General features: G+C 54.7%; 2 protein-coding genes across 4 annotated transcripts; both read right to left on the bottom strand.

Moving 5' to 3' along the window:
- Positions 1 to 394: 394 nt before the first annotated feature.
- Positions 395 to 13,260, bottom strand: AKAP8L (A-kinase anchoring protein 8 like). The gene is made up of 13 exons (XM_059833074.1): positions 13,228 to 13,260; positions 11,731 to 11,763; positions 10,395 to 10,635; positions 7,783 to 8,251; positions 7,211 to 7,334; positions 6,989 to 7,044; positions 6,301 to 6,337; positions 4,807 to 4,915; positions 4,319 to 4,460; positions 3,778 to 3,883; positions 3,020 to 3,150; positions 2,018 to 2,113; positions 395 to 1,526 (listed from the first exon to the last, which is right to left on the bottom strand). Exons 1-13 carry the CDS (start codon positions 13,238 to 13,240, stop codon positions 1,035 to 1,037), a joined length of 2,049 nt encoding a protein of 682 aa, XP_059689057.1. The 5' UTR covers positions 13,241 to 13,260; the 3' UTR covers positions 395 to 1,034.
- Positions 13,261 to 18,722: 5,462 nt separating this feature from the next.
- WIZ (WIZ zinc finger) lies at positions 18,723 to 38,500 on the bottom strand. Of its 3 annotated transcripts, XM_059833070.1 has the most exons (10): positions 37,310 to 38,500; positions 36,717 to 37,082; positions 25,766 to 25,930; positions 24,591 to 25,094; positions 21,953 to 22,260; positions 21,724 to 21,853; positions 20,934 to 21,464; positions 20,102 to 20,542; positions 19,580 to 19,772; positions 18,723 to 19,412 (listed from the first exon to the last, which is right to left on the bottom strand). In XM_059833070.1, the coding sequence occupies exons 1-10, from the start codon at positions 38,463 to 38,465 to the stop codon at positions 19,253 to 19,255; spliced, it is 3,954 nt and encodes a 1,317-aa protein (XP_059689053.1). In that variant the 5' UTR covers positions 38,466 to 38,500; the 3' UTR covers positions 18,723 to 19,252. The 3 variants fall into 3 exon arrangements, with proteins under 3 accessions (XP_059689053.1, XP_059689052.1, XP_059689054.1); XM_059833069.1 differs by having other exon boundaries at positions 20,174 to 20,542; positions 21,724 to 22,260; XM_059833071.1 differs by lacking the exon at positions 37,310 to 38,500 and having other exon boundaries at positions 21,724 to 22,260; positions 36,717 to 37,128.
- Between the last annotated feature and the right edge of the window lie 22,448 nt (positions 38,501 to 60,948).

Below are 60,948 nucleotides of genomic sequence, written 5' to 3'. Positions count from 1 at the left end.
CCACCTTGGTGTAGTGTCACGCCGGCAATTCAAGGCTAAGCACATCCTTATCCATCAACCCATCCGGCAGGAAAGCTCCCAGCCGCCTCTCTCCGTAGCAGGAATAACCTCTGCCATGTCCCTGAAACTGATTTCCTTATTTCTCCCTCATTTCAGGAAGGAGGATCCATACTCCAGGTGATGACTGACCAATGACAGCTTTGACCAAGCGTTCACCGCGACCGCAGGCGAGTAAGTCGGCTCCATCTGCAGCGCTGAAGAGAGGAAAGCTGAGCCAAACCCAAATAACGAACCAGAGCGTGGAGACACAGGGTTTGTAGACCGGTTCTAAGCCTCCAACCTCTCACAAGCTTTACCAGGGCACCAGAAATTAAGGCAGAGTCACAGATAATATCAGGATAGTCCTTTTATATCTCCACCCACCAAAACATTCACCTTTAAAATGAAAGCATTTTACAAACAATACAATGTTGACACCACTTAGTTTCGCTCTGCGTTAAAAGGAAGAATAAAACATTGGGGGAATATTACAGTCACATGGAAGTTATGCAGAACCTTAATGGCGTACAATGCAGAAAATTAAAACCCCGGAACTGAATTTCTGATGTTTCCAGACAGACAGGCTAAGGGGACAAACCACATCTTTGTTAAATATAGAAAAGTTTCAATTCAAGGGGAAGAGAAGAGGTTTCGTTTGCCAGATCGTAAAGAGTAGCACTGGTTTGCACACATGCTCAAAAAAGGAAATTCTCCTAGTACAAAGCTATCTAAAAAACAGAGACCGCACAAAACCTAGCTACTAAAAAGATTTGGTAAAAAAAAATTTCCTCTATTTTCCAAAAATTAAAACAAAATAAAATAAAAAAATCACTTTACAGGTAAAGGCTTCCACTGCCTAAGTGAGTTTAGTAGAACGAGAACTCAAAAGATGTGCTATGAAATTCACAGATACAGTTATGGTTGGTTGTTTTTTTTAAAAAAAAAAAAAACCCAAAATACGTCAGGTCTTTTACACATCAGCTTCCCTCCAGAGTTTACTCCGCATCCTCATCCTCTTGTGCTGCAGCGGCTTCCTCGCTTTCTTCCTCCTCATCTTCTACCTCCACGCCTTCTACTGGCTGTTGCTCTTCTTCCTCAGGGAGCGATTCCTCTGCAGGCAGGGAAGTCTGCTCCTCCGCGTTCTCTGCGTCCGGCTCCACCTCTGTTTGTGCTTGTGGCCGTGCCTCCGTTTCTGTCTCTGTCCCTGTTTCTTCTCGCTCCCCCTCATTTTCAGCTCCTTCTGGGTTCTCTTCAGGATCCTTGCTGTCCTCTTCCAGATTTTCCTCCTCTGGATTTTCTTCTTCTGGATTTTCCTCCTCTGGATTTTCTTCTTCTTCTGGATTTTCTTCTTCTTCTGGATTTTCCTCCTCATCCTTGTTTTCATCTGCTCCTTCCGCCGTTCCTTCCTCTACATTTCCACTGACTCCCCCTTCTCCTTCCTCATGCTCCTCTTTTTCTTCTGGGTCATCCGTGAAAGGATTCTCACCCTGAAAAGAGAAGAAAAACATTTGTCTGCTACGAGTTTACCTCAAGCTGATTCAAGGAATTCACGCCGGCTACACGCCAGCAAACCCTCCCAAGAAATTCAGCATTACAGTTGCACTGAAAGCAGTCAAGTGAGCAGCTCCCGAAAGCAGACGCCACCTCGAGAATTCAAATCAACGCTAATATCAGCAGCGACAGTGCAACGGTGGGGTCTCCGGCCTAAATTTAAGCCGGAAAGCCTTGCTCATCCTGTTCGCTCAGGGTTTGGTGTAATACGTGGGGCAGGAGATGACTGATGAAGTCATCTGCACTGTAAAGCCTCGATAATCAGCAACCAGGAATCCGGTATGTTCTCAAAACACCCCAAAAATCACCTCAAAGCTCAGCTAATAAGCACGCTCAGCAAGTCAACGGCAGCCACTGCAAAATTCCTACAGTATGGAAGCACTGCTACCAGCTTGACTCCGCGCCAAGCCGCTCCGCAAATACCTACCTTCAGGTACCGCTCCAGTTTCTTACTGATGAGTTTGTTGTTGAGAATACTCCTCGCAACTACTAGCGATGATTTCTTGGACTGCTCCATCATGGCCTGTACAGGAGGAAAAAAAAACAAGAAAAGAAAAGCACTTAGATTTTGTCCCGAATTAACTTGCAAGGCCAGTAATTAATCACAGCTCAGCAGCAAAAGGTATTTGGCATCACTTCGGTATTTGGGTAGGCAACAACACGGCAATATTTAAGAAATTGTCAATTTTCCGCACGTTCCTGCTTTCCCTGCTTCGGAAAGGTGAGTATCAGGCAGACAAGGAAAAGCCACGTGGGTCTTTTCACCCACTTCCACCAGTGGGATCGTTTCATCTTTCAATCTCCGGGGACTCAAATTGAAAGTCGGCGCATTCTGATTCCGCTGAAGCGTGGGGAGCAAAGGCTGAACAGCCGAACGCTGCAGATGGTAACGCAGCCTGCTCAACGTCGCCACAGTAACGCGTTAAGGTTTACAGTCGCGTGCTGATAGATGTGTTTCATGCCTAGAAAGAGCTGTCGTCTGACAGCCCTCACCTCGGATCACTGCTCGCGGGTATAGTAAAGCTTCTAACAACATCATCCTACGCGTGCGTGGAAGTGGGGAAGTGACAAAGCTGTTTATTTTGCAAGAAACAGGGCAAGAGACATGAAATCTCATTTTCAGATTTGCACAAGGCTTTGCTGAAGGTGCTTTAATCCCGCTAACATCTTGCTTGCCAGCTTTTGCAAAGGGGAAGTTTCTGGGGACACAAGAACATCAAAATTCCCTGCAGACTGTGGAGAGAAGTTTCTGGGGACATAAGAACAATCAATTTTGACTTCAGACTGTGGAGAGAAGCACTGAAGACGACAAAGAAGAGTTCTCCCTGGTTTCCAGAACCACACGAACTCAAATCATCCGAATTCGTGCTCCTGTTACTGCAGCTGAAGCCCACGAGACCCCCCCCAAGGCGCCCGGCTGCCAACTCACCCGGCGGTTGTGGTTGTGGTCGAGCGACTTCAAGTGTTTCTGGATGATGCCGTACTGCATTGGGATGAAGAGGTCACAGGCAGCGCAGTGAGCCGCCTCCACCTTTTTAATAAAATGCTCCATGCCGACATCTGAAAAGGAAGATAAGAACAGTATTAACCGGAAAATAATCTGGGGATCTGTGCTCTCTTCCGGATTTTACTCCGGTCTGCATTATAAACTCATTTTTAACCCCCATAAATTCATTTTTAACCCTTCCACTGGCATCAAAACCCCTATAAACTCATTTTTAACCCCCATAAACTCACTTTTAACCCTTCCACCGGCATCAAAACCCCCATAAACTCACTTTTAACCCTTCCACCAGCATCAAGAGTCTGCCCGGGGAGTAGTAGAGGAGCCAAGCGGACCGTGTGTTATATAGAGCCAGGCTCACCGAACGCCGGCAGCCCAGATCTAAGCCCGGCCGCACGCCGCAACGCCGAGCGACGCGAGCCGCAGCTGCGTCAGCACTGCGGCTTTGCAAAAATCTCTCTTCAGTCAGCTAATCATTTGTCTGGCGTCCACAACGCCGGGTAATAACCTGAAGGGGCTGACGGTGCACTTGAACGTACAGTAGGTTTTACTCTTCAGCAACACCAGCAGGTTCCCCCCTCCCCTTTTTACTATTTTTTACTATTTTACTATTTATAGAGTTGACGAGACAGCCGATACACGGACCAAGGAACTCTTGCACGCGCACGGGTAGTAAATCTTACCTTGCGTAAGATCTTGGTCCCTATAGATCTGCTGAATAACTGCGTTAATGTCTTCAATCGCTTTACGACGCTCTTCAGTTTTCCTAGTTTTATTAGCAACGTATTCCTGCGCGGCAAGATATTTCACATTAATCTTTTTTTCGCCCCCTGCCACTTTTAGGTGCATCTCTCTAGCGTGCTCATCCTAAAGGTCCTACACATCCCACCACGCATTGTCCTGCGGGTAGCACTGCCTTTCAGCACTTAAATCACCCACTCCGGCCACCAAAATCTGTGGTGGGCAAGTATTTTATGTCCTACCAGTCCAGCCAGAGCTGAAGCGACCTGTTCAAAAGAAGAGGGCAGCCGAGGCAGAGCTGGAGTAGCATCTCTGATGCTTTAGCCCAACTTTACTCCGTTTTCTCTAACAGTTTCCAACACAGTTACTTAGAGGGGCAGTTTAGGAGCTTTACACCATCTCTAAAATAATAAGAAGTATAATAATAATAAAACAACCCAAAATTCTGAAACCTAGGGGACAGAAACGTAACCAGAGGCTCACCTGGAGAAAGTCAGCTGTTTGTTGAGGCAACTTGGTTCCAACAAACTTGAAGTGTTCCTTATGGAATTTACTCTCGAGGTGACTGTTCATCTCGTCATCGTAGAAGGTCCGATATTTGCATAACGAACAAACAAACTGGATCCTGTTGAGAGAGTTAGAGGCGAAGGGAAGCGATAGTCAAACCAATCCGTTCCAGCTCTACATGGCACCGGATCTACTCCCTTGGGCTACACAAGGGGTAGCAGATAAACTCATGGAAGTCTCCAACCCTTTAAGCATTTACGGGATGTTTCCCAGAGGTTTGCCCGCTTTTATTTATCTTTTAAGCATGGATGGCAAGACGACTGGCAGGAGAGCAAAGCAGCTTCTACAAGGAACAGACAAAAACACTGGGACGACTGGGAACAAAAGGACGGACCCCAGCTGCGAGTACTACAGTCCTGGAGAAGGAAGCAACATCACTAATAAAATAAAATAGGAGACGTTACCTTTCTACCATGCGATCCCGATGCCTCTTCTTTTGCCTCTCTTGAGTTTTCTTGCCCGCCTGCAATTTGCGTTTGATTTGACTGATCTCTTCTTGAATTGTTAAAGCACCTAAGTGTTTAAAGCAGGTTGTATTTCAGGGCACTACTTGAGGACACCACCTGATTAAAGAGAATTTCCCTGGACAAGTTTAGTCGTCAGCCCGACCAGCCCACACAACGTATAGATACCGTAGAGTCGAGAAGCTGCTCCCACCGGCCAACTACAGATAAACCTCTGGTTTATACGACAGTGCCATCCACCTCAAATTAAGTTTTTCCAAAAAAACCCAAACCAAACAACCCAAACTTGCGCTGGGACAGGTTTAGTGGGTGCGGGGCAGAGGGGACAACCACGGCAGAAAGACTCTAACGCGGTTTCCCAGCCCTTTATTTTAATTACTGTTTGCTACTACTGGTTTTACGAGGTTTTAAGTATTAATTAGTTACAGGTTTGATTATTTTAAGTACCACCCACTCTGATTTGTTCAGCCTCGAAGCGAACCCTAGCAATGCGATAAAGCTTGGGTAAAGGGGATCAATTTACACCACTTATTTTTGGGAGAGGAAAGCCGCTTCTCTGTCCGCCCGCCCCGGCATACGTGCGGACGCATCCCTGGATCAAATTTCCACTGCCCAGCAGTGGGACGGGCAGCAAGGACCCCCCCACACACGCATCTTGCCAAGAGGTTTCTTTCCAGCCCTCCTGCTTCTCTAAGCTCCCTTCGGGTATGGTGGTGCTTCTCCGACCGGTCCCGTCTCTCCAAACCGGGAAGCTCCATCCCGTTTCACAGCCTGAACGACTTACCCAAAGTCAAGTCTACGGCACAGCGGGAAATTAAATCTGGTTCCCTAAGCCCCAGGCTAGCAGCTTCACCAACCTACCTTGACCAAGGGATCCAGCTCCTCCCTAGCAGGGCTTTTACAGCATTTCCTTATCCCTGAGCAGACACAAAGGATGGGATTCATCTGACTAAATGCGGACATTACAGCTGAGCTAGTCCCCTGTCCCCCCGTCATCGGAGATCTGACGGGTCTCATCCTGAAGAACGAGTCAATCGTGGCCCTGGAAAGGGCCCCCCCGTTTCTCTCCGCCAGCTAGGGCGCTGCAATCCCACCAGAGCCTCACCCGCTCTCGCTCGTAGGAACCCCACCTCCGATATCTATCACGGCACCAGAGCAGCGTCCCCAGGGGACTCGGGGACAGGAGCAGAAGCCGAATCGCCCTTCATCGAGAAGGTGCAGAGGTTTAGCTCAGGTCACCAAGACGCAACGGACCAGAAGGGACAGCGAAGCCACAAGGCAAACGGAGCAAACGGACTCTAAGAACCCAAGGAGCCTGGATAAACCCATCGGATTTCTCTGGAAATATCTCTTCTGGCCACGTCGGAGCCCTCGACTGGAGGGGGGTTATGCTCCACGTGGAGCGCAAACGAGCCGTCGCACACATCAACTCACCTTTCTCCGAATCTTTTCCTTCTTCGTCTTCCCCCTCCTAAAAATGCAACGTCAGGAAGTTAAAACCACCTAGAGAAAGCGAACGTCCGGAGGCTGGTTTGAAACCTTCACCAGCCCGCTGCCTCCCAAACCCTCCCCAGGCACTCAAAGCACCGCATGGAGAAGCGACATATCCACCGGATCTGGCCGCTCCACGCTGCCCTAGCGCAGGGAATTCCGGTGCGGCAGCCGCTCGCTTGGCAGGAGATGCTTCTACAACACCCGCAGGTCTTGTAGCCGAGAGATCTCCCCCCACCGAGCTGAAGGGTGCCGGCGGAGGGGTGCCTTCAGTCCCTGTCTAGAGCGAGGCAATGTAATCCCACACTTCAGGATTCTCCATGTCGCAGGCAATTGAATTTGGGGTTTTCCTTACTTCGAGCTCTTTGCGCACGGGTATTTTACCGCGTTTTGACACCGTAAAGCGTCTCACAGTGATACTCCGGCCGGTGGGTGGAGCTGGGAAGCCCCCGTAATGTCCACACTTCCCTCAACGGAGCATTTTACTTCCATCCTCTCGTCCCAAACTTCTCCAAGCCTCTGTCCCTGACTCGCTTTGGGAATAAGGCGGGAGTCCAGGAATCTGCCCTCACCACCTCCAACCAGAACTACAGCTTTTCATCACGATAAAGTAGTTTTCAAAGTTACTTACGCCTCTGGAGCCCTCTTTCTCCTCTTTTTCTCCCGATTCTCCTTCCGTTCCCTCCTCTGGAAGAAACACCGCAGTCAGAATAAAGAGAAGTCATCCAGATGGACACCAACAGATTTGCCACCACACTAAACACACGGCAAAGCACGACAGCTCTGCCGAAAATAAAGAGAGCGGCGGCTTTACACCGTTCCCGAGCATGCCACAAAACCGCTCCGCTCTTACCGTTGTCGGAGTCGGAGTTATCGGAGCCGTCTGTCTTCGCCGCCTTGCTGTCGGGTTCATCGGAGCTGTTTGTTTGCTTCCGCTTCTTCGCGGTGGGATCTTTTTTGATTTTCTTTTTCTGAGGCTGCGAGAGAAGAGAAAGGTTAATCCCAGCAATACGAGCAGGTGCCTTCCACAGCCAGCAATCTCTTATTTTACTCGTTTTTATCAAGTTAAGCTTCCTGCATTAAATTTCTGACAGGCAGAGTTGATCAGGAGGGACATAATCCACCACACCTCTATCCCGTAATACAGGGGATTAAGCCGTGATGGGCTGCAATATTCTCCTACCTTCAGAAAACAAAGTTTTTAGGATTAAAACATCTCCTGTATCAATACTGCTCTGCAACTGAGCTCAGCCTCCTCTGTCTGCTTAGGAAAAAACATGCTACAAAGCCAGTAATACGCAGAATTACATGTTACCGCTTCCCAGAGCGTATTTCGGAGCCCTTCCCGGCAGGACACGTGAGCCTGTTGGGAAATAAGTCTCTATCCGAGCCAAGCAGGTGGGAGGATATGGCACAAGTACTTACTTTAAAATCCGAGTCCCACATTTTCCAGTTTCTCCTCATTCGTTGTTTCATCATTCCTCCTCCGTAACGCATATTTCCCGAGAAACCTCGCATTCCCTGGAACATGCTGAGTTCTGGGATAATGTTGTGGGAGAAGAGGGAAGGAAGCCTGGAGGAGCCATGGGGACCGAGACCTCGCGATCCCATTGATTGCGGAGGCTCGTTCCACTGTCCGCCCATGCGCCCGGGATAGGAAGACGCCATGGGTCTGTTATTGCGTCCATCTCTACCCCAATTCTGCCCCCGTTGACCGAAGTTATCCCGTGCTCTGTTCTGGTATTGATCCCGACGGTTCCCGTAAAAGTTGTCGTAGTGACCTTCGTAGGCGTTATCGTTGTCATGTTCGGACTCGTTGTAATCGTAGCCGGATCGGTACATGTCGCGGTCGTTCATCGAAGACCTCGAGTCGTAGGATTCGTACGAGTCGTACCTGCAAGAGACGCATCGGCGAGACACCACTGAGAAACGGCGGTGGAGGTTAAGCAAACAAAACCCTTCAAAACAGATTTTTAGGTTTATTTTTTTTCAACCACCAGACCTTTCACTCAACACTGGATGTATTTCACTGCATGGTGGGACAGGACATGGACCAGCAAGAGCTGGTGACAGCTTCAAGGTTTCAGTTCCAGTGGCGGAGGAATCGGAGACCTTTAGAGACGGGAAAACCCCCATGCCAGGGAGCCCCTCGAAACATCCATTTCTTTCAGAATTACCAAAATGTTTTAAAAGAATAAAAATAAAAGCCTCATTGAGCAAAGGTTCCTTCACCAGCTGAGGCCGACGGTTATCACTTTGTCCCCTCTCCCAAACATCTGCTTCAAAATGAGCTTTAGGAGCGGCCGAAGCGAACCAAGAGCTTCTCGACCTCACAGCAAGTTCCACCTTATCCAGAAATACTTCCAGGAACAGGGAGATTTACTCCTCAGCTACTCAAGGAGCACCTTGGCACAAGCAAAGACCTATTCCACACCCATCCTTCCTCACTCCCCATATGCAAGCCATCCATGAACAAACTGTTTTCCCACCTGGAAAGCCAACATACGCCCCGACTAATTTAAATCCATTCTTTCCTCCTGGAAATGAGGCCACGGAGGATTTTTAACTTCATATTCCGCAATACTAAAACTGCGGCACACGCTTCGTACTGGAATTTAAGGCTTCGCGTGCTTGCCGGCAGCACTTTGACTGACAAGGCAGGCGAGGAGGAAACCCGGTGCTCAAGAAAAGATCATGACGCTGAACTAACGAGCCTCGTCAAAGCGCGACCCCCTCGCCGCTGCGCTGTACAGCGAGGCCTCGAGAGCACGGAGATAGGAATCAGCGGGGGGGGAAAAGATGTTATCCCGGCTCCAAGGTCGGAAGAAAGTCACCCCGCTGATACAAGGAGAGATGTTGGGGCTACAAAATCAGGTCAGGCACCGATGGAGGAGCTGCCAGTGTCCGGTTACGCGTAAGCCGGAGCAGGTGGAGGGCGAGCAGCTCCTCTTCCGCTCCGTTATCGCACGGAGCCGACGTTTTCCAAGTGATTTATCTTCCCCTTACCGCGTCTCTCGTTATTTCCTGCACAGAGCAGGAAATTTTTAGCTTTTTAACGAAGCCTATCCCATTCCCAACTGGGACGGCAGCACCAAATCGGTGGAAACACGCCCCAGGCTGCGAGCAGCCGACCACCGGCGCACGAGATCAAAGCGGAGAAGCCCAAAACGATGTCTGAAGGGACAAGAAGCCAGGGAACGATTCGGCAAACCCTTTCCAGCACGGTTAAACCGAGCAAGCGACCAAAACAAATCGATTTGATATAATAGTACGGACGTATCATTTTGTACGCGATTCAGATGTATCATTTCATAGGAGCTTTACTGTTTTAGAAGTGTAGGAGTGGAGCAGAAAACAGTCACATCGCATTTATTAATATTTACTCCTGACTTTTGCTTTATGCAACGTACTTCTACTTCTTTAAGGCATTAAAAACCCAGAGTAAGTAGTCCCCCTGCAGAAATACCAAGTCCTGGCTCAAAACTCACAGCGCGTGTTAATAAATAGGAAATCTTTGGGGAAAGAATCCTATTTATTAGTACTGAAATATTAATTAAGATCAGCGAGGAGTTAGTTGTGTTGTAGAGCTGAGCATCTACTGCGACACTGGCTACAAAAACCTGACTGCAGCAGCAGGAGTCATTCTATTTTAGTAATTTAAACTCAGATTAAGTATGAAATAGTGCCTTGTTTTCCTTAGCACTGCTCTGGAAGTCCATAAGCAAGCTCCTGAGAACATTCCTTATAATTATTATTTTACTGAAGAACCCCAAATTTCAGCCACTGCTGAAAATGCTGCACTGTAAGTCCCTAATTTGGATTTTTTTTGCAAGACATGGATCAAAACTTAGCGTAAAATCCTATTTTACAGTTGCAGCAGGTAAGAGGAGGACGGCTGAGCCAGCTCTGGACGCTCACTTGAGTCACAACGTTGAAAAAAGGTGAAAACGAGACCAGCGAGGAACAACCGGGCAACGACGACTCTTAATGAGCAGCAGATCGTTACCGCATCTCCTCACCTCCTGCCCTGCACTCACCGGTCTCCGCCAGATCCGTAGTGTCCTCCTTGCATCGCGTCCGCGTCCATGTGCGACACCATGTCCAAGCGCTGGTTCATCTTCGCGATGACGGCGTCGGTGTTGCCGCCGCCCGAACCGTCGGGGTTCATGTCAACGTCTGAATTGGCCATTTCCCAGGAGTTCGACGTGGCCATGCCATATCCATAATTCCCCGAGTTATCCTGGCCATATCCATAGCCGTAACTGTATCCCTCGTAACCTGGAACGACAAAAATAAAAGAGCTGGGGTTATTTCCAGTTATCCGGCTTCGCTAATATTTTAATTTGAATTAAGATGCCCCAAGCAATCGCTGCAGGGAGTTGAAATAAATTAAAAAAAAGTTCAAAATTTCTATTTAAGTCACCTATAAACTTGGAATCGTTAAGCTCACAAAGGTTTAAGGGATGAATTTGCTCGTGTAAGCGCCGCAAAGCACAGCCACAGGCTATAGCTTCCTCCGCCTAACCCGCTCCGGGGAGGAATAAACACGGCCAAGGCAAAGCCTCCCTAAAACCCTGTTTTGGGTTAACACAGAGATATCAAAGAACCATTTTAAGCTGATTTTTAGTTTGATACGAAGTTATCGGTAGCCAGACGAATGCAGCTAGGACATCCCTTCGCCGGGACCTATACGTGCTGCTTTATAACCCCTTAAATCTGAAGGAATGTCACTATAGCGCGTACCTGTCCTCTTCAAAGACAGCACAGCCGAGCACTGAAAGCAAAACCACTTTCAGGCTAGCGTTTCCCACGCATTTTACATCAGAAAGCAACAGAGAGGCTTCTCCTCTTGCTAAAGAAGCCCAAACTGTTATAAACAGAAAAAAAAACAACGTAGGAATAACGCACAAAGCGAATTAAAAGCCTGCTGAGGCTTAAAACTGAGGTTTTTCTTCCCCCCGACCTTTTATTTGGGTGCTGGAGACAAAGTTTGTATTTCTGCTGTCACCCAACGCCTCAATTTACATCATCACCTGCCCCGACTTCATGCGGGTTTTCCAAGTAGCAGAAGGGGGTTTTTTTGGGGGGGGAACAACGCCAAAACCCAAATATTCTGCCTAGATCAGTTTTCCTGTGCAACCAGTTACAGCACTAAAGTTCTCTGTTGGCTTCCACGTGGATTTTTAAAATAAAAGGAGAAAATCGTCGCACGGGTGGGACAGTAAGAGGCTACACGGGGTCTGTGCTGCAGGGGGGACAGCGCTTGTCCGTCATCGACCTCGGCACGTCTCCTTCAGGCTTAGGAAACGGATCTGAAGTGGAAGGGAATAAACCACTTTGCCAAAAAATTACTCCAGTTTTGACTGTACTTGCCTCTGTTCGTCCCAGAGTTCCAGTCTCCGTAACCTAGAAAAGAGCAAAAAGCAATTAGAGACGAGTTTGTCGTTATCGTGGCACTCGCGGCCAAAGAGATTCTCGTTACCCAGCATCAAAACGGAGCAACGCCCACAACAATCCACGATTCTTGCACCAAACGTCGAAGAAATCAGACCTAATGTCGCCCCGGCAAGGAGACATCCCCGCCAGAGCAACCACCTTTGCTCATCTTACACAAAAAAAACCATGGGTTTTAATTTCAAGCTGAGCTCCTGGTAACGATTTCCACAACTGAGTATTTTGGGAGCAGAGGCGAAACATCTGGGAAAGCGAGAGGGATCTCGCACGGAATGAACCCCGCTCCAATTAACACCTAAAAAGAGGGGACCGGGACACATCGGGGAAGTTTTAATCCCGTCGTCCGCCAACCTGCAGCCTCCCTGGACTGACATTCAGACGCCCTTTGGGGCGAAACGGATCTCGACGGCATCGCTGCACTTTGCCCTTGCAGGAAACCTGCCGGAAGATGGAGATACCGGGATGGAAAGACGCGGTGCCGAGGAGCCACAGCCGGGACACCGACACCCCACGCTCCCCAGTCGAGAAAGCGTTACCCCAACGTTAATTTTCAAAGTAATTACAGCTTCGTTAGCCAGAGTACGTATGCGCACCGCTCCCCTTCATATCAATCTATATGCACACTAAGGGAAAGCGATGTTACCTTGTTGGGTCCTGTTGTGATTTCCCCCTTAATTAGAAACTCCTCTTCGCAGAAGATGGCGAATTTATTAATTTTCTTTTCTCCCCCCCCAGTTACAGCCTGAGCCACTTCCAGCCAAAACAGTCAGCAGTAAATATAGCGGCAAATCGCTTCCTACACCCACCGTACTCCACAGGTGAGCTGAGATGCTGCTCCAGGAGCCAGCAAAGGACTAAAACTATCAAGATTAAAAGGAGAAAAAGGCAAAATCGCCACTAAATGAGGCGAGGAGGAGCGTTACAGCCGTAACCTGAGCGAGGATGAGGAATTCCTGTCAGCTGCCACCGCCAGACAGAAATCAGATGGGTCCTAATTAAGCTCCATCACGGTTCTGCTTAAAAGAAATCTATTTTCTGTCAGAAATAGAGTCTGCCTCGCTCCCTTCCCCCCCGCCACCCGCACCGGGGCTGGAAGCTCCCCCGGCCTTGGCGGGGGGGTGTGCCCGGGGAGCACCGGGGGTGGGAGCCGGAGGGGCCGAGGCCACAGCGCGGCTCTGAGGCGCTGGGCCGGAGTCCGAGCCGCCGCCCGAGCCGCTGACACCGGGCCGGGACGAGGCCCGGCGGCGGCGGCGGCAGCGCCCATCACCCCTCAGGGGCCCGCCCGGCCGCAGCGCCCACAGGCTCCGGTCTCCCTCCGCTCCCCGAGGCCCAGCGGGGGCCACGGCAGATGCCGGCCGCGTCCCCAGCTCCCCCGCGGGGCCGCTCCCGCCGCCATCTTGCGCCGCCGCCCCTCACCTGAGTAACTCATGATGGCGGCGCCGCCGCCGGCCGCCGCCTCCTCCTGCGCGAGACGGTAACGGCGGCGCGCCGGCCCCGCCTCCCCGCCCCATTGGCCGCGCCGCTCCGCCTTCCCCGCTCTCATTGGTCGGCGGCCCCACCCCGCGCCTCACCGCCATTGGTCCAGCCTCCCCGCGTGATCCGCGGTTCGCATTGGCTGTCGCGCACCGCCTCCCTCGCGCTCGTTGGCGGGCGCAGGTGTCAATCGCGGCGCGGCGGGGTTCTCGCTCAATGGAACCCACAAGGCCGAGCGCTGATTGGTCAGCGAGGCTGTCAGCTCGCGAGGAGGCGTGACCGCTACCGCTCTGCACTCTCATTGGTCAGCTAGGGGGCGGGCTGATCCTACTTGCGCCAATAGCGCGGAAAAGCCGCCTCGGGCCGCTAGCCCCTCCTCTCCTCGCCGCGACGCCTGCTGCTATTGGTTGGCTCCGTGGAGGCTCCGCCCCGCCAGCGACCCGCGCGACCCACCCGCGTGGGGGCCGCGTGCCGGGAGTGGGCGCGTGGGCGCCCCCTCGCGGCTGCCCGAGGGGTGGGGGGGGTGGGGGGGGCACACGTGTGTTACACGCACAGGGGCGGCGTTCCCCACCCGTGAACGTGGCACACGCCTCATCCTGACCCCACTGTCCCCATATCCCAGGACATGGGGCCACATCCTGTCCCTGTGTCCCCATATCCCAGGACACGGCCCTGTCCAGGTCCCAGGGTCCGTGGGAGGTGGCCTCATCCCGACTCCAGTGTCCCGTTTCCCATGGGGACACGGCCACATCCCAACCCCGGTGTCCCCTTTTCCCTGGGGACAAAGCCAAATCCCAACCTCAGTGTCCCCTTTTCCATTGGGACAAGGCCACATCCTGTCCCCGCTGTCCCTATATCCCAGGACACGGCCCCATCCTGACCCTGGTGTCCCCCCTTCCCTGGGGACATGGCCTCATCCCAACCCCAGTGTCCCCTTTTCCATGGGGACACGGCCTCATCCTGACCCAGGTGTCCCCATATCCCAGGACATGGGGCCACATCCTGTCCCCGCTGTCCCTATATCCGAGGACACGGCCTCATCCCGACCCTGGTGTCCCCCTTTCCCTGGGGACATGGCCACATCCCAACCCCAGTGCTCCCTTTTCCATGGGGACAAAGCCAAATCCCAACCTCAGTGTCCCCTTTTCCATTGGGACAAGGCCACATCCTGACCCCACTGTCCCCATATCCCAGGACATGGGGCCACATCCTGTCCCTGTGTCCCCATATCCCAGGACACGGCCCTGTCCAGGTCCCAGGGTCCGTGGGAGGTGGCCTCATCCCGACTCCAGTGTCGCGTTTCCCATGGGGACACGGCCACATCCCAACCCTGGTGTCCCCTTTTCCCTGGGGACAAAGCCAAATCCCGACCTCAGCGTCCCCTTTTCCATTGGGACAAGGCCACATCCTGTCCCCGCTGTCCCTATATCCCAGGACACGGCCCCATCCTGACCCTGGTGTCCCCCCTTCCCTGGGGACACGGCCTCATCCCGACCCCGCTGTCCCCTTTTCCCTGGGGACACAGCCTCATCCCAACCCCAGTGTCCCCTTTTCCCTGGGGACAAGGCCTCATCCTGACCCAGGTGTCCCCATATCCCAGGACACGGCCTCATCCCAACCCTGGTGTCCCCTTTTCCCTGGGGACAAAGCCAAATCCCGACCTCAGCGTCCCCTTTTCCATTGGGACAAGGCCACATCCTGTCCCCGCTGTCCCTATATCCCAGGACACGGCCCCATCCTGACCCTGGTGTCCCCCCTTCCCTGGGGACACGGCCTCATCCCAACCCCAGTGTCCCCTTTTCCATGGGGACACGGCCTCATCCTGACCCAGGTGTCCCCATATCCCAGGACATGGGGCCACATCCTGTCCCCGCTGTCCCTATATCCAAGGACACGGCCTCATCCCGACCCTGGTGTCCCCCTTTCCCTGGGGACATGGCCACATCCCAACCCCAGTGCTCCCTTTTCCATGGGGACAAAGCCAAATCCCAACCTCAGTGTCCCCTTTTCCATTGGGACAAGGCCACATCCTGACCCCACTGTCCCCATATCCCAGGACATGGGGCCACATCCTGTCCCTGTGTCCCCATATCCCAGGACACGGCCCTGTCCAGGTCCCAGGGTCCGTGGGAGGTGGCCTCATCCCGACTCCAGTGTCGCGTTTCCCATGGGGACACGGCCACATCCCGACCCTGGTGTCCCCTTTTCCCTGGGGACAAAGCCAAATCCCGACCTCAGCGTCCCCTTTTCCATTGGGACAAGGCCACATCCTGTCCCCGCTGTCCCTATATCCCAGGACACGGCCTCATCCCGACCCCGCTGTCCCCTTTTCCCTGGGGACACAGCCTCATCCCAACCCCAGTGTCCCCTTTTCCCTGGGGGCACAGCCTCATCCCAACCCCAGTGTCCCCTTTTCCATGGGGACACGGCCTCATCCCGACCCCACTGTCCCCATATCCCAGGACACAGCCTCATCCCAACCCTGGTGTCCCCTTTTCCATGGGGACAAAGCCACATCCCAACCCCAGTGTCCCTTTTTCCATTGGGACAAGGCCACATCCTGACCCCGCTGTGCCCATATCCCAGGACACGGCCTCATCCCAACCCCGGTGTCCCCATATCCCAGGACATGGGGCCACATCCTGTCCCCGCTGTCCCTATATCCCAGGACACGGCCACATCCCGACCCTGGTGTCTCCCTTTCCCTGGGGACATGGCCACATCCCAACCCCAGTGTTCCCTTTTCCATGGGGACAAAGCCAAATCCCAACCCCAGTGTCCCCTTTTCCATTGGGACAAGGCCACATCCTGACCCCGCTGTCCCTGTATCCCAGGACACGGCCTCACCCCGACCCCGCTGTCCCCTTTTCCCTGGGGACATGGCCTCATCCTGACCCAGGTGTCCCCAAATCCCAGGACATAGCCTCATCCCAACTCTGGTGTCCCCTTTTCCCTGGGGACAAAGTCAAATCCCGACCTCAATGTCCCCTTTTCCATTGGGACAAGGCCACATCCTGACCCCGCTGTGCCCATATCCCAGGACACGGCCTCATCCCAACCTTGTTGTCCACTTTTCCCCGGGGACAAGATCACATCCCGACCCAGGTGTCCCCATATCCCAGGACATGGCCTCATCCTGACCCCGGTGTCCCCTTTTCCGTGGGGACAAGGCCACATCCTGACCCCGCTGTCCCCCTTCCCTGGAACAGGGCCATGTCACAGCCCTCGTGTCCCCCCTTCCCTGCGGACACGGCTTCACCCTGACCCCGCTGTCCCCTTTTCCCAGGACACAGCCTCATTCCGACCCCGCTGTGCCCTTTTCCCTGCAGACAAGGCCACATCCCAACCCCAGTGTTCCCTTTTCCATGGGGACACGGCCTCATCCCGACCCCGGTGTCCCCTTTTCCATGGGGACATGGCCTCATCCTGACCCAGGTGTCCCCATATCCCAGGACACAGCCTCATCCCAACCCTGGTGTCCCCTTTTCCCTGCGGACAAGGCCACATCCCGACCCCCGTGTGCCCTTTTCCATTGGGACAAGGCCACATCCTGACCCCCACTGTCCCCATATCCCAGGACACGGCCTCATCCCGACCCAGGTGTCCCCTTTTCCCTGGGGACATGGCCACATCCTGACCCAGGTGTCCCCATATCCCAGGACACAGCCTCATCCCAACCCTGGTGTCCCCTTTTCCCTGCGGACAAGGCCACATCCCGACCCCCGTGTGCCCTTTTCCATTGGGACAAGGCCACATCCTGACCCCCACTGTCCCCATATCCCAGGACACGGCCTCATCCCGACCCAGGTGTCCCCTTTTCCCTGGGGACATGGCCAAATCCCGACCCCGCTGTCCCCTTTTCCCTGGGGACATGGCCACATCCTGACCCAGGTGTCCCCATATCCCAGGACACAGCCTCATCCCAACCCTGGTGTCCCCTTTTCCCTGGGGACAAAGCCAAATCCCGACCTCAGAATCCCCTTTTCCATTGGGACAAGGCCACATCCTGTCCCCACTGTGCCCATATCCCAGGACATGACCTCATCCCAACCCCGGTGTCCCCATATCCCAGGACATGGGGCCACATCCTGTCACCGCTGTCCCTATATCCCAGGACACAGCCTCATCCCAACCCCGGTGTCCCCCTTTCCCCTTTGGCATGGCCACATCCCAACCCCGCTGTCCCCTTTTCCCTGGGGACAAGGCCTCATTCCGACCCCACTGTCCCCATATCCCAGGACGTGGCCACATCCCAACCCCGGTGTCCCCTTTTCCGTGTGGACACAGCCTCATCCTGACCCCATTGTCCCCATATCCCAGGACATGGGGCCACATCCTGTCCATGGTTTCCCCATATCCCAGGACACGGCCCTGTCCAGGTCCCAATGTCCATGAGAGGTGGCCTCATCCCGACCCCGGTGTCCCCATATCCCGACCCCGCTGTCCCCTTTTCCCTGGGGACACGGCCTCATCCTGACCCCGGTGTCCCCATATCCCAGGACACGGGGCCACATCCTGACCCCGGTGTCCCCTTTTCCCTGGGGACAAGACCACATCCCGACCCTGGTGTCCCCTCTTCCCTAGGGACACAGCCTCATCCCAACCCCGCTGTCCCCATATCCCAGGGGACAAAGTCACATCCTGACCCCCCCCTTTCCTTTAAACCTCCCCGGGGAGCCCCAAAACCACCCCAATCCCCCCCAAAATTGCATCCCCACCCCCCCCCAAGTAGGGACCCCCACCCCTATCCCGCCATTCCGGGTATCAGAGACTCCGCTCTCCCCCCAGCTTCATTTCCAGAAGAATTTAATCCATCGTCCCATATTCCCGGGTACAAGAATCACCAGAATATGCCCCAAAAAATTGGAAATAAAAAAAAAAAAAAAAAAGAGGAAAAAAAAATATTTATCCGTTAAAATTCCTTCCGAAAGTCGGAAGTTTTGGGATTTCCAAATAAAAATGAATATTCCTTATTTCTACACGAATCTAGTTTAAAAAAGTCGGAAGGTCTATGGAGCTAGACGAGGAAAAACCGGGAAAAATAAAGAAATAATAAAGCAACAGTGAAACTGGGAAAGGGGGGCGGGGCTGAGCCGAATCCTCCCGGCGCCGCCGTGGCCAATTCGGGATGGCAATGCCAGAAATTCCCTGGGGAATTTTCCAGCTCCCACTGGAGTTTATTTTCTCCGGTGGGTCTCACCCGCTGCTCCTCTCCGATGCAATTAAACGGGATACGGCGGCGGCGGGGGGAAGCGGTGAATCCGGCGGGGTTTTGCTTTTGCCGCGGTGGAAAAGCGGGAGGGAAGCGGCGGCGTTTGGTTGTTTTTTTTTTTCCTGGTGTGGGAAAAAGGGATTTTGGGCAACATGCAATCCCGGAACCGAGGGATTCCGACATCTACGTGAGACTAAATTTTATCGTCGCCTATGAAAAAAAAAAAAAAAAAAATCGAATATACATTAACTCTAAGGGTCATATACAAAATCCACAGCGTTTTCCGGGAACGCGGCTGCTCCCTGAAATTCCCCTCCATCCCGGCTCCATCCCGAATTGCCGCCGGTAAAGGCGGCACCGTTTGTTCTTTGGGTTAAAAAAAAAAAAATTAAAAAAAAAAAAAAAGGATTTTGGGAAGTGAGGGAAGGGGGAAAATTCCCCCCCTGCCCCATGGTGGGACCGGCACCGAGTCGTTCCCTCCCCGATCCGGTGCCGGATCCCGAATGCCGCGTGGCTCCCGTGGGATCGCCGAGGGTTGTCTTGATCCATGTAGTGCTTGTGGCCGGGATTGTCCCCCCTGAACGGGGCGGGAGCAGCTCCGGAGGGGTGAAGGTAGCGATCGATCCCCGCCCCCTTCCCCGAAAAAATAAGGAATTGTGGATGCAGGAAGAGGGGGGTGAGGATGTTCCGGCGACATCCGCGGTCGCTTCCCCGTGCCGGCTCCGTCACGGTGAGAGCCGGGGGTTTGGGCTCCCGTTACTGAGCCTCGGCGAGGGCGGGGGGTTCGGATGCGGGGGGAGCTTCGCCCCGTAAAGGATCCGCTTTGGAGAAATTCATTTCCAGGATGTGTCGCTGGAGATGCCGTACCCATTCCTCCTGGATGGAGAGGGGACCTTGGAATTCCACCTCACAGAACCTACGGAGGACACGGCATCAGCTCGGAATCGCCGGTTTGGCAGGGGGTGAGAGCCCCCTAAAAAGAGGGATCCACGCCGCGGAGCAGGGAAAGGCAGTGCTTCCGGCCGGGAAAGAGGATCCCTACGGATACGGGATGAACCCCCCCCCTTTCCTGAGGCCACCTACCTGCATTTGAGGGTGTAGATGTTCCCCACGAACTTCACCAAGGAGGTTTGCGGCGGGCGAGGGACCAGGGACGGCACCGGCCTCATCCGCGGCGGCGGCTGCCGCGTCTCCTCCATTTTCTGTTGGAATTCGGCCCCTTCCTCTTCCCGGTGGAGCGGAGCGTCCAGGGGTCTGGCTTGTCTCCGCTCGAACTCTGGGATAGGAGAATTAGGAGGGGGGGGAGGCTTAGATCGGGGCGTGGGGGCACAAACGGCTTCGCGTGGTGCCGAAGGCGGCGGCACGGCACCGCCGGCGCGGCACGGCCTCCCTGATTTCAGGGAGCGGCCCCCACTCATCATGAGGAATTGGGACTCTGGGAGGAAGAGGAGGAGGAAGAGGAGGAGAGGGGGGGTCTCAGCTAAAGAACTCCCGCTCCGGCGCTGCCGGGAACGGGCAGAGGGGACAGGGCAGGGTTATTCCCGGTGCTCTGCCGGTGCTGGAGACCCCCTCTGCCCTCTCCTTGTCGGCTTCTCCCCAACTCACTGTTGATGTTGGAGCGTTGATGTTCCTCCACCTTCACCAACGAGAGGGGGGAAGTGATCATGGGCCGCTCACCGCTGCTTCCCCCATCCAGGATTTTTCCGGCATCGCCGTGAGCCAAATCTCCCGTCAATCCTTTGCTCAGAAGGGTCACGCCACCGGCTTGAAGGCTGAGCGGCATCCGTCGAGCGCCGCCGTCGTGATCCCGGGCGTGGGAAGAGTTACGGAATTTCTTAGTGAAGGGTCGTCCGCCTTGGATGTAGCTCCGGTAAGCGCCGGCTTTTTGGGGTCGATGTCGGATCCATTCGCTGAGGGTCTCGATGGGCGAACCGTTAACGCACCATTCGGTGACGCCGAATTGCCGGAGATGCGCCCGCGCGTGGCTGGCCAAGGCTTTGCGGTTTTCGAAGTAGAGGCCGCACAGCTCGCAGCAGGCTTCGCTGGCTGAGGGGCAGGGGCGGAAGGGTGAGCGGGCGAAGGCAGGGACGCGGCACAGAGCCGGTTCCCCCCTCAACGCCGGCTGCCACCCTGCTCTGCCCGCAGGCGGGTCCTCCGTGGGATTGAAATTCCGCCTTTCCCAGCTCCAGAAGCGTCCCCCGGCCCCGCTGGGGGTGTGGTGGGGGGGTAAATGCTCCACGGAGCCAGGCTAATTTGGATCAGGGACAGCAACGACCGCAAATATCCGCTCCCCTCTCCCTTTTCTGCATCCCCATGAGCCAAAAAACCCTTCCCGGCACGGAGCTGGGGTTCCGTGGGCCCACCCCGGCGCGTTACGGACATCCCAGGGGGATACACCGCGTTTCTCCCCCCTCCCCGTCCCGCATCCCCCACTTACACGTGTGCGCAGGTTTGTCGTGCACGGACTTGGTTTTGAAGGGCAGCTCGGTCTGGATGTACGCCTTGTGCTTGACTTCGGCGTGAGGACCCAACCGATCGTCCTGTAACGGCCGTTTGGCAGACAACGGCGTCAGGAAACCGCCCTGGGGTTTGCTGGTGAGAGGCGACAAGGAGATCTCCCGGTTCAAGGCGGAACCGCCGGCGCCGGGTTTCCCCGTCCGCCCGCCCAGGGGAGGCAGAGCCATGCCCTGTAGGATTTTTCCGGGGGACTTGGGGTCCGTCCCTTCCTCCCCGATAGATTTAGGGGGTTCGATGCTGGAGGTGTGCGGTTCCTTCTTGATAACGCAGGGTTTGGATTTCTTCTTGAGGATCTCCCGTAGCGTGTCGATGGGCGAACCGTTGACCGACCACTCGGTCACCCCCATTTGTCGGAGGTGAGATCGAGCGTGGCTCGACAAACCTTTGCGGTTTTCGAAATATTCGCCGCAAAATTCGCAGCGGATGTCTCGCACCGGGTCGGCTCGGGAGGCTGCGGGGAGAGACGCGGGGTCGGGGCGGGGAGAGAAGGACTGTGTTTAAACACCCCACCTCCCCGCTCCTCCTTGGCCGCAGCGAGGGGTCCCCCGACACCACGGCCTGCGGAGGATGATGTGGGCTCCCCCAGAGCACCGGGGAGAGCCCTCAGCCCCTCCCAGAGCAAGAGGGACGCCCGCGTCCCCATCCCCGAGGGAGCGCGGTCCCACCCGGCCCCGCAGACGGAGCAGGGAAGGTGAGAGCCGTGCACTTACAGAGGTTCAAGGGAGACATCTCCTCCCGCGGGGACCAGGCTCGGTCGGACGGGTGAGGTTCTCCATGGAGTCCTCCCGACATCATCTCCCGCTTGATTTCCACCCTCAGTTGATCTTGTTTGAGTTTCTTCTGCAAGGAGGGAGGAGAAAGGCCTGGAAACATCTTCCGGGCGGTGGGAGGTGGGGACGAGGTAGGAGATTGCCCCATGGGGCTGCCGGGTTGCTGGACCTTCTTGGTGAGGGTGGGGATGTGAATCTCTCCGGGACCGCGTGGCTCCAAGGATCCCATGCTGCCCAAGAGGGTCTTGGCCATGGCTTTTTGCCCGGGACCGGTGGGATTCGAGGCGCTACTCCGCGGTTGGGTTCTCCGTTTGAGGATCTCCCGTAGCGTGTCGATGGGCGAACCGTTGACGTACCACTCGGTCACCCCCATTTGTCGGAGGTGAGATCGAGCGTGGCTCGACAAACCTTTGCGGTTCTCGAAGTATTCGCCGCAAAACTCGCAGCGGATGTCTCGCACCGGCTCCGACCCCGAGGCTGCGGAGAGAGAGAGATAGAGAGAAGAAAGACAGGCGTTGCTCAATGGACGGACAAGACAGACGGACGCAGCCGACGGCAGCAAAGCCGATCCCTGCCCAAAATCAGAAGCGGGCTTGAACTCATCGTGGTACCCCTGGAAAACGCAACAGCCGGGGGCTGCGGGGAGCTGGAGGGCTTCCCGGCAGGGCCGATGGCAGAGCCGTGGACCGGAGCGCTGGGATAACGCGGACGCTCATGTCCCTTCCCTGCTCGTGTCCCTGGGAAACAACGAGTCTCGCCCGCGCCGCAGCATTCAAGCCCAGCCGCCGCGGGGAGGAGGAAGGGGTCTGGATGAAGACACGCTCCCAGATGCCGCGGTACCGGTGGCACCAGGACAAACACCATCCCTGCGCGTCCCTGCTAATCCCAGTGCTGGATGCTCAGCCCTTGAGCGGGGGCATCTCCTGCCTCCAGGAAGCGCCGATTCCCGGCACGTTGATGAAGAGGAGGAGGAAAACGAAGCGGAAAGAAGTTTTACCACCAAAACCAAGCCGCAACTTGAGCCACGCGATATCCTGGACGAGAAACGCAACTTCACCGGTCCTTGTCCGCGCTCCGGCTGCGGAGGGGAAGGGAGAAACCATCGGCACTGTGTCAGGATGGGGAAATAGAGGCAGATCCCAGCCTGGAACTGGGGCAAAACCACGCCAGCGGCTTGAACCTGCACGGCAAGGGCGACTCGAGCAGGGTAATTTTAGGTGGAGGGGAGATTGGCACAGGCAGGATTTATTCAGCCGCTTCCGGGCACCACGCAGCCGTCCCCACCAGTGGAAAGAGCTCACCGGGGAGGCCAGGGTGGTAATTTCTAACCTGAGTCGGGATTTTGGGCGCCACTGAAGTGGTGCTGGGAAGGGAGAGGGAGCAGAGGCATCGCAGCAGGCGAAACCCGGCTCACCGCGCAGACCGGCCCCGGTCGGCACAACCGCGGCTTTGGTTTCTTGGCCGGCAAAGGGGAATAAGGGGGAAGATGGGCTGATTCCTTGTGCCGCAGCTTGGGATCTGTTGGCCGCTGCAGCCTGCAGCACGCTGGGGACTTCACTCATGCCAAACTCAGTGACCCAGAGGTCATCTGCTCTTACGGCTTCGTTAGCAGGCAGCCCTAATGAAGGGGAATTACAGCGCTGGCTACGAGACGGGCGCAACGCGCTTTTCTGTTGCTGGTCCAAGTCTTTAAAGGGTGAGCCGGGGCCAAACTCTGCGTCTTCTGTCACCGGCGGAGGAGCAGCTCCCGGAGAGCATCTCTGCTCCGGCAAACCCATGGGCGCATCCTCCAGCTACAGAGTCCACCCTGCCACCGGCCGGCGTCCGGCTCTGCCATCCCGGAGCTTTTCAGCTCAGGAAAAACAAGAGGGTAGCTGGGATGGAGTGATTTTATAGCCCTACAGCTCCAAGAAACCTCGCAGGGTTAGGAAATCCCCAGCTGTGGGGATTTTAAGGGATATCAGGTCTTAGAGTCGCTCCTGCGACGAGGGAAGGAGCCGATACAGCAAACGTTAGGACGTCGTCTTCTGCTTTATCACAGGAAACGACCCCCAAACGTGCCGCGATTCCCACCGGGGAAGATGAAGCGCCTGTTGGTGCCGCCAGCGGTGGGACGGGCTCGCTGGGCAAGCCCGGTACCGAGCCAGAGAAGCCCAACAGCCCTTTCAGCTGTTGACGAAGAGGTTCCCAGCAAGACGCGGTGCTCAGGGAGAAGGCAGCAAGAGCCGGCTGCTGCCGGGAAAACCATTTTGGTCCCGAGGTGTCAGAATAAGTCACTGACAGAGCTTGGGGACAGAGAGGGACACGGCAGTGCCAGGGCCGCAGTCCCAAGGGCCGTGGCGGTGCCTCTCTGAGCGCATCCGACACTGGAAACGGTAGTGGGGAATGGGCTGACGCCAGCCAAACCCACTGCGCTCCGTCGGGAGAAGGCAGCCGGCTGTGCCAGATCGAGCCGCAGTCCAGGAGGGTGCTCCACGCCAGCCGAACCGCGGCCCGGAGGAGCAGAGGAAGGCAAAAGAAGTGGGGAAAGAGAGATGTAAAGAGCTCAGAGGGCAGAGAGACAGCAGTTTTCCTGAAATCCCGATGGGAATCCCTGTTTGCCCAGTCAGGGAAGACCATCCCCTCAAATAGCCGTGCCCGAGCGGCACGGCCGTTACCAAACAGCAGCTCCTCCACCGAGCTCTGTGCCCTCCCAACCACGCCAAGGGATGCCCGGCTTGGCAGGAGCAGGACAGGAGAATCCGGGGATTTCCCCTGCCCTCAGCTGAATGGGAAACACCGAAGGAAAAAAAAAAAAAGAAACTCACTTAAATTGAGGGGTCCTTCCTCATCCGCCTGCGGCCACTGTGCTTTTGGGGAGTTCTGCAGAGGGCTCAGCGAGAGCTTAGAGCTCTTCTCCTCGGGGTTTTTCGAAGACGGGGACCCCGAAAGAGCAGGCGGCACCTTCTTAAGGATGGGGGATCCCGGTTGCGAGAGGTTTTTTGAGAAGCCGGGAGGGGATTTGATGGCTTTATTAATGGGACCGTCCGACGGGCGATCGCCGGCCTTGCCGAGCGCCAGGAGCGTGGGTCGAGGGGAACCGGCGGTGGCGTCTTTGGGGGAACCGGATTTTTTGCCGAGGGTGGGAGACATGGGGCTGCCGTCGGGTTTGCCTTTTTGTTTCATCAGTTCGTAAAGCAAATCGATGGGAGCCCCGCTGCTCTCCGATTCGGCTACGCCGAGTTGCCGTAGGTGAGAACGGGCATGGCTGGATAAGCCTTTGCGGGTTTCGAAGCAGGCGCCACACACTTCGCACGTCGTAAGGTTCTGGGCTAAAAAGAGAAAGAAAAAAAAAAAAGAGAGAAAAAAGAAAATCAGGGCACGGTCGTGGCAGGAGACACAAAGAGCAGCATCCGGCCACGCTGTTTCTCCACTCCAAGGGATTTTTACTACCCCCAACCCTAATTTTGAACGTTAAAATGTTCCACGCACGCCTGCGCAGGCAGGAATAAAGCGGGGAAGAGCGAGCAGAGCTGTGGGAGGACAAGGATCGCTGCTCCAGGGTGGAAGGAGGCCAGTTTTCCCCACTCGAGGACGTCTCCCAGCGTCTTTTTGGAAGCCCTGCCTGCAATCGGTGAGCCGCAGGCAGGCTCCGAATGCCAGCCAGCAAGGGAGAGGGATCTAAAAGCGATCGTTTTAGGGGAACGTTGTTAATTAGGAGAGGCAGGACTGATTGAGGTGGTTTAAGGAGGACAGGGAGCACACAGGAGCCCGGCGAGCTTTGGAAAGCTGCTGGTTCCGGGGAAAGAAAAGCAAGGTAAACCAGCGCTATCGGAGTACAACATGGCCACCCTCTTAATTAGAGGATAAATTAAGCAAAAAGACCTGAAAATCCTCCCGGATTGGGTTCAACAAATGCCTGCCAGGCTCCCTGCTCTCTCCTCGCAGCTAAAACCCAGCGCTCAGCTGTCGGAGATGATGAAAAGCCGGGCAAAATACTCACTTTTGGAGTCCTGAGGCTCTGGTTTGCTCCCAGGTGGCTCAGGAGACAGTTTGGTCCCTATCCTGGTGGGGGGTTGATCCAGCTGCCCGGCGGGAGCGCTTTTTTTCGGGAGAGAGGGTGAACCCACCTCCATGGCCACCAGTTCTTCCTCTTCCGGAGCCAGGACTACCAAGAGAAAGAGATGATCAGCCCCCAAGGACAGATAACGTGGCCGAGGGAGGTCGGGGTGAGGAGGTGGCTTCGTTACGCGACGGCTTAAGCTGCTCCGGAGAGCGCAAGAGGGAGAATCAGAGAGAACGGGGCTTCGCAGGGGGCTGGTGGGTGTTTTTAGAGGGGGACACCCACCCCGGTGGCAGGTGACGCACCGCTGGGACGGCAGTGACCTGCCAGTGGGATTTGGGGGTGCTTGGGGACAGTAAAGGGGGGAGGATGGTGGCGTTTCCCTATGGGAGGGGAGATGGCGGCAGCTCCCTGCGGAGAGGGGAAATAGTGGTAGTTCCCTCACAGGGGACGAGTGGCAGCTCTCTGTGTGTGGGGGGACACACATGAAGGTGGCATCTCCCTGGGGTGGGGGGGGACAGGGACATAAAGGTGGCATCTCTCTGCAGTGAGATGGATGAATGGTGGCAGCACCCTGCCGGGGAGGGGACAAGGAAGGTGGCAGCACCCTGCAGGGGGGAGGAGGAGGAAGGTGGCAGCACCCTGCAGGGGGGAGGAGGAGGAAGGTGGCAGCACCCTGCAGGGGGGAGGAGGAGGAAGGTGGCAGCACCCTGCAGGGGGGAGGAGGAGGAAGGTGGCAGCACCCTGCAGGGGGGAGGAGGAGGAAGGTGGCAGCTCCCTGCAGGGGGGAGGAGGAGGAAGGTGGCAGCACCCTGCAGGGGGGAGGAGGAGGAAGGTGGCAGCTCCCTGCAGGGGGGAGGACAGGGAAGGTGGCAGCTCCCTGCAGGGGGGAGGAGGAGGAAGGTGGCAGCTCCCTGCAGGGGGGAGGACAGGGAAGGTGGCAGCACCCTGCAGGGGGGAGGAGGAGGAAGGTGGCAGCTCCCTGCAGGGGGGAGACGGCCAGGGGGAGCCCCGCCCGGGCCCGGGGGCGGGTTGGGGGCTGCCTCGGGCTCACCGGGCACCGCTTCCCACCCCGGGGCGGTGCTAGGGCGCGGCCGCGATTTGCATCCCCCCACCCCACCCCGGATCGTGTCCCCCCCACACACCCCACCCCAGGGGGGCGGGGAGGAGGGGAAAGGCTTCCCCCCACCGGCTCCAGCGGTGACAGGAACCGGGCGCGGCCCGTTGCGAGCGGACAGGCCGGGCCCGGGGGGCTCCGCCGAGGGGATGGCGGGGCCCCCGTGAGGGACAAAGCGAGGCCGGGGTACGGACAAAGGAGGGCGTCGGCTCGGCGACAGCGGCCTTCCGCCGGGCCTTCCCCCCCGCCCTCGCCCCTTCCCCGTCAGGGCCGGGCCCGGAACCGGCGGCGGCCCCGGGTCGGGCCCGACGCTGCGGCGGGGGAAGGGGGTGGGGGTGGGGTGGGGGCCGCGGGTGGGCCCGGGCGCGGCGGGGCGGGGTCGGCGGTGGAAAAGGGGGGCTCACCCGGCTCGGGCGCCGCCTCGGGCTCGGGTTCGCCGTCCCCACCCCGGTCCCGGTCCCGGGGTCGCGGCGCCGCCGCCGCTTTTGTCACTTTGGGCTGCGAGGAGGTGGAGGCCGCCATCTTGGCTCCGGCACATGCGGGGCGGCCGCCAGGCCGCCAGGCCGAGCGCCGAGCCGCGCGCGCCCGCCCGCCAGGCCGCGCGGTCGAGCGCCGAGCGAGGGGGAAAGGAGAGAAGCAGCGGCGGGGGAGCCGGTCCCCGGGGCGGAAGGCCGAGCGCCGAGCAATCGGCGCCGCGGCTGGCAGAGGCGCGCGGGAGGCGGCGACAGGGTGGCGGGGGGAGCGCCGAGCGATCGAGCGGTGGGGAGGGGGGCGCAGCATGGCGGGGGGCGAGGCCTCAGGAGCAGGCCCGGCTACCGGACAAGGCCGCGGGTACCGCCGTGCCCAGCCCCATGGGGCTCCCCTGGCCCCACAGGGCCTGGCTGCCCCCTGGGCCTGGGCTCCGTGTTGGGGACAGGGCCCGGGCCTGGGCTCTGTGTCCCTCCGTGGTCCTCCTCACACCTCCAGCGCTGCCCCACGGGACCCCCATGGGGCCTACTTGCCCCCCAGCCCCTGACTCAACCTCCCCCTCACCGAACGGGGCTCTCCCCAGCCCCACACCACCCGTCCGGGCTACGAGATGGAAAAGGCCACCCAAGGCCTCCTCCGTCCTCCCCGCCTCTGTGCCCCAGCCCAGGGTGCCACAGGGAGCGGGTTTCTATTCAAATCACTCCAATAAAACGCAAAAGAGAAGCAATTCGCTGCCCAGAGGAGGGACACGGGGACATCAGCCATGTGTATGGCGCTGCCACCCCTCCTCAAAGCAGGGGGTACAAATAACGCCTGAACACTGATTCAGACCTAAAGGGACAGAGGCAACGGCAGCAAAAAAGTCTCCCCAACAGCCCCGCTCCTAAACAGACCGAAAAGCACTACCGGAACCAGCTGAGAATTCTGGGTTTTTGGCAAGAGCCATTCCAAAATTACAGCAAGTGTTGGGAGAGAGCGAGCCCTGCGAAGGGAGACGCGGCCACGCGCTGCCCGAGGCGAAGAGAAGCGACGACGAGTACTCTCGGAAAAGGGAAACGCTGCCGGAGCGCAGCGTGAGGAGGAGAAGGGAATGTGGTAGAAACGCATGTAGGAAACCAAAATCCACCCGGATCGGGGACCAAAATCCACCTGGATCGCAAAGCAACCGTAACAGGCACAGACCGTTGACCTCAGCGGCGAGCGGAGAGGACCGATCCCTGCTGGAACTGTCCCCATCCACCCCCGGCACATCAGGGTGATAAACCAAAGGAACTTACGGGTAAGTAAAAGTTACTTACGGAGCCCAAAATAGAAATATAGAAAGATGGAGCGTGTAATCATTCCCTTGGATGTGTTCTGCTCAGCTCCATCCTCCTCCTCCCCTCCCCGGGGAAGGACAAGCAGATTCCCAATGTGGCCACAAGCGTTTCCTTACAGTTTCTGGACTTACAAGTTGAAAACACGCATTCAAAGCCGGCCGATTCGGTCGGTAATTACACCGGGAAAACCCACGTGCGATGGCAAACCCGCCTGCTGTTCCCAGAGTGCATAAACAAAACTGAACCAAGAAAAGGCAGTGGGGGAAGAGGAGACCGCCCGCGAGAGCCACAGCTAAAACAAAACCAGACCCACACTGGACAGTTCATTTTTCAGCACGGGGAAGCTTTGGAGGTTCAGATTCCTACTTACTTTTGCATCGCAAGACAGCTTAAAAAGGGGTTCTGCGAGGTTAAAGAAGCCACAACGGGCCAAATCCTGACATTTTTAGGGAGTTTCAAAGCCCGCAGCGGTAACTAGAGGTCCCCAGGGGCTCCGGTCTCTGTGCAGTAACAACACAGAGGGTCTCATCCTGATGGCTTTCAGGTGCTGAGGTGACACATGCTCACATCTGTGGGGTAGCACAGACATTCACAAGTCCTCAAACACCCGTGAAACACCCTCACGCTAATTCTCAAGAAACCACGCTCAGAAGAGGGGAGAGAAAAGCCCCTTGTAGCGGTCAACAACCCCATCACACCTGGAAAAAGGCTCCAGTCAGACAACCTGCTGCTTTAACCCGAATTCAAGGGATGACCAGTGGAGCAGCCGGTGCCGCTTCCAAGCTGCAGAGCTCAGCTGTGGTCTGAGAAAATGATTCCCCAAATTTGAGCCAAATCTTCCTGAAGATCCACAGCAAAGGCAACAAGGGGTACGGGAAACACCGGGACAGGCAGGACTGCCTGATCGCTGGCTTGCTAACGGGCTCCGTCTGGGGTGAGGATGAAAGCATCTGTCCTTGCTGGCCAGCCTCCGGCGTCCAGAGCTCTGTGCGAGCCGATTCCTTGCCAAGGGGGTTTTGCCAGCTCTCTGTCGTGCTTTTGAGCTATCAAATCATTTTAAACGCTGCGCTTCCCCTCGCTCGCTCTGCCGAGGAGGACAGGCTGCTAACAAACCGTGCCTAAAGTTCCTCTCTTCTTTCTCTAATGGGGTGGTAAGGCACAAAACCTCTCCTTGGCTTAAAGGAGCTGGAGAAAAACTAACATCAGGACTAGGAGGTCATGAGGAATCGCTGTGGCAGGTGCAGGAGCTCACCGAAATTTAATGGGGAGAGGAGAAATACAAGAAATAGATGCTGTTCCTTTCTCCACCACTATCCTGCTGGGATGCAGAGGTGGCCGCAAGGCTGGTTTTGAACCCGACATGGTCGCAGTATCCATGGGTATCCCTGCGTCATCCCAACTCAGGGCTTCCCCCCTGCAACATCCCTTTCTTCAGCAGTTACAAGCCAGGGTCTCCCAAAAACATTTGGAAAGGGAAAGGGATGATTTCTATCCTTGGTTGCCAAGGCTGAAATAGGTTATTGCGACCATCTGCCTTCGAGCGCTGCCCCCAAGGATCCTCACTCCACAATTCCTGCACTGGAAGACCTGGCTGAGAGATTTCACGCCGTCTCCTGTGGCCATAGATCAGCAGTGGTAAAAACGGAGCTCAAATTCAGGCTAAAAACAGACGTCCGGCCTCCCTGCGGCGCTGCCTACCATCAGAAATCTTCAGAGACCAGGAGAAAAGACGATATCGAGGGCAGCGGCTCGTGTTATGCCCGTGCAGGGGAAGGAGGGAAGGGAAGGAGGAGGCCAACGTGAGCTTTTCAATAACCTGGAACTCGAGAAAGGAATCAAAGACGGTGGAAAGTAGGTCAGGCTGCGGGTGAGCGCAGAACAAGCACGCAGGGAGGAAAATCAGAAAGGCTGACACAAAAGGAGAGCGTGACCCGAGAACCGTAACATGAGGAGGGTCCTCAGGGCACGTTAACCTGGGGGAGAGGTGGTGGTACCTCCAACCCTCTCCAAACTCAACAGAACACGGCCCTGAGCAACCTGACCTGGCTTTGAAGTTGGCCTTGCTGGCAGCCGGGGTCAGGTATGGACCTCCGGAAGGTTTTGCTAACCTCCGTTCATCTGCAAATTAACACAGCCACCACGGGACGCGTAGGCGTGCTCCTTGACGGAAAGGAGGACGAAAGGCCAGGTCCACAAAGCGTCTCAATTCCTTCGCGGAGGGCAACCACAATTAACCAGAGGAAGCAAAGGTCAGGATGGAAATCGGAGCCACCGCTGAGCTGCGCCGAGGTCTTCGCTCTCAAGTCAAAGTGTCGAGGAAGAAATGAGGCTCAAAAAAACCCCATAAAATCTACAATAAGTGTCCTTTTCCAGCCCTTGTTGTGCTGGTGGAAGAACCTTCCCCTTCTGATCTCCTCCAGCCTCTCCGCAGCCTCTCGCTGAGGCTCAGGCTGCGGTTGTCCCCATCCCAGGCACCACAAAGTCACAGGCTTCTCCCGGCCCTGGCCATGCTGGCTCACACACCCTGGCTAAAAAGAGGTGGGGGGAGGAATCCGAGGCGGCTATGGGGTCTCTGCCCACTTGTATCTCTGAGCAGACCACACCAGGGTTCCCCCTGGACACCCCTAAAACCAGTTTTGGAGCCCCTGACACTCAGACCCCATCCCTTTTTCACTCATCCACTGGAAGGAGCTCTCTGTTCTCCGTGTGTCCTGGAGTGCAGCTCCGCAGAGAGGGATCTGGGGGCTTTGGTTGATGGAAAGCTCAACGGGAGTCAACCATGTGCCCTCATGGCCAAAAGGGCCACCCGTATCCCGGCACAGCATAGCGAACCGGTCGAAAGACGTGGTTGTCCCACGTCTTGGTGCGACCTCACCTTGAGTCCTGTGGGCACTTTGGGGCTCCACAATTTAAGAAGGACATAAAAATATTAGAATGTGTCCAAAGGAGGGCAACAGAGATGGTGAAAGGAGTAGAGGGCTTGTGAGGAGCGGCTGAGGATACCAGGGTTGGTCAGCTTAGAGAAGAGGAGACTGAGGAGCAACCTCACTGATGTCTACAACTTCCTTGTGATGGGGGGGAAAGAATGGAGATGCTGATCTCTTCTCTTGGGTGTCTGGTAGCAGGATGCGAGGGAACGGCTTGAAGCTACATCAAGGGAAGTTCAGATTGGCCATTAGGAAAGAATTCCTCATGGAAAGGGTGGTCAAGCACTGGAACAAGCTCCCCAGGGAAGTTGTCACGGCCCCAAGCCTGTTGGTGTTCAAGAAGTGTTTGGAGAACACTCTTAGCTATAGGGCTAAGTTTTAGGTTGCCCCGTGTGGAGTCAGGAGTTGGGCTTGATGATCCTCGTGGGTCTCTTCCAACCCAGGAAATCCTAAGAATGTTTCTGAAAACTACACTCTAGAGAGGGAGAAGACACTCTTCAGCTAAGGCAGGACCTCAGGCATGGTAGGGGCAAGCCCCACTTCCGAGTCTTCATCTGGGGACTCAACACAAGCAAGCGGCAGATGGAGGAGTTGGAGAAACCTGTGCTACATCAGATGTGCTCCAGAAGGAAGGACAGACCCTGTCTTCTCTGGCTCTGTGTGGGGTGGAAAGCCAACCAGCAAATGAACATTTGCTCCTCTTCCCAGACGTGGTGAAACATCACTTTTGCTGCACAGGAGCAGATCAAGAGGAGAAATCCAGCTCTAAGCAGAAGACCTCGCTGTTTGGGACGGTAAGGAAGACCACGGGGAGTTAAATCCAGAAAAGGGGAGAAGAAGAACGGAGGATGATGGTGCCAACCCTGCGAAAGCAGTCTGGGGGACAGAGCAAGGTGAGGCAGGCTACGAGGAAGGAGAACCGCGAGCCGTTTTGAGGAGGATACAATTGCCTAACACTTCCCAACGCCTGCCAAGAAGCGCCACGTGTTCTCCGAGACAGCTGCCAATAGGTTCGGAGCCAGGAGATACACAAACAGCCTCGCTAACGAGCCAAGCCGAGCTTTAAGGAGGCGGCTGCAGCAGCAGGACACACCTTCGCCCGTCACAACATGGAGGGAAAGTCACCACTGAGCATAGGGACCTCCCCGGAGAAGCCACCAACTCCACCGGGGACAGCTCTAGAGCCAAAGGTCTCACAGAAAAGGGTGGGTGGGGGGAAAAAAAAAAAAAGGGGGTTTCAGACTTTTAAGCTGTTCAAAACCGAACCAGAGTGAATGCTGCAAGCCCCGCTACGTCACAGCTCGTCCTGGGATGGGCAAGAGCTGAGATAACCCTCCTGCTCTCCACAGCACTGCAGCCGGGATGTGTCCGACGTTGAGTGCGGCACTTCAGGGAGGGTTCAGACATATCAGGGAGGGAACGGCAAACGATCGAGGGTCTGAAATCAGGACCCAAAAGGGAAGATTGAAAGATCTGCGTCTACTGAAGAGCATAAACTGTTGTCTCTGCTTTTTGGGGGTAAAATGAAGAGTAATAGATTTAGATACTAAAAATACCAAAGACCCCATCGGCTTTCTAAGGGTGAGGGCTGGTGATGGCAGCGTGGGTGCTGAGGGCTGTGGAGGAGTCTCCATCAGAGCCCGGAGCAGCCAGGTTCAGGTTGGTTTAGGTACCGTGGATTTGCTTGGAAGCAGCGGGAGGGAACAGGTAACCTCTGAGATCCCCCTGCTATCTCAAAACATCCTGGTTTTGCCACAAACGCTTCCATCTAAACAACCAGTGCAGCCAAGTTCAAGTTCTCACCGCAGACCCAAACACCTACTTCCTCCCTTTGACTTTTAGTTTTGCTTAAAGAGGTTTGGTTGGTTTTTTTTTTTTTTTGTTTTAAATCAGCAGCCAAGGGTATGAGACCAGCAAGAGCCAAGCCAGCTCTCCCGCTCCGCTTATCGGCAGAGCGAGTGCCTGTTAAACCCAGAGCCGTTTCCCAGCGCCGTCTTCGCTTCTTCTTCGCATCCCACCTGTGAGCAGGTCCGGGAAGGGAGACTTCACCCCGGAAGGACAGAGATGCTCGGAGGGTCTGCTCATGGCTGGTGATTTGGTTACAAACCCAAGAACAGAGAGTACCGCCGTACTCATCGAATCAATCTCCCGGCACACAGAGCCAAATCCTCCACCTTCGTTTCCCGCTGCAGCCTTCTTAGAAACCACCAACCGCAGCTGGCACAGAAAATGGTTCACAAAACGCTCCCCAAAAAGGGGATTTCTCCCTCCCTAAGTGCTCAGCTGCCCATCCCCACGACAGAGGGTTTCAGTTAAGGGTCTACCGATATTTTTAGCTCTTAACAGCTCGAGAGGCATCTTGCAACGCCGGCAGAGACATTCTGGCAGTTCACGCGTCTGGAAGCGGAGAGGAAGGAAGCAGGAAGCGGTTCACCGAGAGCTGCCTGCAGATGCTGAGCTGCGACATCGTCCCGGGGCGCGAGCAGCATCGCTGCTCCCACGGCACAGGGCTGCTGCCACCGTGACACGGAGCCACCGGCGGAGACACTGCCAGGTCTGGTGCGGTACCACCGCTGACTTTCCATGAGATCCTCCTGCCATTATAACTTGCTAACGGCCTCTATCTCATTAATATTGCTTAAAACCCTCTATAAATTACGGAATTAGCATAAAACGTGATCAGAGGACGTTAACATTAAGCAGGTGCCCTTAAGGCAGCTCCTCGCTCCAGCCTGGGAGCGGCAGCGAGCTTTTAGCATGGCCGCAAAGATCCACGCAAGAAGCAGGCAGCTCACTCGAGCTCTTGCACGTCTCACGAGTGATTTGAAGAGACACGGGGACACGCGGACTGAAAAAACCAGCTAAAATCCTCGCAGCTACAGATTCGGCATCCCCCATCTCCAAACCCGCTTCACTGTTTGCTCAGCTGCTTCCCCGCAGCCATACCCGGAGCAAGAGTTAAATAAATATTGCGACGCAACGGGTGCCGCTTCGTTCTCAAATCGGTTGCGACAGATACTTTCAGCAGGAAGCCAGAGCGCCCTGAAAGCGTCGTTTCGGGCTGGAAGCAAAACAAGGAGGGTTTTGACTCAAAGCGAGTCGTCTCTGTGAGCTTGGGAGCGTAACTAAGAGACTTCAGGCTTGGATTTAAATACAAAAGCCGTCCACCGATCGCTATCTCCATGTGATCTGCTGTGCATGCTTTGGTTACACAACAGGTTGCTGGGCCAGGGATTTTTAAGCTTTCCAAATTTACCAGTTTTCTTGGCATTGTCTCCCAAAGACACGACTCGTAAGGGAACACGGAGCGCGCGAGTTTAAATCTAGGAGCACGGCTTAAGGGGGTGTTTGAGCTCTTGCTCTTGTGCAGGTCGTGCTCGCTCTCCGCTCATCCCACATGTCCATCCTCAACCGTATCCACGTTTAAACACAACGCTGAAGCAGACCCGAATTAAGCTCTAATTGAACTCCTTTTACCTAGACGGACAATTCCTGACCCGATTTCTCCCATCAAACACCCACCGGCATTTCAAGGCAACTGGAGAAGGGCACAGCAAGGAGCAGGAGATATTCCCAGCCGCAGGCCAACATCACATGCTGAAAAAAACTTGAGTGACGTTGCCCCGAACCGATAAGCAAGATCATATTTCAAGAAGTGACCCATTTTTTTTTTTTTTCCCCCTAAAACTTCACATCGGGGACATTTGATATTAGATCTGCCGTGTTAAGGACTGCATTAACCTCTTCTGCGATGAGCGGTTGTTACCGAAGGGTGGACGCACTCTTTCTTCACCGAGATGCTTTCCAGCCTTTGTAACGACAAAATACACGAGCCCATGTTTTTAAAACAGCTGTGCTATCTATAATGGCTTGTGCCAGTGAATTTTGGGCACCGGGAGACCTAAAATTGCCAAGCGATAGTCAGTCAGCAGCAGCATCCAGCCACTGGCAGCAGAAACCCAGCTGAGCCCTCCAAAACACCTCTTATTGGCATCAAACACCACCCTGGGCTGATAGCTATTCATCCTCCGAGCTTTGCCACGCCAAGAAAGAAGAGTTTGGGTTTGTTTGTCTTTTAATTTGTGTTCGTTACGCTCAAGACTCGTTCCAAAGAGCAGCCGGGCTTGGGGAACAGTCTGGAGAGCCGGGATTACAGACTCTTTGATATTTCAATTAAAGACAGAGAGCTTCTTGCTGCAGGGATGTATCTAACATAGGATTAGGCTGAGCAGAACCTAACGAGAAGCTGCTCCAAGCACTTCAAGACGCTGCCAGAAGCACCAGGTGTCAGTAGGTGGTTGATTTTCCTAATGCACGAGCAAGTTTTTAGTCTTTGGAAGAATGGTACGTTGCCAAGTTTTTGGTGCAAACTCATTTTTTTTGGAGCCTTGCAAAGGGGAAACCTGGAAACTGTTGGGATGGGCTCTGCTCTGGAACCGATGATCCCATGTGAATAATTTGGAGCTCCACTGATGGAGGGGGACCAGCTCAGACCCAAATCCATTTGGGAAGGACCCTTTACACTCCCCCCATGGTAACATAACACCTACAGAAAAATAAGCAGCCAAGGGATGAACACAGCTCCCCGGCCCAGAGGTCACATCCTGCCTTATGCGTGGCCGAGCACTGCCAGCATGGACCGCTACCAGTGACCACGCTCTTCTCCTTTCCTCCAACCACACTCTGACCCGTGATTTGCGAAGCTTTAGGGGTTTCCCCGATGGAAACCTTGTTCCTAAAAACGACACTTTTCAAACGACAAAGCCCAAACGTCCAAAGCACGGCTTCCTGGTGGGATGCGACCCCTCCATCGACCCCTCAAGAGACCGCACTGCCCGGCTCTTTCATCTGCCGGCATCTCCATCCGTCTGCCCCAAACCAGCATCAGATTTCACAGGACACAGGAGCGTCAACGTTGGAGACAGATAAATCACGTTACGCCGATTAAACCCTTCCCTGTAAATACCCACCCTCCAGCAAGGCTCTGTTCAGCAGGACGTGACGGTTTGGGGTTATTAAAAGGGTTTCTGGCTTACACAGGGTGTTCTGAGGACACTTACCGTCTCTGTAGGACTGCAGGGACTCATCTCCCCAGGACGGGGGGAACGGGGACAGAGGAGACCGTGGAATGCTGCACTCGGACATGGGAGTCATGCTCTTGTGAGGCACGAAGCCGTGAGCTTCCCTTTCTCGGCTGGGGGACGAGGGCTCCGCTCCCATCGCCGCTTGCAGCATCGGATGCTCCGATGAGTTGGCCAACAGCTCCTTGAGGATGTTGATGGGTGAGATGGTGAGCTCCCAGTTGGTAATACCAAAGTCTCTCAGGTGGGCTCTGGCGTGGCTGGAGAGACCCGCTCGCGTGTCAAAACCGGCCCCGCAGAATTCGCATCGCATCAGGCTGAAAGTACTCGGGTCGAAGTTTGCAACTGCGGAAAGAAGGACAGATAGTCAGCGACGCCCCTAAAACCCCTGAATCAGGGCTCCGAGGGGGGGGGGTATTGCACCTGAGACAACCGCGTGCCACCGGTTGTGCTGTGGCCACCACGGTTCAGGTTGACCACAGTACCATACGTACCCAATTGTCGGTGGGAGGAGAAAACCCCACCGATTAAAACAAGAAAATAGAAAGCACGGTGAATTGAATACATACTACCTTTTTTCTTCTTCTTTTGGAAGGAAAATTTTTGCTCAATAGCTTTCACTTCTTCCGCTGAGATGAAATGACGGACGTTGTAGCTCACCCCCACCCTGTTAAGGTGGCCCCGCACGTGGTTCGCCAGCCCGATCCCGTTGTGAAACCTGTCTGGACAGTAGGGACACTTCCTCTCCTCGTTCTTCAGCATGGGTGAGTCGGAGTCCAAGAGGTCATCGAGCTCCAGAGGACCCTCCAGAGGAGAATCCAGTAGGAGCATATCCAAGGGAAGGGGCTCTTCCATCATGAATTCCCGGGAAGGGAGCGTTGTTTTCTTCTTGAACGGCTTCCCCCGGGGCCGCTTCGTCGCCTTGGGGTGCAGGTTCACTTCCTCCAGGAGGACGATGGGGACCATCTTCCGCAACTGCTGCTGCTGCTCCTCCGAAGCTATCGAAGAGTCCGTGGCTTTCAAGGTGTCTCTGAAGGTCCTCTTGAGGTCCAAGGCAGCTTGAGGGATGGTGACGGGTTTGATGCCTCTGTTCTCGCTCAAATCTACTTCTGTGCTTACGGAGATCTCCTCTTCCATGCTCCCAGCGTCGTTGGCCAACATCCACTTGTGCCTGAGCTCTTCCAGCCCCGTCGGGTGGCTCCTGAGACCGTCGCCTTCTCCTTCAAGGTGCTGAGCTGCTGCTTTTTTTTTCAGCTGCTGCAGAGCAAACTGGGAATAAGCTTTAGCAGAGGAAAAACCGGACAACCCCAGGTTTTTATGCGGGGCAGCGTACGGAGCTGCTTTCCTGGCATGAAACCCTGATGTCTGGTAGTCCTTTTTACTAGCCCCGTTGCTTTTATCGAGTCTCGGGTGAGTTAGGGCAAAACCGTGAACCGCTTCATAATGCGATGTGCTTTCTCGGTGAGGTGGAGGGAGAAGCCGGTCTGCTTTGCCGAAATAATCCGCCTCTGCAAACCGGCCTGGCCTGGCAGGGCTGTAGGCATCTCTGCTAGTTCCTGGTTGATTGGGATCATCCTCATATACCTCTGTGTCCCAGGAGATGTGGGAATGGGCGTATTTCATGTGCTCCTTGAGGATGTTCTCATTGGGGGCCGGGAAGCTGCAGAGCATACAGGTGCTGAGCCCTTTGCCGCTGCCGTGAGGTGGTACCTGCATCTGCAGGGACATGTGTTCATTTGGTTTGAAGTGTTTGTAGATGCCGTGCACAGGACTATCCCGTATTTCTCCACTGCCCGTGCTTCCAAAGAGATTCATGTTCTTTGCTCCTTGGTCCTTCCTCTCCTTGACGTGCATCTTGGCGTGCTGGACAAAGATCTTGGAGGAGTTTGTGCCAAAGACACACTTGGGGCACTGCAGCCGGGCTTCCCGGCCTTCGTCTGGAAACTCGTTCAACTTCTGGATCTCTTCGATAATTTTTTCCCTAGACTCTTGGTGGAGCCTTTTGTGCTGCTCCAAAGATGTGGGGTCTCCAAAGGCCCATCCGCACTCGTTGCAGCAGAATTGACACTGCCCTCCTAAAGCATCTCTGTCTTGGTCCCTCCCTGGTCCACGATTATGCTGAAGCATGTGATCCATCAAATGTTCCTTTTTCTTGAAGTAAATGCTGCACTCGATGCAGGTGTACACCGTAGGGTCCTCCTCCGGACCCAGCTCCTCTTTCCCCTGCTCCTCCAGCAAGACGCTGCACACGTAGGGCCTCATCTCGATGTCGTAGGAGCTGCAGGGAGCGGGCTCCAGAGACATCAACGGGATCCGCTCCACCGAATCTTCAGCATTTACCGTCCAGGACTGTTTGCCGACGCCGAGGTCCGTGCTGAGCTGAAGACCTGGCTTCTGTATTGTCCACTCGGCCGCGTTGAGCGGGTTGATCTCGCCCAAGTCCGAGTCGACCATCAGCCCCTTCCTGTGGGACGAGGAGCTCTCCAGGGATTTGGACTTGCCAAGGACAGGGTTTAGCGTTTTTCTGAACACCGTCGGAGTCAGCGGAGGAGGCACTTCACGCACGGCCTGTCCCCGAAAGGGCAAGTTGGTTGCTACATCTGTCGGCTTGCTTATGTCTTTGTAGTGAGGACTTGGGCTTTTGTTGGGTCTAGAAATCCAGTCGACCCTCTGGATTCCCCTCTTGCTTTTATCTAAGTGCTCTTTGCTGAGGCCTTCAAGTTGCTTTGGTTCATTTTTAAGATATTTCTCTTCCCCGCCGCCAATCAATGCCCCAGCGCAAGGGCTGGGCGTCTCTGCTGCCACCTTGCCACCATCCAGGTCCTCGGAGTCACTCTCCAGTTGCTCAGGATCCACCTGCACAGTATTAACAACCTGGGGCTCCACAGCGAACGCCGACGCGTCCTTTGAGTCCTTCAAGCCAGAGAGTCTCTCTAAAGTGCTTTCTTCTCTCCCATCGCCCGCTCTCGTATCCAGGGCGGAGGTGTCCCAGGTCACGCTGCCAGACACGGTCATGTTTCGCACATCTAGGGAGCTCCTGGCATCCGTTCTGTACAAAGCCTTCTTGAACTCCAAATGCTCTTCATTCGTGGAGCTGCAAATAAGTTTTGAGAGTTAATAACCGGTCAATATAAACACTTCCGTTTACAAAAGGGTTGTCCTGGAACCAGAGCGAGCCTGGGCGGGATCATGGCATAACACAGGCTGGGGATTTCACGGTGATTCCTGTATTGCCCCATGTATTAAAGACTTGGGACAAAACAAGCCCATCCCTTCCCACCCTCCCTTCGGCCATGTGCAGCTAGAATCATTTCCGCATCTTCTTCTGGGCTTGCTCCAAGCTCGTTTCAGCGATGGCTGTTTCTGTTCCCTACGGTGACTCTGCCACGTTCACGCCAGGTCAAACAGGAGTATTGGGTTCCCATCACCACATCACCGAATCCTGCCTTGGGCCAGAAGTCATCTTCCCCTCGCTCCACCCCGCTCTCAGCTTCTGCTTCCCTTTCTCCTCCTAACTTCTCGGGATGCTTGGAACACCTTATTGCCTCCTTTTTACCCAGCTCAACAGGGATATTTCATAGAATCACAGAATCATTAAGGTTTGAAAAGACCTGTAAGATCATCAAGTCCAACCATCAACCCAACATCACCGTGCCCACTAAATCGTGTCCCAAAGTGCCATGTCTACACGTTTTTTGAACACAACGCTCTTAGTGATGACACTTATCACCATCAGGCCAAAGAACAGGCCAATGAGCTCTGCAAAGTTGCATAAAAATGGATTTAAGTGCCAACGTGGACCATACCAAAGGTCTCTGGGACCAAAGGATAGTTTGTCTCCATGATTAAATGGAAGTCCCTGGGTGATCCCTCTCCACAGCAGGAGTGGGAAGTCTCTCTCCCCTGTGAGGAGACCCCAAGCCACAGTGGATCAAGGTGGTTCCTCCCCATCCTCTTCCAAACCCTAAGCAAGGACCTCAAAGCTGGGAAGACCCCATCAAGCAGCTGGAGAACATGAGCCTCCATGGAGTGAGCTCTACAGTGGGACTGGGTGGTTCCATGCCACCCGGATGGGTGCTGTGGGTATCACTGTGGCACCGAAGATGTGTTGGGTGTTAAAGAGGGGCCGAGCACACCCATGGGCAGTCCCAGCCTGGTGGTTTTGAAACTCCTACATTGGGCTTGGAGGCTTTTTCAGGGAAGAGGAGGGGACATGGTGAGGGCCATGAGGGTGCAACAGAAGCACTTGATGTTCTCAGAGATACCTCGAGGGATTGGAGACATCTGGCACGGGACCAACAGTTATGAGACAGGATCTACAAGAGCCTCAAGCCCTTCTGCTGGGGTGGTGGGAGGCTCGGTGGGGAAGTGGAGAACCTCACACGGCACCAGATCCCCACATGTAGGCTTTGAACTGGGGTCTAAGAGACCCAGGAGTCCCTGATGGCACCTTCCCTGGCACCAAACCCTGATGGGTTTGGCAGATGCTGGCTCTGGGGCCGAGCAGACTTGGGGTGTCCACCAAGCTGCAGAGCAAGGCAAGACTCCCCCACATCCCCATCCCTGCCCTAAGGATGCAACCCAGCTTCTGTCCTCCACAGCCAGCTTCATGCCCGGCTTCTCAGGTTGGACTCGATGATCTTACAGGTCTTTTCCAACCGTACTGATTCTGTGATTCTGTGATTCTGTGATTCTGTGATTCTGTGATTCTCCCTCTACACGGCACCCGTGGCACAGATGCATGGCCAAGAGCCGGATGCAAACCACCACATCCCAGCTCCTGCTCCCTGCTAAACCATCCCTAGGGAAGAAACCTGCCGGACCACAGAGCCCGACACCCGGAGAAGCTCGGTGACTCAAGACCTCGTGCAAGGAGCTGCTCCAGGGCCAGCTCCGGGTCAAGTTGTGCAGCCAGGAGAACAAAGCACCTTTGTTGGAGACAGCAGGGCTGCCAGTTCCACACGGTTCTCACGCTGCCTCTCTCTCTCTCCTTTTTAAACCTATTTATTTTCAGCTTGTTCCTGGAAAAAGCCAAGTTTAGGGGCGAACCAACCCTCCCACCCCACTGCGTTCGCCCTCCCAGCTCCAAACCTTTCCCTATTTTTACTCAAGAGAAATTAGTGCGGACTGGAGGACGGGCTCGCCGTTGTCTGTGGCGTGATATCAGGGAAATGTGATTCCCATATGCACCGTAAACCCTACAAACGTTATTAAAAATAACTCACTAAGGAAACCACTGGCCCAGGAAGGATCAGTCAACAGCAGATACTAAAATAAGCCTATTAAAACGTGCTGGGCATTGGTTGCATTGCTAAACAGGCTAAGACAGAGAGCGATTCTGAGCCAGGCACAGGTGCCCAGTGCCACGAGGAGGGACATGGACCCTTGCCCTGCACGAGCCTTGGGCTGGCACCCCTAAATCTGCCTTTTCTAGGGTGCTCAGAGCTATTTGGGACGCCCCTTAGCAGCTTCGGGACACCCGTCGCAACCAAATCAAGCATCTACCTCCCCGCATCTCTCTCTCCCTCGCAGCAGGGACAGCCCCAGCAGTGTCAAGGGGAACTGGGATGCTCCAAGGGGTACTGGGATGGCTCCGAGAGGCAATTTAGGGTAGGCAGAAGCAGGGTGGTTCGTTGGGAAGTGGGACAAATGAGATGAATTAGAGCAGCCAACACTGCTCTGCAGCGAGGGGACTGTGCTGACTGGCTCTAGAGGGACCTGCTGATGTCCTCGGTGGTGGGACAACCCTCTTCGGGGACAGCCAGGCAGATATTTTGGGGCTTTGTATAACTGGAGCACCGTTAGCAAGGGGAGACGGGCTCCCGGGCGCTCCCCACTCTGCGACATCCCTTGGGAACTTACCCGAGTTCGGTCCTGTGAGCTGTGGCTGGGACGGCACCGGAGAGGGCAGGATCAGGCTCATCTGCAACAGAGAGGAAAGCTCCAAGGTCAGTGCCCAAGTGAGGATTCTTCAACGTAATTTGCAATAAAGTGATTTTTTTTGTGTGTATGTGCGTGTGCGCGTGTGTTAAAAAAAAAGCTTTCCCAGCAGATAAAACCCCCTCTACTCCTGCTGCCCATCCTTCCCTCCTACAGCCGGGTCGGGATTACGGGAGGATTTCCAAGCCACACTTAAGAGGGTTTAATCCCGTGCGCAACTATTTGATGTATAATCATTCCTGCAGCTAAGCAGTTTAACAGGAAGATGCACACGCCGCTGGCCGTGCTCCCGCCGCCCCTGCTCGCTGGAGAGGTATCCGGCACGGAGCCGCGGCCGAGCAGCTGGACAAGGGTTGTCTCGGTTTGCCCTAAGAAGACGACTGGTTCCCCAGGCTCTACGGATGGGGCTCATGAGCCTCCCCGGTGCCGGCATGCTTCCCTGCCCTCGGACCGGCACATAGGCTTTGTCCAGGTGCCCGAACATCAGCTGGGGCTTGGAGGAGCTTTGTTTCGCTCTGGTCTTGGTCGAACCCCTGGGATGGCTCCTGGGCTAAATCACCCCCAAGCTTGCTCGCGAGAAGATGCAAGGCAGGATTTCAGGCAGCAACAACAGGCAGGCAAATGCCTCCTGAAGATCTACAGGCTCTGCTGAGATATATCAGACCCAGACACGTCCTTCCTTGGGAGGAGGAACACCTTTGGCTGTGTCCAGCAAAGATGTCTGGATTGTATCTACCTGGACCAGAGGCTCCGTCAGTCGGGGCTGAGCTCGGGGCAGGACGGGGAGGGTCTCGCTTCTCATGCTGGATCCCCTCCATCCCAGTCCAGCCACGCATTGCCTGTCCCAGCCATACGGAAGGCAGGGACTCGCCTGTTATTACAAGCGAGGCTGGGAGCTTGGGGAAGCTGAGGCGTAGCTGGATGAATCCATATTATTTCCTGCTGGGAACCAGCCCCAGGCAAGCAAGCTTGCTGCTGGGACAAGGAACTGTCCTGCATCCCTGCTCCCATCATCGTCATCATCTTGGGTCATGGGATGCCCAGCAGACCGGCCCCAGGCAAGCAAGCTTGCTGCTGGGAGAAGGAGTTGTCCCCTGTCCCTGCTCCATCATCATCATTTTGGATCATGGGCAGCCTGGCCCCAAGCAAACAAGTTTGGACAAGGAATTGTCCCGCATCCCTGCTCCCAGCATAGTCATCTTGGGTCATGGGATGCCCAGCAGCCCAAGAGTTGCCTGGAGATCACCGGCATGGTGGAAATAACCAGGAGGCCACGGGAAGGAGGTGTCTACAGCTCAATGGAGGGTGCAGATCCAGCATAGATCATGCCTGGGGCTCATGGAGAAAAGGGATGTGCAAGGAGCAGCTCAGCCTCCACCACGCACCAAACAACGACCCAGAGAGCCTTTAATGTTGAACGCAAAGGCAAGGGAGAGCAGCATCGAGCTGCACATCCTGGGAAGGGAACAGGGAGCGCTTTGGAAACACACAGCCAAGGAGATGGGTTTTGCTGCAACGGTCTGCAGGCTCAGCCCATGAGAGCCTCTACAGCCCAAACTGACCTCCATCCCCTCCGGGATGGACACAGCCGCTCACAGTGTGCATTTATTCTATGATTTACTGGTTATGTGCCACAAAACCAGGAGGAACGTGGTATTCAGGCCACCACACTGGTTATGGAGATGGGGAAGGCAGGGCAGGACCTGCCCTGAAAGCAGAGGAGGGACGTGAAAAGCCGGGGTTGGCTTCCCATCCTTCTACCATTTTAGGTGAGCCACCTTAGAGGCGAGACATTTAAGGCTGAGCATCTCCAAGGTGTAGGTCTCATCCAGAGATGATGGGGTTTGAGATGTTTCATCTAGACACAGAGCTGGGACCACGCACAGCACCGGGATTTATCCAGCGTCGGTGCTGTCAGAGCCTGTCCTGGAGAGGTGGCAGCACCCCTGGCTCCCAAATCAGGTGCTTTTGGCTTCAAAATCATTTTGGAAAAGGCTGGCAGGATCCAGGGCCAAGCTGCCGAGGTCACAGGAGACCAGCAGCATTCATTCAGGAAAGCCTGAGTCACCAACCAGCCAGGGCGGGAACGCCAGGGGAAAGGACGGGGAAAAAACCCAACCCTCCCAAATCGGCAGATTTTAAATGCTTCCATAAATCCCCAGCGCGTGGATGGAGAGGGGCAGAGCGCACTGAGCGCCGAGAAAGGACAGTGGCAGGAGCCTTCCAGGGACTCTTTTGTTCTCCGGAGCTCCGGCACGGCTCCTATTTTTAGAAACTGTCTCCTTTAGAGGAAAACATGCGGTGATTTATCTTTCTCCTGATGAGCACGTAACTGCACTCCCTGCAAATCCTGGTTTCTTGGAAACAGCGAGAGATGAGGGAGTTTAATGTCTTGGACTTAGCAGGCTCAAATTTACCCTCTATGGTAATCCAGCAAGAGCTGCTCCTCTAACCACAGAAGCGTGGCTGCAGCTTCTCCCGAGAGAGCATGGCGAATCTGAATTCATTTTTGAGCTCACGGTCTCTCCTCCAAGAGGTCAAACACCCTCGTATCAGGGCCATGGGTCTCTCCTCTCTGTTTTTCCTCTATCCCAAGAGTTAAAGCAACGCAGCCGGGATATCAAGACATTTTCAAAATCGAGCCATCACATGAGCCCGTGGCCAAAACACACATAAAAAAACAAGAGATAAGGGAAAAACCCGTGAGTTTCCCAGTACGGGAGCAGTTACACAGAGACCAGGAGCAATCCTAGACACAGCGGACCTGGCTCTAGACAAAATCGGCAATGGTTAATTATGTAACATGTTTCAAAAGTCACGGATTGAGAAATACCAACATCTCCAGAAGAGCCGAAAGAGCCCCGGCTCATCGAGGCCATCACGGTCAGGGTTGATAAGCAGAGGTTAATGGCATGTTCAAGAGGCTCAATCATGTACCAGGATGCAAAAATTTTGCCTAAACCTTCACCACCACCCCAAAAAACACCAGGATGCACCCTGAGGTGCTTTTCCACATCACCGCTCTTCATATGGCAGATGCTTCCTACAAAAAGAGTCAGGTTTTTTTTGTACCGGAGCTACTCAACACATATTTTTTAAGACTAACGACACACCAAATGGGAGCTGTGACAATTAGCAAGGTTGCCCCACTGCATCAGGAGGTCACAGAGATGTTGACAGATCCAACATCCACAATCATCACAGACTGGAGGACGTGATGGATAAAGACAGGCTGGGGGAGTTGGGCTCGTTCCGCTTCAAGATGAGAGCATGAAGGTGCTGCCTACAGCCACTCCTTGGAGGGTGTAGAGAAGATGAAGCCAAACTCCTCCTGGACTCGTGCAACGAGAGGACAAGGAAGTCACAACATGGGAAACTCTTCCCTGTGGGAGTGGGAAAGCTCTGGGACAGGCCAGAGGTGTGGAGGATCGGATCTCCATCCCTGGAGTTGCTCAAAACTCAACTTGATGGGGCTTCAGCAACCTAACTTTGAAGTTGGCTGTGCTTTGAGCACAGGGATGGGATGAAGACCTCTGGAGGGTCCTTCCAACCTCAATTATTCTGTGATATTAGAATTAAAAGCCCAAAGAAGTTCAAGATTCTAAAGCGAAGAGGTCTTTTGGATGGTGGTTTCCATCAGGACCCTAGACCACCTTGAAACAGGGAGAAGATCTCTCTTCCAAAGAGTTCGGCCAAGAAACTATATTCTCCTGAAAGTCTTCTACCCAGCTCCCAAGAGGTGTCTAGTGACAGTTTAAAAGAGCATAAAGGAGTGAAGATTTAAAGAAAACTCTAAAATACTCTCATTTCCCAAACTTCAAACTGCGTAAGGCTCCATCCCCTGAATACAACAGAAGGTTTCCCCTTCCATGCAATCCTCCAAGATGGGAGGAAGGACACCTACCTGACCTCCACGGGCTTTCTGCGTCTCATATCTCAGCGCTAAAGGATGAGGAGGGAGACTCAGCTCCAAACCAAGCTCTCCAGCAGCTCCCAGACCAGTTGGGTTCCCAATGCAGAAGGACTGGCACTTCCAAAGGACATCGGTCTGAAGATGGGGTGAACCCGTCTCCCGTCAAGAGAGGAAAAAAACCCAGGCTCCTCCAGAGGGTAATGACGTGGTTTAGACCAGAACTGGACACGTCAGAAATCAAAGATTAAGCAAATTGGACAAGAATTTGCAATACCGCTTTGCTGAGTGATATGAAGGCTTCCAAAAGCCCTCAAAACTAGATGATCACGTCCAAAAAGCCTTCACTGAGCCTACACATGCTCTCCCAGGCTTTGCTTTTTTCCAGTTATCTAAACGAACTGAAAAAAGAGGCAAGAAGATATATTTTAGCTCCTCTACAGCCAGGCTGAGGGACCTTGCCATTTGAGCAATGGTATTAGGCAAGGGGTGAGTTATTGCATCATCTTCCAAGTAACGCAAGATGTCGCAAGGCATGATTTAGCTCTGGAATTAGAGACTAGCTCCTACTTAAGGCTCACGCATTAATCTCGAGTGTTTAATTTGAGCGCAAAAGGTACTGAAGAATCACTCATTGGCACCAGCAGCTGATACAGCGTCTGCGTATTGTAAATAACCTGGAAAAAAAAAATAAGTTGGCTCGACACGTCACCTTTCGCAGTCCAAAAATACGAGAGCAACTGGTGGTGCCAAAAAAACCCCCAGCAGACGGACACGCACAGCAGGATTACCGCTTGATAGCGGTGGGAAAACACCACGTCCCCATGCTGTGGTAGTGCCGGAGCCGAGCGGCTGGGTTTTTACCGGCGTGCTGCCACCCAACCCAGCCATAGGGATTTCTGCCGCAGCGGACGGTGCAGATTTGGGTTTGCTACCAGTGCAATGAGGAATCCCACTCTGGAAACGTTCAGTCACCCAGGGCTACATGATAGCCAAGAAATGGAGTGGGTTTTCCGGCCTCTGACACCACAGGAGATATTTAGCTCCCCAAAAGGCCGCTGGAAATGCAGGGAAGCAGGAGCTTCATTTCCCACATCCCAGCCCATCTCCAAATCCATCCCACAGCCCCAAACTTGGCTCTTCCAGCCCAAAGCAGCCATGCAAGAAGACCTCTCCAAGGCCACGTCCATGCTGGCAGAGCCATGGCAGGTCCAACCCGAGGTGAGCTTGTGTTTGCAGTGCAAACAGTGGCGTTCGGCAGGCAAAGGCGCCGTCGGTACTTTTGCTCGGCAATCCTGACATCCCCGCGCGCAAGCACGTGGCTCAGTGCTGAAAGCAGGCGACAGGAGAAGCAAAACATGGAGATCCTGCAAAAGAGGGTGCAACCAGCAGCTCTTTCCTCACCAACCCACTCTGAATAGAACCAACAGCTCCCACGTAAAAGCAAGGGCTTTGCACGAGCACCACGAGATGCTCAACGGCAGAGCTTTTCCCTTGCACAAGAGAAGACGACTGCCTGCACTCCGGCGTTCCCCCGTTCACCAAAAGCACCTGGATGAGCAACCTGGGTGCTCTGCATGCGTTGGGCTCAGCCTGGAGCTGTTTGGGTGGCCACCCATGCCAGATTCAAGCTCTTCAATGGTATTCCTGCCCCAAATCCCCAGGGTCAACACTACTCCTCCGTCCCAAAAGCTCGGCATCACCCCGTACTTGCAACAGCCACTCTCTAGCAGAAATCATTTCACCCTCGGTCTCATGCAGGCATCCAAACGCTCTTCCCGGAGCCAGATGAGACGATTGCATTCTCCAACCCTTTGCTGTGGCTTGCCAGAAGCAAGCTGGAGATTTCACTTGTGCTCCTGAATACAGATGAGCTGGCGTGAGGACAGGCTTTGCTGGGGGAGGGCTTGGCTGGAGACAATGAACTTCACACTTCCTCCTGAAAATGGGCACGTTTGGGGTCGGTTTTCCAGGTCCTATGCTGACGAAAGCTCTCGGACATTTGCAGATGGAAATAAGACGCATTTCTTTCTCCTTTGCGCTGCGCAGCAGTTCAGGCCAGTATTTAAGGACGCTCCTAAGCCTGCGGGCAGGTGACCTTGAGGACAGAAGCTCTTCAAAGCATGGCGTGCTGGCAGTACATCGCGTCTCATCTGACTCAGGCTTAGCCGGCTGCTGACGGAGCTGGGGACGGTGCCGTTGTGTTCACGCGACACCCGACAGCTCCCTGTTTGCTTCTGCTTCCCGGGAGCGACGCGGGTCCCTTCACCCCTCTGCAGGCACAGGGCGCTGGAAGTTCGTGTATTTAAGGGCTGGAAGCGCCCAGGGTTGTGCAACCACCATCCAGGTGCTGATATTTCTGCTGCTGGACTTTGCACAGGAAGGAAAAGACACCGCAAAGGGCCCAAGCGACAGCAGTCCACGAAGAACAGAGCGGATAAACACTTACATCCCCGACGCGTCTGCTCTAGTCCCAGGAGATGAACGCTGCAGGCTCGCATGCAAGGGGATCAGCTCGTCGCAGCGGGATGAATAACACACCGGTTGGAGCTGCTCACGTTTTAACCCATGCTCTGTCCTGGGAGGAGCTGCCTGGGTTGGGACTTTGCTCAGCTCGGAGGACTCTATCATCGCTGCGAGGGGGTGAAGCAGACTCTGCTGTTGAAAGAACTATGTCCAGCCCCGTAACGAGGTGAAAAACCCAACGTAGGGGTAAGAACATCCTGAATAGATGCAGCTCGGTGCTCCCCAGCCAAAGGATCCCATATTTTTAATCGCATCAGTGCTACCATCTGTTGAATTATTCTCCCATCGACTCACCGAGGCCACACTGAGCTGTATCAATCCCAGGAGGAGCGGAGCCATCCGTACGTGGTCCTTCTGGCTCCTCGAGCTGCTTAGCAGTGCTGGAGATGACCCAAAAAGAGGAGGCAGCGACAGTACAGGCAGGTTACAGGCAGCATGAATTTAGACCAGCTCCAAAACCACAGCAAATGGTGCTCTAAGTGCTGGCAGCCATGGTGCCATCCATCCTGCCGGCATCATGGGTCCCAGTCATCCCCTGGGCCAGCTTGGCTCTTTTTTTGAGCCATTTCAGTGGAGAAGTACTGGAAAAAACAAGGACTGCAGATACATCTGCGGAGGGACAGAGCCGGCTGCCAGAGGAGCGGGTCAGAGCTCTTCTCCTCCACAACTTGACGCTTATCTCACCACCGTGACTCACGCGGGGTCTCTCCACCGAGAGAGGCCGGGCGCAAGACATCCGAAAGTTATTTGGAAGGCTCGGGATCGGCACGATTCCTGTCCTTCGGTCTCCTCCTTGCGTTCATTTTGTACGTGGGGATGGAGGGTAGCCCCCCAGAGACACCGTGGCACCTCTGTCCTTGGAGATCTTCCAAGCTGGACAACCTGCTCTTGCTTTGGCATTAGCCCCCCAACCCAAATCCCCCTTTCTACCCAAAAAGATGTTGAAGCTAAACAAGAAGAACCCCAAATATCTTTTGCTTCATAAAGGCTTCGTGCTTGCTGCTCTTTCCCTTTTCCCAGTATTCATCCAGGCACAAACAACCAAACCGTCCCCCAACAACTGAACTTCAAGGGGTAGCGGCCTTTGGCGGGGGCTCAGAGACCTCCCGAAGCTTTGCTCGGGCAGAAGAGAAAGTTATTTTGGTGCAGAAGGAGCCAAAACCTCCTGCCTTTCGCTTCAGCGAGCCATTGGCCCATGCCCGATTTGGGATTTGATTATTTATATTTTTTTTGCTCCCCATTTCCATCCCTTAAGTCATTGCCCCACTTGGGGAAGCCCTACAAGCACAGGAGCATCATTTGAAACGGCAGCGTGGGAAGGGTCTGGGGAGCCATAAAGTGACTCTGAGCAGCTGGAGGGGCAGGTCTAGACGGTGGATGGGTCAAGGACCACCTCTCCTTGCTGCCCCATGGGAAATCCAAGGCTATGGGGAGATACCAAGACAACCGGGAGGTCAGGTAGAACGTCCTGGTCCCACCAAGTCCAGAAAGCTCTTGGCAAGAGAAACCGCACCACCAGGAACTCCAGAGCTGGAGACAAGGACCTCCAGGCACTACCAAAACCAGCAACGCTCCAGTATCAGCATTACTAGAAAACTTTAAGACAACCGTGAGCCACGGAGCAAGGACGAACGTGCAGACACTTCCCATAGGACAAGACCACGGAGACCATGTCGGCTCTGGGCCAAAGCTGCCTTGCATTCCCCATCTACCAGCAACACGCTGTGATGGCTGCAGGTCTCAACGGGCACAAGGAAACCTTGAAGCAACCAGCGAGCGCCTGTCCTTCCCAATGGATGGGCTTTGGGGCAAGCACCGGTCTCCCCCTCCGGCTCCCACCTTCCCTAAAAATTGATCCTGTGGGTTTCCACCCTTTTGTAGATCCCTGCGTGGAGTCGATTCCATCCACCAGGTCCCCTCTTTGGTTTCTAGATGAAAAACAGGATTTACTTTCACCCTGCCCGGACACCACAGACCCCAAAACCCCACACGAGACTGTGGGCACATGGCCCCGTATCCTACCATGCGCTCAGGGACAAGCGGGTCCCTCTCGCCTCCATCGCCAGCAGCAGTCCGGGGTTATCCTGTCCTCGCTATCGCAACCGGTTCTCCCTCAAGCAGTTAGAAAGGCAACGCCTGCTCAGGAAGTGGTCTCTGCAGCAGACGGAGGTGGGGAACGGCACGGCTGCAAGGGGAGGGCACTGGATGCGCTGACTCAGCACCCCAGCGAGCTCTGGCTCGTCTGGGAGACCCGGCCGCTCGAAGCAAGGCATGCAAGACACCCCCCAGCCCCTTTCCGGCATCTCGCTTGGGCAGCGATACCAAGCGATGCACTGCAGACCCAGAAGAACACCGAACGGTTCCGACCCCACCAGCACCCATTTTCCATGGGGGGTTTCCTGATGCCACCGGCTCTGATTATCCTTCACTCTTGCCGTGCAGGATTTCCCTGCCATCGCTGTCACGCCCAAGCTTAACTCTTACCATCAAAACGTGGACCCGGCACACCGTCTGTCTCTCGGTGCGGCTGTGCCTGGGCACGCTCCCTCCAGCGGCTCTGGAGTTCGTTCTTGCCGGTCCGGACAGATCGGTGCGTGTTGCATTCATACAAAAAACCCGCTCAAACCTCTCTGGATGGGACCTCTGCATTATCAAGCGAGCCCCAGGTTGTTCCACGTGCCGTGCCTGGGTGCCAAGCAGATGTTTCATGGGATGCAACGTCTTCGCTGTGTGCTCGGCAACTGCATTTGTCACTCCCCCGATGCAAAGCTCGGAGATTTGGCACCAGTTTGGCACCAACCGGCCCCTCACACTCAAGTCAAGCACTTCCCTCCCAGCGTTGATCACCGATAAGACCAACAACCATCCTGCTGAAACACCCCGTTCCCCACGCACGAGCTCATCATCCTCCAAGAGATCCTTGTGTTTTGGCTCAGGAGAAATAAAGAATCACCCAAGAGATCGTCATGTCTGGCTCAGAAATAAAGAATCACCCATCCACCGCCATTGTCGATTCTCAAGACGGCACCCAAGTTTTCACACCGAGAGGGCAGGGGTCCCGCGGGGACAGCCGAGTTTAAGCAAACTGCTCGCACTGAAGAGAAAAAAAAAACAACCAATAAACTAAAGTAAGCCAGCGCCTGTTGGCTCGTGCGCACAGGCTCGCGTTCAAGCTGCCCGAATCAGCAGAGCTCAGGAAGCCTTGCGCGCTTCTGGAAGACGGAGCTGTAGGAAGCATGACACATCTTGAGATGTTGGCTCCGCTCCCCGGGATGTTTATGGTCAGTGAGAGCTTGCCACGATTTCACAGACTTCGCATAAACATCTGGATGAAGGACTCTACCGAGGCTTAACCGGAGACGCTGTCCCGGTGTGGGGTCGGCAAGCTGCTGCGTTACACCCGAGCTGGAGCAGCAGGACCTCAACATGGACATGCAGGAGAGCCAGCAGCTTCAGGCACCCATCCCACCGCAACCACCGGCACACCTCCATTGGCAAGAAGAGCAGCACAGGGTGACTTGCTCACCTGTTAAAGCCGCTCCACCGTGGACCCCATCCTTCTGTTGAGCTCCGATCGAGGAGGAAAAAGATGAAGCCAGGGATGAGGTGCCCCATCTCACTGGTCACCAAGGGCCGAAGAAGTCCCACCGGGGTGGAAAGGAGGATCTTGGTGTCTGGATGGGAGCCACACCGCAGCTTTGAACACTTCCCTTTGGCTCTCTTGGGACAGTGCAGTCCCTCCAGCCCTTGTAGGACTTGCCGGGGCCACCCAGGGGTGGCCAGAAGATGTTAAATTTTTATCTCCCAAACCTCAACCATCTGGGCACCGTCATCTTCTCAGAAACAGCTGCGCAGAGACACGCAGTTTCTTTTCCAAGAAAGAGGCCAACCTGCAGGTCTGCGAGCCAAAGAGCGGAGCCAGGAGAGGACGAGCCGTCTGCCCAGAGGAAGGGCTGCACCCTTCCATGACCGACAGAGCCGGGAGATGTCCCTGCAGCAGCCCAGGGACCTTGCGGTGGTCTCCACCGTGGTTTTGGCCACTGCAACCCAACGGCAAGGGCTTGCGAGGGCTTTGGAGACCAAGCAGGACCAACCTACTCAAGGTAGAGAAGGACAAGCATCACAGCAGCATAAAACCCAGCAGGAACCATGAACGCAGAGGAAGGTCTACAGAAGATCATGAAGGCCACTGGAAAAAAAAAACATCTGTGGGGGCAAAGACTCAACCAAGAAGGAAGCATTGAGGGGTTGCAGTAAAGAATCTCCTGGAGAGCCCGAGCAGCCGCCAGTGATGTCCCATACCTGCTCCTGACCCCAAAGGGTGCGTTAGAAAGGTCCCCTGATGGGGAGGAGAGTCAGGCAGCAGCACCCCGAGAGAAAAGAATGGGGATATTGTACCGAAAAAGCCAGGGGTAATCCCAGGAATCAGAAGAAAGACAGGGATGATCGACCGCAACGGGATGGGAAGTTCATCAACTGGATGACTGACGACCTGCTGCACTCAGCGATCACATGGGAGCTGTGAGTCACCAACGGTGTGATTGGGGGGAAAAAAAACCACCAAAAAACAGAAGAAAAAAAATATATCTAGCTGTGGTTTGCAACCTGCAGTTCACAGACGACTTCGAAAGGCAGCGGAGAAAAAGCCAGCCTGTTGTCAGCAGCTTGAACTCGCTCCACAGGCATCTGCTCCCCGCTGGAAAACCTCCGGCAAATCTAAAGAGGCGGAAAAACCCCCCTGTTTCTCCCCGAAACTCCATGCACGACGGGTCAAGGAGTCCATGCCGAGACCCTGCACGGGGTTTCACCGCTGGTGTACGGGTGAGATGTTTCGGTTTCGATTAAGGTGTGAGGAAGGGCTACCACGGGCAAAACCAGCTCTTCTGCTGCGAGCAGCCGAACAGCGTGGCTTGTTTAGCTTGGCACGGCCGAGAGGGAACCCGACACTTTCCCAGCGAGGAGCTTTGCTCTTATTTCCAGCCTCTCAGCGCTCCCCGGCCAGAGGACACAAGTTATACTTGGGTTTTCTCAGCTCTCAGGGTATTTGCAGAGCCCAGGGGGATGCACAGGAGCTGTGCCCAGCTCCCAGCCCAAACAGGGGGGGGGGGATGCAGAGCCCAGATCCATCCAAAAAGCTCCAGGCGCTGCAAGGCAAAGCTTCGAGCTGCGTTTCCTCCAAGAGAAAGGCAAAAGCTGGTGGTACGAGCCAGATAGTCAGGGTTGAGGGCTTGCTCCCAGGCTTGAGGGCTTGCTCCCAGGCTCCCGAGTGACACAGGCTTCCCAGGAATCTCCAAACGTTTGCATGATTTCAGGCTCCGGTGATATTTCTGCGGCTCCCACAGAACCAGAATGAGACCGTGGGACAGAGGCAGACACTCAGTGCCCCAAACCTGGGCCTGATACTCCGACCTGCATCAGGTCGGGACGGCGATGCTGCTCCTTCCCCCACTGCGCTTGGACCACGCTGCCACCTCTCAGCATCACTTGCACCAATGATGCTCAGCCCACAGCACCTCTCAGGACAGCACCAACGCCATTTGGCCCTGGGATGGTAATCTCAAACCCAAAACCTCCTGCTTTGAGCCCAGAAAAACCTCCGGCAAAACCTTCCCGTGCTTCAGAAAACAACGCTGAGGTTTGAACGGGTTTGAGGCGCAACGCCAGCTCCTAGAAGCTAATTGCTCTCCCGTGCATGCTTTGGGCAGGGAAGGCATTTGCTCTACATCCATCCTCTAAAAAGACTCTTCGACCCCCCCCCCAAAAAGACTCTTCGACCCCCCCCCCAAAAGACTCTTCGACCCCCCCCCCAAAAAGACTCTTCGACCCCCCCCCCAAAAAGACTCTTCGACCCCCCCCCCAAAAAGACTCTTCGACCCCCCCCCAAAAAGACTCTTCGACCCCCCCCCAAAAAGACACCTTTTTTGCAAGTTCTCCTTATCCATCCCTGCCTCGTACAGCCCTGAGCGTGCCGGCACAGCACCAAGCCAAAGTATTTTCAAGCAAGAGGATGGACCGGGTGTGGATGCTCCGTAAAACCTGGCCAATCCTTTAGCACTGAAAACACTCGGGGCTCCCCAGCCGTACCCTCAAATCCGGTGGGATGGGGATTGCCCTGAGCATCGTGGTTGCCCTCCGAGGGATGCTGCCCGTGGTGGGTCCTGCATCCAGCATCTGCACCGGGTTTTACAGCTGCCGCACCATGGGGTTGAAATCTCCCTCTGCAGATCAGGGTGCAAATACCTGTTTAACAGGGTATTTTCTACCCGAGGTGTTTCCAATTCTGCATTTCCCCCATTACCAAGCCTTTTAAAAACAAAAGGCAAGTGAGAAAGAGCACTGCCTGAGGGTGCCAGCCCTCCATTCAAGCCTTTTACCCGCAGCTAAGAACCCAAATTGAGCCTTTTCAGAGGCGATTCCAAGCCGATCCTTGAAAAACCTTTCTTTTTTCTTTTTTATTTCCCTTTAAGAGTTATCAGGCCTCCCAGCAAATTCATCCTCTAGATCCTGCTCTGCTCCATCCAGCTTTAAGCAAGATTTATGTGACGGGCGGCAGAAAACTTTCCTCGTCAGCAGAGGACACATCCAGCATCTAATGAAAGAACAGTTTCTATCCAAGCTGCTTGAAAAGCATCCAGACTCTGTTGCAAGCTCATCTTGTTTGGATCCATCTCTATTAAATTTCCAGCAGATCTCGGCTGCTCCCATAAAAGTGGTAGTGTTTTTACCGGCGATGAATGCAGGCGATTCACTTCGCCGTCCCCTTTTCGCTCCGGGTCCCTCCAACTCTGCGTCTTTCACCCCCATCAACTTTTTCTTCCATCTGCCGGCAACTTTTGGCTTCGCTATCGTTAAAACGGGGTTTTAATCACCTAAAAAGCAACGACAGGGGAGCCATGGGAAGCCACAAGGCTCAGCTCTTTTGTACCTGTAATATTAGCAGGCGAGAAGATCCCAAAGGCTGTTTTGGATGCTATAAGGCCACAGAGAAGACTCCTGAGGGATCTTTTTCTCGCTGTTCGTTGCTGTCAGCCTGTAACGAGCTGTCCTCTCCGATTACCGAAATCCACGGTCCGCTGCAAAGACCTGGGAACGCTTATTAATCACGCTGGTGTACGTGCCGGCGCGCTCCGAAGAGCACACGACGCTGATGGGCGAGCCTTGCCGAGCGCGGATGATTCCCCGAACCGAGCCAAGAGGTTGGATTCGGTCCTTGGCGCGAGCGCGGGCTCTCGGGGCCGCCTTGGCACGGCGTCAGTGCCAAGCCTTGGTGTTATTCCGGTGACGGAGAATCGCTGGACGGCTTCGCCTGGCAGCATCTCACCCCCCATGTCGGGGCTGGCAGGAACACGTCGGGCTCCAGCAACAAGGATGAGGAGATGGAGCCCAAGAAGCTGCCGAGATCCTTCCTCCACTCAACCATTCTACACAGAGAAGGGCTGGGGGGCCCCCAAACACCCCAGGGAAGATCCCGGGGTGGAAAAGCAGGACTCTGGCCCCAGGATGAGCGAGAAGGGACCGGCCACCAGCAACACTTGCTGGAAAATAGAGATAAACTGAAAATATTTTACAGCCCCTACCCAGGGCTTAGAGTTAAGGCTGTGCTTGGACATCTCTGCAGGGTTTATCCGGTACAAACCGGGGAGAAACACTTTCCCCAGCTCCTCCATCCTTAAACTAATCCTTTTTTTCACATCTTGGAGTCTTTGATGGCCAAGGCCTAGGTCTCTTCCCACAGATACACACATTTTCAAGAGACAGCAAGAAAAGGAAGGATTTTGACCACACCAACAGCCCAAAACTATAGCAACACACCAGATAACATGGTTACAAGGAGGACAAACCAGACATGGTGCCACCAGGGAGGAAGGGAAGCAGCTGCTCAGCTCCACGTTGCACCCTAGGGACAAACCCAAGTGAGATAAGTGCCACCAGTTCTCCTACAACAAGGACACCATGCTTCTGTGGCAAGAACTTCACGTCTCAAAACCAGCTAGGTTCCCCCAAAACTGCAAAGCGCCAGCTGGGTTGAAACCAGCATGTCCCGATGACACAAGGACATAGAATCTCCTGTGTTGGAAGAGACCCACGAGGATCATCAAGCCCAACTCCTGACTCCACACGGGGCAACCTAAAACTTAAACCCTATAGCTAAGAGCGTTCTCCAAACACTTCTTGAACACCAACAGGCTTGGGGCCGTGACAACTTCCCTGGGGAGCTTGTTCCAGTGCTTGACCACCCTTTCCATGAGGAATTCTTTCCTAATGGCCAATCTGAACTTCCCTTGATGTAGCTTCAAGCTGTTCCCTCGCATCCTGCTACCAGACACCCAAGAAAAGAGATCAGCATCTCCATTCTTTCCCCCCCATCACAAGGAAGTTGTAGACATCAGTGAGGTCACCCCTCAGTCTCCTCTTCTCTAAGCTGACCAACCCTGGTATCCTCAGCCGCTCCTCACAAGCCCTCTACTCCTTTCACCATCTCTGTTGCCCTCCTTTGGACACATTCTAATATTTTTATGTCCTTCTTAAATTGTGGAGCCCCAAAGTGCCCACAGGACTCAAGGTGAGGTCACACCAAGACGTGGGACAACCACGTCTTTCGACCGGTTCGCTATGCTGTGCCGGGATACGGGTGGCCCTTTTGGCCATGAGGGTACATGGTTGACTCCCGTTGAGCTTTCCATCAACCAAAAGCCCCAGATCCCTCTCTGCAGGGCTTCACTCCAGCCTCTTGGCCCCAAATCTATACGTACATCCCAGATGCCACCATCCCAGGTGCAGAATCTGGTATTTGTCCTTGTTGAACGTCATACAGCTGGTGATTGCCCAGCGCTCTGATCTATCGAGATCTCTCTGGGAGGCCTCTCTACCCTTGAGGGAATCAACAGCTTCTCCTAATTTAGTATCATCAGCAAACTTACTGAGTGTGCACTCAAGTCCCGTGTCTAGATCATCGATAAAACCACTGAAGAGAGAAAAACCCCTAGAGAACACCCCTGGTGACTGGCCACCAGCCAGATGTTGCCCCATTGACTACAACTCTTTGAGATTAACCCTTCGGCCAACTGTTCACCCAGCGTGTTGCGTCCGTGTCTAGCTGTATGCTGGACATTTTGACCAGAAGGATACTCTGAAACAGTATTAAAAGCTTTGCTAAAATCCCCCAAAACCACTGCCTTCCCTTTGTTCATGAGGCAGGTAACCTTGTCACAAAAGGATATTCAGTTAGGAAGACATGACTTTCCCTTCATGAACCCACGTTGGCTTTGACCGATGACTGCATCGTCTTTCAAGCGTTTTTTCAATAACTCCCAGAATAACCTTCTCCATAATTTTACCAGGCACCAAAGCGAGACCGACAGGCCTGTAATTACCAGGGTCATCTTTCTTGCCCTTCCTGGAAATTGGAATAACATTTGCTAGCTTCCAGATGACTGGGACCTCTCCAGAGTCCCAAGACCTTTCACAAAAAGCAGAAAGGTCTCACAATAACGTTGTCCAACTCTCCCAGTACCCTGTGATGAATCTCATCGGGCCACATAGACTTATGTGCCTGCAGCTGCTGCAGCAAATCCCATACAAGTTCAAAGTCAACTGGGAGATTATCACTCCCCCAGTTGCGGTCCTCCAACCATGGGCTCCACGGGGTCCCAGGACCTATTGTTGGTGTTAAAAGACAGGGTGAAGAAGGCATAAAATGTCTCTGCTTTGTCTTCATCCCTATTCATGAGGTGACCAACATCATCAAGTGACAGACCAATGTTTTCTTTAGTCCTCCTTTTGCTGCTAACATACTTAAAAAAACCCCTTTTTTTGTTATCCACCACAGTACCGCCCAGACACGGTGCTGCAAGAGGCACAGCGCAAACACAAGTTTCATTTTCTCATCAGCAGCAAACTCCAGAGAAGGATTAACGTGGCCTCGTGCCGAAGCATTAGGTCATTTCTGCTGGGGTTGGGAGAAGGTTACGGTATCTCCATCCCCAGCTTGACCCAGCAGCAGTTTGCTCTTGCAAAAGGGGTCATTGCCACAGCCACTTATCCCTTAAACGCTCCTGAATAGCTTTTATCCCCCCCGATATTGAGGAAAAAAAAAAAAAATTAGATTTAGGCCACTTGCTGAGGTTTTCCAGATATCTGGCAGCCTGGATGGAGCAGGAGAGCAGCCGGGGATTGTAGCACAGAAGCAAGCCATCCCAAAAAACCCAACACTGCAGCCACAACACATTTACACCCCACTTGCCCCAACCAAGAACTTGGCTTTGCATGGCCAAAAAACAGGCTTGCACCGGTACAGAAGCTTTCCTCCCCATGAATGCCCAGTGGAGAAGAAGGATTGGGCCATGTCCTACTTTGCAAGGCAGCAGGAGAATCCACGGCCGTGCCCAGTGTTGTCCCTGGCTTATTTTTAAACCGTGGCCCGGTTAGCACGAGTGACGGCACAGAGGAGAGAGGCTGCTCGGGGAGTGCTGGATTTGGGAGGTTATTTATAGACACCGAAAGACAGGCACGGCAGGTGCTCCGCGACTTGGACAACCGCTACCGAGCGTGGGTGTGAAACCTTCTCTCAGCACACCGAGGAGGACCACCGGGCACCAGAGAGGACCCCTCCTCACCGCACAACTTGCCCCTTCAGGGCCATGGTTTTGGGTTACCGAAGACCACCCACGGCAAGAAAACACCTTGAACAACACTCACCCTGTTCTCTCGGTGACGCGTTTGAAGATCACGTCACGACGCACCTTCCCACCCCAAAGGAACGTCGCCGTGCTCGCGAGCAACCACTCAACCCAACCCTCATGCGGCCATCAAATCCTTATTTTGGTGCTTACCCACAGCTCGGACGGATAGCTACTAACCCCAAAAGTCTTTGAGAAGAGATTCACGGCCGAGAGCTTTGTTACCCCTACGTTAGAGGAGATGTAGCGTGGGTTTTTTTCCATGCAACTTTAGGGTTTCCAACTGTACTCCACGTCCCAGCTCCAGCTAAGCCCTGCCTGTTGTCTTGGACTCAAGTATTCAATTATTTATTTGCTAGGCAACAACATGACATCTTTCCTGGCACCGTTTGCAGGCTAAGAGGCTGACGAAGCGGTAATTAGTCAGGAAGGTTACTGGGACTGCGAGCTCAACCTCCCGGTTAAGAGAGGTTGAAAGCCAACAGTTTAAACGCAGCCCAACACCAGCGAGGAAGGAGACAACGTTGGAAAACAGCCACGATTTCAGGGGCAGCCCCTCGCCCATGCAAAAAAACCTCAGAAAAGGCCACTGGATGTAGGCACCAGGGACCTTCCCCGAAGAATTAAGGCAAGATTAGCAAAGGCTGCACCTCCGTTGGGTGTCTGGTCTCGTGATTTGCCTATCTTTTCTGGATGGACTTCAAAGGCGGGTCATAAAAAAAAAATGGCCCAGCGGTTGGTGAACACGCCTTGGGATGGGCTACACGTGAGCTGCTCCGCTCCAAAACAAGGGTTAGAGGCTCCTGAAACTCTCTGCTCAACCAAAGATCAAACCAAAGCATGATTTCCTATGCTGGAGCACTTCACATGCGGACCCACCTTGCAAGAACGACACATTTTCCCCCCAAACACCCCTAAAACTCACTCTGATGCTTGACAATTAAAACTAGGACAGCGCCGTGAGGTCTCATCACCCCACCAAAGCCCAGATCTAGGACAAACCTTGGCATTGCAAGGGCTGAGTAGACTTTGACCTCCTCATCCTGTTAATTTTCTTTCCCAGGCTCCCATAAACCAACTGCTCCCGCTCTTTGCTCCTGCCTCTCATCAGCAAGTCCCTACCTGCAAGAAGGGTCATCCAGATGTTCTCTGGAAC

The sequence above is a fragment of the Gavia stellata genome, chromosome 38 (assembly GCF_030936135.1).
Source record: "Gavia stellata isolate bGavSte3 chromosome 38, bGavSte3.hap2, whole genome shotgun sequence".
Lineage (NCBI taxonomy): Eukaryota > Metazoa > Chordata > Aves > Gaviiformes > Gaviidae > Gavia > Gavia stellata.
This window is presented reverse-complemented; position numbering and strand designations above follow the sequence as displayed.

Coding starts and splice junctions, on each gene's coding strand:
- AKAP8L (XM_059833074.1), bottom strand. Junction 6,338..6,988: donor AGAAAGAGGGCTCCAGAGGC/GTAAGTAACTTT, acceptor TTGCATTTTTAG/GAGGGGGAAGACGAAGAAGG. Junction 3,151..3,777: donor GGACCAAGATCTTACGCAAG/GTAAGATTTACT, acceptor CTTCCTTTTCAG/ATGTCGGCATGGAGCATTTT.
- WIZ (XM_059833069.1), bottom strand. CDS start 38,465: ATGTCCCTGCAGATGCAGGTACCACCTCACGGCAGCGGCAAAGGGCTC. Junction 19,773..20,173: donor CCTGGATGGGGGAAGCAGCG/GTGAGCGGCCCA, acceptor CTCCTATCCCAG/AGTTCGAGCGGAGACAAGCC. Junction 19,413..19,579: donor ATCTACACCCTCAAATGCAG/GTAGGTGGCCTC, acceptor TGTCCTCCGTAG/GTTCTGTGAGGTGGAATTCC.